The following is a 72,089-nucleotide window of genomic DNA, read 5'->3' on the forward strand; positions in this document are numbered from 1 at the left end:
TGTGTATTACACACTATTGGGGGTTTAGTGCTCTGTATTACACACTGTGGGGGTATAGTGCTGTGTATTACACACTGTGTGAGGTACAGTGCTGTGTATTACACACTGTGTGATGCACAATGCTGTGTATTACACACTGTGTGAGGTACAGTGCTGTGTATTACACACTGTGTGAGGTACAGTGCTGTGTATTACACACTATGGGGATACAGTGCTGTGTATTACACACTATTGGGGTTTAGTGCTCTGTATTACACACTGTGGGGGTATAGTGTTGTGTATTACACACTGTGTGAGGTACAGTGCTGTGTATTACACACTGTGTGATGCACAATGCTGTGTATTACACACTGTGTGAGGTACAGTGCTGTGTATTACACACTGTGTGAGGTACAGTGCTGTGTATTACACACTGTGTGAGGTACAGTGCTGTGTATTACACACTGTGTGAGGTACAGTGCTGTGTATTACACACTATGGGGATACAGTGCTGTGTATTACACACTATTGGGGTTTAGTGCTCTGTATTACACACTGTGGGGGTATAGTGTTGTGTATTACACACTGTGTGAGGTACAGTGCTGTGTATTACACACTGTGTGAGGTACAGTGCTGTGTATTACACACTGTGTGAGGTACAGTGCTGTGAATTACAGACTGTGTGAGGTACAGTGCTGTGTATTAGGCTGTGTATTACACACTGTGTGAGGTACAGTGCTGTGTATTAGGCTGTGTATTACACACTGTGTGCGGTACAGTGCTGTGTATTAGGCTGTGTATTACACACTGTGTGAGGTACAGTGCTGTGTATTAGGCTGTGTATTACACACTGTGTGCGGTACAGTGCTGTGTATTAGGCTGTGTATTACACACTGTGTGAGGTACAGTGCTGTGTATTAGGCTGTGTATTACACACTATGGGGGTACAGTGCTGTGTATTAGGCTGTGTATTACACACTGTGTGAGGTACAGTGCTGTGTATTAGGCTGTGTATTACACACTATGGGGGTACAGTGCTGTGTATTAGGCTGTGTATTACACACTGTGTGAGGTACAGTGCTGTGTATTAGGCTGTGTATTACACACTATGGGGGTACAGTGCTGTGTATTAGGCTGTGTATTACACACTGTGTGAGGTACAGTGCTGTGTATTAGGCTGTGTATTACACACTATGGGGGTACAGTGCTGTGTATTAGGCTGTGTATTACACACTGTGTGAGGTACAGTGCTGTGTATTACACACTGTGTGAGGTACAGTGCTGTGTATTAGGCTGTGTATTACACACTGTGTGAGGTACAGTGCTGTGTATTAGGCTGTGTATTACACACTGTGTGAGGTACAGTGCTGTGTATTAGGCTGTTTATTACACACTGTGTGAGGTACAGTGCTGTGTATTAGGCTGTGTATTACACACTGTGTGAGGTACAGTGCTGTGTATTAGGCTGTGTATTACACACTGTGTGAGGTACAGTGCTGTGTATTAGGCTGTTTATTACACACTGTGTGAGGTACAGTGCTGTGTATTAGGCTGTGTATTACACACTGTGTGAGGTACAGTGCTGTGTATTAGGCTGTGTATTACACACTGTGTGAGGTACAGTGCTGTGTATTAGGCTGTGTATTACACACTGTGTGAGGTACAGTGCTGTGTATTAGGCTGTGTATTACACACTGTGTGAGGTACAGTGCTGTGTATTAGGCTGTGTATTACACACTGTGTGAGGTACAGTGCTGTGTATTAGGCTGTGTATTACACACTGTGTGAGGTACAGTGCTGTGTATTAGGCTGTGTATTACACACTGTGTGAGGTACAGTGCTGTGTATTAGGCTGTGTATTACACACTGTGTGAGGTACAGTGCTGTGTATTAGGCTGTGTATTACACACTGTGTGAGGTACAGTGCTGTGTATTAGGCTGTGTATTACACACTGTGTGAGGTACAGTGCTGTGTATTAGGCTGTGTATTACACACTGTGTGAGGTACAGGGCTGTGTATTACACACTGTGTGAGGTACAGTGCTGTTTATTAGGCTGACACAGGTACTGGGAGTATTACGGTACCCAGGCACCATGTGCTGCTAGCCTAAAGCTGCGCAGTTGTCAGGTAATTACGGTAATAAGTTGAATGAAAATGTACGCCTTGTGTGGGCGGGGCTAGGTGAAGGGGCGGGGAGAAGGAGGAGGCGTCACCAATGACGTCCCTAGTGTTCTATAAAGGCTGGAGCGGAGCCCTTCGGCCTCAGTGTCAGGCGGAGAGAGAGACCTGCAGAGCGAGGCATCATGGGATACGGGGTGAGACTGTCTATATATCATCTATTATATCATCATATTACTGACTGGGGGGAGGGGGGATCATATAGCTTATAATGTTATATATAATATACGGGGGGGGATATTGTATAGACTGGGGGGGGGAGATATTGTATAGACTGGGGGGGGGAGATATTGTATAGACTGGGGGGGGGGGAGATATTGTATAGACTGGGGGGGGGGGGAGATATTGTATAGACTGGGGGGGGGGGGAGATATTGTATAGACTGGGGGGGGGGAGATATTGTATAGACTGGGGGGGGGGGGGAGATATTGTATAGACTGGGGGGGGGGGGAGATATTGTATAGACTGGGGGGGGGGGGAGATATTGTATAGACTGGGGGGGGGAGATATTGTATAGACTGGGGGGGGGAGATATTGTATAGACTGGGGGGGGGAGATATTGTATAGACTGGGGGGGGGGAGATATTGTATAGACTGGGGGGGGGGAGATATTGTATAGACTGGGGGGGGGGGAGATATTGTATAGACTGGGGGGGGGGGAGATATTGTATAGACTGGGGGGGGGGGAGATATTGTATAGACTGGGGGGGGGGAGATATTGTATAGACTGGGGGGGGGGGAGATATTGTATAGACTGGGGGGGGGGGAGATATTGTATAGACTGGGGGGGGATATTGTATAGACTGGGGGGGATATTGTATAGACTGGGGGGGGATATTGTATAGACTGGGGGGGGGGGATATTGTATAGACTGGGGGGGGGAGATATTGTATAGACTGGGGGGGGGGGAGATATTGTATAGACTGGGGGGGGGGGAGATATTGTATAGACTGGGGGGGGGGGGAGATATTGTATAGACTGGGGGGGGGGGGAGATATTGTATAGACTGGGGGGGGGGGGAGATATTGTATAGACTGGGGGGGGGGGGAGATATTGTATAGACTGGGGGGGGGGGAGATATTGTATAGACTGGGGGGGGGGGAGATATTGTATAGACTGGGGGGGGGGAGATATTGTATAGACTGGGGGGGGGGGAGATATTGTATAGACTGGGGGGGGGGGGAGATATTGTATAGACTGGGGGGGGGGGAGATATTGTATAGACTGGGGGGGGGGGGAGATATTGTATAGACTGGGGGGGGGGGGGGGGAGATATTGTATAGACTGGGGGGGGGGGAGATATTGTATAGACTGGGGGGGGGGAGATATTGTATAGACTGGGGGGGGGGAGATATTGTATAGACTGGGGGGGGGGGAGATATTGTATAGACTGGGGGGGGGAGATATTGTATAGACTGGGGGGGGGGAGATATTGTATAGACTGGGGGGGGGGAGATATTGTATAGACTGGGGGGGGGGAGATATTGTATAGACTGGGGGGGGGGGGGGCGAAGCGAAGGTGGGAAAGGGTATAGGGACTACTGCCGTTTAGGTTCTACAGAGTTTATCGTGAAATGTCAGAAGGACAGTGTAGGGGTTCACCAACGGGTGTGTGGTGGCTTTGAATTGGAGGTGGGGGTTTTAGCTGAGTCTGTGGATGCAGTGATGGGGGTGTATAGCCGGGTACGTGGATACAGTATATTGGGGCAGTGATGGGGGTGTATAGCCGGGTACGTGGATACAGTATATTGGGGCAGTGATGGGGGTGTATAGCTGGGTACGTGGATACTGTATATTGGGGCAGTGATGGGGGTGTATAGCCGGGTACGTGGATACGGTATATTGGGGCAGTGATGGGGGTGTATAGCCGGGTACGTGGATACAGTATATTGGGGCAGTGATGGGGGTGTATAGCCGGGTACGTGGATACAGTATATTGGGGCAGTGATGGGGGTGTATAGCCGGGTACGTGGATACAGTATATTGGGGCAGTGATGGGGGTGTATAGCTGGGTACGTGGATACTGTATATTGGGGCAGTGATGGGGGTGTATAGCCGGGTACGTGGATACGGTATATTGGGGCAGTGATGGGTGTGTATAGCCGGGTACGTGGATACCGTATATTGGGGCAGTGATGGGGGTGTATAGCTGGGTACGTGGATACAGTATATTGGGGCAGTGATGGGGGTGTATAGCCGGGTACGTGGATACAGTATATTGGGGCCCACACTCAGTCACTGCCCCATCCTTCAGGCAGAGGTTGTGATGGTATTTAGGGCCTGCTAGGTGGATACAGTATAAAATAATGGGAATGTAATCCAGAGAGCCCTTACAGGTGGAGGAGGGATCCATATTGGGGGGGGCAGAGACTGTATGTAATGTGGGGTACTGTGGGCAGGTTATACAGGGTGATAGAGCTGCCTGTAGGTAATGCAGGTTAATCTGCTGACATTCTCCATGGGAAATTCTGGTTTGGGGGAGTTCCTGCTCATTTCTATCCCAATGAACTGGGCTGTTAATATTGCCCAAGCGAGACCTGGGGTTTCAGCTCGGTTCCCGACTCTATGTGGCGGTAGGTGTTACCTGTAATCCTGGCAGGGAAGAGGTTAAAGAGCGAAGCGATTGACACTGCCGCAGGGGCATTGCACAGAGCCGTCAAACTAGTTCACTGAATCGTACTCGGTATCTCCAGGTGTGAGTGCCAGGCTTGCACAGTCTGTGCCAGGAGCCCTGTGACTCTCTGCCAGTCCCTGGTCGGGGTAGTGTTACTAGTGATGGTTTCACTGGGGGCACCCTGCTGGGCCCCGGCTCTGCTGTCTGTGTTGTGCTAGCTGCTCACACAGACAGATTTCTTTAATCTGCAGATGGCCGGAGTGTCTGGGAGGGGCAGCAGAGATCTGCAGTGTTTATTTTATCTGGTGCCAAGCTTTGCCCTCAGCTGGCAAGGAAAGGGCTAATGGTAGGGTGTCACGGGGGTTCACACTGTGCAGTTGGGAGGTAGGTCTGACTGTCTGGCCATGTAACTGGTCTTTCTCAGTAATGGTAAGACTATGGGGGGTGGGTTGTTGTGTGACTGGGGAGAGGGTATACCCCTGTTTGTACAGCCGGGGGAGGTGGGACTCGGGCGAGTGTATACTCCTGTTTGTAGAGCCGGGGAGAGGGTATACCTGTTTGAATAGGTAGGTTGTGTGACTGGGAATCTTAAACCAGGATGTCCAGTGAGAATGGCATGGGGGACACATGGAGTATCTAGCTAGCTGTGATTGGATTTATCTGGGGAGCATACCCTTTGGGGGCTATACATGGAGCGGTAGCTAGCCTTGGAGAGGGGGGCTACACGCTGTCTAGCTGGCTGTGATGGGATTTATCTGGGGAGCATACCCTTTGGGGGGGTATACATGGAGCGGTAGCTAGCCTTGGAGAGGGGGGCTTCACGCTGTCTGGCTGGCTGTGATGGGATTGATCAGGGATTCTACCCTCGGTGTGTAGGTGGACTGGGGGGCTGGTTAATCTGTCAGTTTCCTCTGTGCTCTATTTTGGACAGCTGATGGCGTTATTTTTAGTGTGGGGGGTGGGCGGCAGCGGATTCCTTGAGAATGCGTTCTATATACTGCCTGACATCCTTCTCTGTATTTGCCTATCACTGCTGAGATATCAGCTGGCTCTTATTAACCCTTGATGCATTGTCTCGGTGAGGACTTTCTGACCTGTTCTAGTCCAGAAGGGGTTAAATAGGCTAGGGCATTTAATTTCCCCTATTCTAATAAACCTGGCTATTAACCGTTGAATTACCAGTGATGGCCTGTGCAGGTAATGATGGAGTTAAACTAATTCGTACAAAGAATGTCTGTCTGCAGTCCCTCCTCCTCGTCCTGTGTGGATCCTTTATTTTGGGGATTTGCTGGGCCCTGGGAGGGCCTGTCCCAGCCACTATCTAACAAGCAGTTACACATTCAGCTCTGTGACCTTGACATGTCCTTGTATGGTGGCCCCAGTGTGTGGGTGCGCTCCAGTCTATGGCGGAGTGCTCTGTCTTGTTTACTGGCTAGTGCCGTCTGTATGATTGGGTGCAGGTAATGATGTGCCCAGTAAACATGGCATCGGCTGGTTCATCCAATCAGGCCACAAGCTAGAGTGTAATCCGTGTAAACTGTTTCCCTTTTCCCTTACAGCTCCTTGTGCAGCCCTGTAGTATGTAGTATTTATACGCTGTGTGCTGGTGCCCCTTTCTCCATTAACTCTTAGCGCTTGCTTGCTTTGGCAGCCTGCAAGGGTTAACCTGGCTGGGAAGGGTTGTGAAATGTTCTGTTCCCAGGGTGTCTAATCCAAGTAGAGCTCCCCCGCGGCGGTGTACAGAGCTGGCACTGGCTTCCCAGGAAGTTAAACAATGAGAGGGAGCTTGTTATGATATGACGCCACCTTCAGTGTGAGCCTTAAACATTGGGCCCCCATCTATGAACTGATAGCCTGGCCTTGGGCAGCTGATGCTTAGGATTCTGGGAGTTGTAGTACATTTACTGGCTGGCTTTGTGGTATAAGATCCCATTATTGGTGTCTCACCTTGTTCTTTAATGGCACTCTTTAACTGACTTTGAGAGAGAGAGACCCCTTGGTCCTGGCACCATAAGATAAAGCTTTAGACTTGTTTATTGGGGGCAGGTGATGGCTTTTGGTGGCGATAGTCCAAATATAGCGGTAAGGCGTTCAGCAAGTTGGTGAATAGGCAGATTGTGGTGGGGCACTGCTGCACAACTGGTTATTAGACTGGTGGTGGGACAACCATGCGCACATTATGAATAGATTGGATTGGGGACATGGGTAGGGGATAGATGGATTGGATTAGGGAGGTGGGTAGGGGATGGATGGATTGGATTAGGGAGGTGGGTAGGGGATGGATGGATTGGATTAGGGAGGTGGGTAGGGGATAGATGGATTGGATTATGGAGGTGGGGAGGACATAGATTGGGGACATGGGCAGGCGATGGATGGATTGGATTAGGGAGGTGGGCAGGGGATGGATGGATTGGATTAGGGAGGTGGGTAGGGGATAGATGGATTGGATTAGGGAGGTGGGTAGGGGATAGATGGATTGGATTAGGGAGGTGGGGAGGACATAGATTGGGGACATGGGCAGGCGATGGATGGATTGGATTAGGGAGGTGGGGAGGACATAGATTGGGGACATGGGCAGGCGATGGATGGATTGGATTAGGGAGGTGGGGAGGACATAGATTGGGGACATGGGCAGGCGATGGATGGATTGGATGGATTGGATTAGGGAGGTGGGGAGGACATAGATTGGGGACATGGGCAGGCGATGGATGGATGGATTGGATTAGGGAGGTGGGGAGGTGATGGATTGGATTAGGGAGGTGGGGAGGCGATGGATTGGATTAGGGAGGTGGGGAGGCGATGGATTGGATTAGGGAGGTGGGGAGGCGATGGATTGGATTAGGGAGGTGGGGAGGCGATGGATTGGATTAGGGAGGTGGGGAGGCGATGGATTGGATTAGGGAGGTGGGGAGGCGATGGATTGGATTAGGGAGGTGGGGAGGCGATGGATTAGATTAGGGAGGTGGGGAGGCGATGGATTGGATTAGGGAGGTGGTTGGCTGATAGAAGATGCTGGGCAGTAACTGCAGACCTTGGTTAGATTGGCCTGTGAGATCGCTGGCATATTGTTCCCTAGTTTCCAGTTGGTGCTTGCCCGTTGGTGACTGTAGCACTTGTTGAGCGGTTCTCAAACCATAGCTTGAAGAAACTTGTTTATTTGCTGTCACTTGGCTGGTGTTTAGTGCACGCTCCTACTTGTATAGCAGCTCCATATATCTTATTGGGGCGTTTTGTACTTGTCTGACAGTTTGTAAAGATCGCTGACCTTGGGGCAAGGTCAGACGCTCCAAGGGCGGCATCGCTGGCATTGCATGGGTATTACAGCTGATCATACTTGGTGTTCATTGTGTGTCTGTACAGCCCTGCCAATGCCCTCCACTCCAGGAGCCTCTCCTCCCCCCCCACCTCAATTACTCCAGGAGCCTCTCCTCCCCCCCCACCTCAATTACTCCAGGAGCCTCTCCTCCCCCCCCACCTCAATTACTCCAGGAGCCTCTCCTCCCCCCCCCTCACTTACTCCAGGAGCCTCTCCTCCCCCCCTCACTTACTCCAGGAGCCTCTCCTCTCCCCCCCCCCCTCACTTACTCCAGGAGCCTCTCCTCCCCCCCCCCCCCCCCTCACTTACTCCAGGAGCCTCTCCTCCCCCCCCCCCCCCCCCCCTCACTTACTCCAGAGCCTCTCCTCCCCCCCCCCCCCCCTCACTTACTCCAGGAGCCTCTCCTCCCCCCCCCCCCCCCCCTCACTTACTCCAGGAGCCTCTTTCCTCCTACCTGACTCTCCCAACTCCAGAAGTCTCTCGCATCCTAACTGTCCATCTCCACCCCGCCCCCCCCCCTGCACCCACTCCGGGAACCTCTCATATCCTACCTTCTTACCATCCCCACTCTGGAAGTCTCCCTCATTCTAAATCCTGTTTCCTAGATGATTTCCCTGATTAATCTCCTTGTCACTTTGTCGGATGGCTTCCAGTGGTGGTGCCATGTTTAATTTGTGACCCAGCAATGTTATACTGTGTGTGTGTGTGTGTGTGTGTGTATATAGACAGCTGTGTGTGTGTGTGTGTGTGTCTGTGTATATAGACAGCTGTGTGTGTGTGTGTGTGTGTGTGTGTCTGTGTATATAGACAGCTGTGTGGCTGATTCATGCTGCTGTTGTAATGGCTTCCAGCATGTGCTGAGTACCTCGTTCACCGCGGCAGAGAGATTGTGTCATGGAAACTGTACTCTCCTTCCTGTGCGTAGTGTCTGATGGCATTAACTCTATCCTTCCTGTATTCATAAAGTCACTGCTCCATGAGTTTAATCTGTTTGGTATTAGTCCTACAAACCCCCACCCCCCACCCCCCACACCTGTCTATTCCCCATCCTGCATTCTGCCCAACAAATTCTGCTACCTCGGCCCCTACATAGCTTCCCTGTCTGGTTATCTGTCCCTCTCCTTCTCTGAGCCTAACTGCTCCCCTCCCAGCCTGGCTGTGCCTCCCTTCTTGGTGGCTAGCTGCCTCCCTTCTTGGTGGCTAGCTGCCTCCCTTCTTGGTGGCTAGTTGATTCCCCTCCCAGCCTGGCTGTGCCTCCCTTCTTGGTGGCTAGCTGCTCCCCTCCCAGCCTGGCTGTGCCTCCCTTCTTGGTGGCTAGCTGCTCCCCGCCCAGCCTGACTGTGCCTCCCTTCTTGGTGGCTAGCTGCCTGGCTGTGCCTCCCTTCTTGGTGGCTAGCTGCCCCCCTCCCAGCCTGGCTGTGCCTCCCTTCTTGGTGGCTAGCTGCCCCCCTCCCAGCCTGGCTGTGCCTCTCCCCTAGTGGCTATCTGCCCCTCCCTCCCAGCCTGGCTGTGCCTCTCCCCCAGTGGCTATCTGCCCCTCCCTCCCAGCCTGGCTGTGCCTCTCCCCCAGTGGCTATCTGCCCCTCCCTCCCAGCCTGGCTGTGCCTCTCCCCCAGTGGCTATCTGCCCCTCCCTCCCAGCCTGGCTGTGCCTCTCCCCCAGTGGCTATCTGCCCCTCCCTCCCAGCCTGGCTGTGCCTCTCCCCCAGTGGCTATCTGCCCCTCCCTCCCAGCCTGGCTGTGCCTCTCCCCCAGTGGCTATCTGCCCCTCCCTCCCAGCCTGGCTGTGCCTCTCCCCCAGTGGCTATCTGCCCCTCCCTCCCAGCCTGGCTGTGCCTCTCCCCCAGTGGCTATCTGCCCCTCCCTCCCAGCCTGGCTGTGCCTCTCCCCCAGTGGCTATCTGCCCCTCCCTCCCAGCCTGGCTGTGCCTCTCCCCCAGTGGCCATCTGCCCCTCCCTCCCAGCCTGGCTGTGCCTCTCCCCCAGTGGCTATCTGCCCCTCCCTCCCAGCCTGGCTGTGCCTCTCCCCCAGTGGCTATCTGCCCCCCCTCCCAGCCTGGCTGTGCTCAGGTTTCTTGCACTCACTATCTGTCTTGTTTTTATCTGTGGGACATTGTTTCTGTAAAGTGAGTCATGCAGGCTCTCTGTGGGAGGGGAAGGAGCTTGCCAGTAACCCTTTAGTGTGCAGTGTTTCTGGCTCGTTGAACTGTAAGCTCCTGAGGCAGGCAGAGTAGTGAGTGTTGTGGACTGACGTTTACGATGGCCCGGAGCCTGTGTCGGGCCGGTGGGATGGCTGCCAGGTGTTTCCTTGGAGATGGTCTGTGTGCTGGAAGCGTGCAGATTTGGCCATGGCCCCAGCCCTCTGAATCCAAGCTGTGGCAGGTCCCCAGAGCTGGACTTGTCACCTTGTTAAGTGACGCGTGTGGCGCGAGGCGACACATATTTTGGTGTCTGCTCTCCCTTGCCAGTGTTGTTCCTGGGCCCTCTGAATCTGACACCCCCACCCTAATGCATAATGAGGCTGAGGAGAGTAAATTAACACTTAAAGAATTTGAGTACATGGCAAACCGTAACTAGTGGAACACAACCTGCACTGGGAATCAGAGGAAGTTAACCTTGTCACTGCAGAACTACTGAAAGCATAGCCAAGTATACCATGTCTGTCCCAGCATGCACTGGGGTGCAGAAAGGGACATGGGGTTAAATGGATGAGAGATCTGCATGATCTGGTGAGTTCTATGGTCTCCCCATTATCAGGCTTACCAGGCATTGCAGAGCTCAGTCAGGGAATTGGCTGTATTGGGTGACCCTTACAGTGTGCTCACCGAGCTGTTATCTCTCCACAGGCTGGACGTGATAAGTATGAGCCCGCGGCTACCTCTGAACATGGAGCCAAAAAGAAGGCCAAAGGGAAAGCGAAGGAAAAAGACATGGACGAGTTGAAAAAGGAAGTAACGATGGTGCGTAAGTCGTGTGACTTAAATCTCCTGTGTGAGCATGGTGTCCGTTTCACAATAATTCTGGCTTTTCAGTGACTGCACATCCCACCCAGAGATGAAGATTTTGCTACCTCCTCCTGATAAGGAATAATGGATTCGTGGGGCCATAAAGAAAGTGTCCTGGTCTGTCCCTCTAATTATGGCCAGGTCCCAAGCACCTGGAATTGGCTTTCTGTCCTGATTGCTTGCCCTTTCTCCTTGCAGGAAGAACACAAGATGAACATGGATGAGCTGCACCGCAAGTTTGGGACAGATCTTCAGAGGGTAAGAAACCTTTCCATAGCGCTGGCAAACAGATTTCCCCTAGCCTTTTTGAGGTGGAGGTGTGTATGAAGCCCTAACCTTGTGTGGTGGTAGGTAGTGATCCATGTCTGGTATCTTTTCCACTAGGGTCTGACCACTGCACGTGCAGCTGAGATCCTGGCTCGAGATGGTCCCAATGCACTAACTCCTCCCCCCACCACTCCAGAGTGGGTGAAGTTCTGCCGCCAGCTGTTCGGTGGGTTCTCCATGCTTCTCTGGATTGGAGCCATACTTTGTTTCCTTGCATACGGTATTCAGGCTGCAACGGAAGAGGAGCCACAGAATGACAATGTAAGTAAGCTCGATGCTCGACTTGATGTTTGTTATCGGCTGTGTTTGTTCTTGGCTGTAATGTTTGTTCTGCTCTCCTGCAGCTCTACCTCGGTGTTGTCTTGTCAGCTGTCGTCATCATCACTGGTTGCTTCTCCTATTACCAAGAAGCAAAGAGCTCAAAGATTATGGAATCCTTTAAGAACATGGTGCCCCAGGTAATGTGTGCTGGTCAGACAGCTGCCATTTTAGTCTGTTTCTAGAATTGAAAAGTTGGAACTTTTGTCCTAATTGTCTCTTCTCCTACAGCAAGCTCTCGTAATCCGAAACGGCGAGAAGATGAGCATTAATGCTGAGGAAGTGGTTTGGGGTGACTTAGTGGAAGTCAAGGGAGGCGATCGGATACCAGCTGACTTGCGAATAATCTCCGCCCATGGCTGTAAGGTGAGGCGAAATGCTTTGGGACCGTGGGATGATGGTGGTTAAATTCACAAGGCTTCCTGTAGTATTGTACTAATTCCCCTTACCTGCTGGCTGGGTCTCGCAGAGGTAGTTTGTTGTACACCCAGCAGGGATACATCGTGGCAGAGCTTTGTATTCTCTGACCGCTAGCTGAGGCTCCTGGTGACTGCCATCCAGCAGCGCTTTACAACGTTCTTCTCTCGGCAGCTGGTTGGGTATTCTCATGGCAATACCTTGTAACTCACAGGCTGGGCCTCCAGTAGCATTGTCCCATATGCCTTCTCCCAGTGACTGGCCTTCCTGCAGCTATGCATTCACCCAAGTCCTTTTATTGTTTTCAGGTGGATAACTCTTCGTTAACAGGAGAATCTGAGCCACAGACTCGCTCACCAGACTTCACTAATGAAAATCCCTTGGAGACCAGGAACATTGCATTTTTCTCAACTAACTGTGTTGAGGGTGGGTTGAGCAATCAATATTTGAGCTATCAGTCTAGAGCTTCTATCTACTCTTGAATCTGAAATGAACATGATTTGTACCCAGAATTGTGTATATTTTGTCCCACCTCCCCCGCATTTAAAGAAATCTCCCATTTTATTAGTTCAGATGTGGATGTGAGATGGTGTAACTTGCTCTCATTACATGTGGTCATATTACTGGTCTCTCTCTTACCCCAGGCACTGCTCGTGGTATTGTTGTTTACACTGGTGACCGTACAGTCATGGGACGTATTGCCACACTGGCTTCTGGTCTGGAAGGTGGGCGCACCCCCATTGCCATTGAGATTGAGCACTTTATTCATATCATCACCGGTGTGGCGGTCTTTCTTGGGGTCTCTTTCTTCATCCTGTCACTCATCCTGCATTACACCTGGCTGGAAGCTGTCATCTTCCTCATCGGGATCATTGTAGCCAACGTGCCAGAGGGTCTTCTAGCCACTGTCACTGTGAGTATCCATGCAATGCAACCTTGCAGTGTGCCAACTTGTCCTGGAACATCCATAACTGGTATCCCCTCTCACAGGTCTGCCTTACACTAACTGCCAAGCGCATGGCACGCAAGAACTGTCTGGTCAAGAACCTGGAGGCTGTTGAAACCTTGGGGTCTACTTCCACAATCTGCTCTGACAAGACCGGAACACTGACTCAGAACCGGATGACGGTGGCACATATGTGGTTTGATAACCAGATTCACGAGGCTGACACCACAGAGAACCAAAGCGGTAAGATTGTGTGTCCTGTAAATACAGAAATTCTTGCAGTGACTAGAACTGCCAAGAATATGGCACAAGTGTCTCCACCCCTGCTGATTTAATTCCGCTTACTGGACTTCCTGGAATAGTGGGAATGTTGGTTACTCCTACTAATCTGTATGTACAATCACGGCTCTGAAGGTGTAAAACCCTCTAGGGCATGTAGAAGCACTTTCTCCATACAGAAGATTTCCTTCGATGTTTACACTGCTGTACAGTGGAATGATTCCCTGCCCTAGGAAAGTGAGGTCACTGCAGTAACCTATTGTCTCTTCTCAGGTGCCTCGTTTGATAAAACCTCCCCCACATGGACAGCGCTCTCTCGCGTGGCTGGTCTGTGTAATCGAGCTGTGTTCCAGGCTGGGCAGGAAAATACCCCCATCCTAAAGGTGAGTCTCCCCACTGTCTCGTGATTCTGCCCCTGGGCAGGCGATACTGCGTACTGTGCACCCCGAGCTGTATAATTGGCCTGTGCAGTGACCTTCATTGTATGGCATCTAGAATATTGACCGCTGCTTCTTGATCCCCCTAATTAATGGTTTACAAATTGTCCGCATCTCCTAGTTCTCCCTTGTTTTTCCCCCCTCCCCCCGCTTAGTGTAGTCATGAGTCTTTGCTCCCCAACAGAGAGATGTTGCTGGAGACGCGTCCGAATCTGCTCTCCTGAAGTGTATTGAGCTGTGCTGTGGATCTGTCAGGGAAATGAGAGAAAAGAACCAAAAATTGGCTGAAGTTCCTTTCAACTCCACCAACAAATACCAGGTGAGTAGTGGTTCCCCTCTGTGGCCAATCTGCAGGTGACCGAATGGAATCGGGTGTTGGTTTACAGTCCTGCATCAGCACCCTATCGGGAGGTGGGAAGTGGTGTCCCTGTTGGCACAGGTGGAGGCAACCATGTAATGAACAAAGAGGGCACTCCGGGTGGGAAAGGGTTATTCTGCAGCATTACCCGGGTTGTGGTAGGGCTGTGCCCTGCTCGGCAGGGGGGTTTAATCTTGTTAGGCGGCTTTCACCGGCACTTTCCATCCTAAGCTACTTGGTATGGAATTAGCTCTGAGCTCTGACATTCCTCTGGGCTAATCCTATTCATGAAGAGCGACCACTGATCTGTCCTGGGGGCTCTTGCTTCAAACCTTGCATAGTCCAACTGCACTCTGTACCCCCACCTCTCACGCCCATGACTAGCTGATTCGGGGGGGTCCATTTAACCCTTAAGCTTTGCCAGCATAGCATTTTCTGTAACCAGAAATCTCTGACTCTATCCCACCTTACAGCTGTCTGTACACAAGAATGCCAATCCTTCAGAGAGCCGCCACCTGCTAGTGATGAAGGGCGCCCCGGAGCGAATCCTTGACCGATGCTCTACAATCTTGGTGCAAGGCAAAGAGCAACCTTTGGATGAGGAGTTGAAAGATGCCTTTCAGAACGCATACCTGGAGCTTGGGGGCCTGGGAGAGAGGGTGTTGGGTGAGTACTGCTTATTGTGTTTTTTTTTTTGTTTTTTTTGGTCTCACTCTTGAGGTGTGAGGAGTTTCTCATCTCTGTTCATTGCCTCAGGTTTCTGCCACCTGGCCCTGCCAGACGATCAGTTTCCTGATGGGTTTCAGTTCGATTCGGAAGAGGTTAACTTTCCCACCGAGGACCTGTGTTTTGTGGGCTTGATCTCTATGATTGATCCTCCCCGTGCAGCTGTGCCAGATGCTGTTGGCAAATGCCGTAGTGCTGGGATAAAGGTAAGCTGTCTTCCGCCTCCCCTGATATATAGTGGTTATGGTGCCTGGAGTCTTCCTATAATACTTTGTGCTGGTGGTCTCGTGCTCTGCACCCTCTAATGGATTTTTCCTATAAACATTAACCCTTACTAATGATGCCGATTTCATGTTTTGGATATGTCCGCTGCAGACATTGGATGTCTTGGTAGAATATTAACCTTACCCTCTGTCTGTAGGTTATAATGGTTACTGGTGACCACCCAATTACTGCAAAAGCCATCGCTAAGGGTGTGGGCATCATCTCCGAAGGTAATGAGACTGTGGAAGATATTGCAGCCAGACTCAACATTCCTGTGAACCAGGTTAATGCAAGGTTTGTAGCAGTCGGGGTTATTTAGCTTGTGGCTGCCATGCCCAGTGTTCGTGTCTACCATATCCTGTGTTTGACCCATATGGTGATAATTAAAGTCACTGCATTTTCTCGTCCTCTCGCAGGGATGCCAAAGCTTGTGTTGTGCATGGCTCGGACCTGAAGGACATGAGCGGTGAGCAGATCGATGATATCCTGACACATCATACAGAAATTGTGTTCGCCAGAACCTCTCCACAGCAGAAACTAATCATCGTAGAGGGCTGTCAGAGACAGGTACCTACCATGGTGATAGGGCCAACATAAAAGGAGACATTATGACTGAGCCCTTTCATCAGTCGAACAAAACATGGCGCTGCGTTTAGCTCATGCTTATTTAGAACCGCTATCCGCCTGCTGTTTACCAAACACAATTCTTGATTATTGATCACTTTGTGGTAACTTGGCATCTTGCAGGGTGCCATTGTGGCAGTGACAGGTGATGGTGTGAATGACTCCCCAGCTCTAAAGAAGGCAGATATCGGTATTGCGATGGGTATTGCTGGCTCTGACGTCTCCAAGCAAGCAGCTGACATGATCCTCCTGGACGATAACTTTGCTTCCATTGTTACTGGAGTAGAAGAAGGTGCGTTCTGTATGGTTTGCCACTCTAGTATAGGGGCCCAAGATGGATACCCATGGGTCTCTGTAGATTGCTGGCTGGACTATTGTTAGCAGATCTGAACAGGTTTTTTTTTCTTTCTCTTATAGGACGTCTGATCTTTGACAACTTGAAAAAGTCTATTGCTTACACCCTGACCAGTAACATTCCAGAAATCACACCTTTCCTTATCTTCATTATTGCCAACATCCCACTGCCCCTGGGCACCGTCACGATCCTCTGTATTGATCTGGGAACTGACATGGTAAGTGACAGAATGTGGCCTCAGCGTTGAGGAATAATTACCCTAGTTCTGAGGCTGCTATAACCAGCTACTTACGGACTAGGTTGCATACTTAACGTGACTGTTTGTTTCAAACTGGTATCTAAAGCATTCTCAATGAGCATCCCAATGGCTCATGGTGGCACTTGGTAATTTCCAGAGTAGACTCAATTCTAAGAAATGCCACTACTTTTAGTAATGTGCCCACCTGCTGGTTGATGTCACTGGGGCTTCCGGCAAATGGCTTCAGTAACATTGTGTCTGCGTGTAAAGCGTGCGCATGCTGTGTAAAACCTTGGATATTACTGTATGAAATCAGGATTAGTGACTATCAGACTGGTGCTGGAATAAATGGATGGTTTATAGTGATTTTTATCTTAAGGAACTTGTAAAAATGAAGTCGCTTGTGTAGCCTAATTTGACCTTCATCAGCTTGCCGGGTGGATTGTTGGATGGATTGCCGTAAATATCACCAGCTGTGAAAGGAGTTAAAACAAATCTCAGGCACTCGCTGTGATAAATTGGACACTGCAACGTTTCAAACTGTACCCAGGTCTTTATGAAGCTGGAAAGTGTTGACATGCTTTTTCGTCTGCAGGTCCCCGCCATCTCACTGGCTTATGAACAGGCAGAAAGTGACATCATGAAACGCCAGCCCAGAAACCCGAAGACTGACAAGCTGGTGAACGAGCGTCTGATCAGTATGGCATATGGGCAGATAGGTAGGTGGATCTGGGTGTCCTCCCACACATTAATTGACAAAAAGGGAACCGATTGGAGATTATCTTCGACCAGGGCTCTGCTTGCTAGATTTGGCAGCTGGTAGGAAGTGCGGTGGTTGTAGTACTGCCAGTGTGTGTACCGTATTCACTCCTTTGGTCGCTGTTTGCTGGAGTTTCTCATTCTTCCCCTTTCTCCAGGTATGATCCAGGCTCTCGGTGGCTTCTTCACATACTTTGTGATTCTGGCAGAGAATGGCTTTTTGCCCTGGACACTGCTCGGGATCAGAGTGAACTGGGATGACCGCTGGATGAATGATGTGGAAGACAGCTATGGGCAGCAATGGGTAAGTGGTATGGCAGCTGGCAGGGAATTGGTGTCTCTGAAGTCTGCCCGTTTCCCTTCTTGTCACATTGGTCGGATGTGTGTATCAGTATAGGGAATGCTGTGTAACTCTGCCTGTAACCACTGCTTATTGTAATTCTTCAGACTTACGAACAGAGGAAGATTGTGGAGTTCACCTGCCACACGTCGTTCTTTGTCAGTATTGTGGTCGTCCAGTGGGCGGATTTAATTATCTGTAAGACCAGGAGGAACTCTGTATTCCAGCAAGGCATGAAGTGAGTAGTTCTGCAGTTTACATTTAACGCAATGATTGTGGTGTACTGTGCTAAACGTGGCTGTCACCATATAAGTCGGTAGAATGTCGCTGTCGATTTTTGTTGGTTACAGTGCGTCACTGGCATTTTCTGATTTCAGAATCAAACACTCGTATCAATAGAAATGCTAAATAAAATGGCTTAACACCATGACTGCATTACTGTGTGCAGTGTATCTGGTTAATGTGTGTCCTTACTAACCAACACTAAACTCCCTCTAGGAACAAGATTCTGATATTTGGGCTCTTTGAAGAAACTGCCTTGGCTGCCTTCTTATCATACTGTCCTGGGATGGACGTAGCTCTTCGTATGTACCCACTCAAGTGAGTATTCTTGGGTTCTTTACTCTGCCAGGAGTGCTTTGGGCCTCCAGATGTCTTTACCAATCACATACAATGTAATGGGCTGTAGGTGCCTGAAATAATACTTTATCACATCAAAGCCCTCCCTTATATCAATTATACAAAGGCACTGCCATGGCCTTCCCTGCAATGTCCTGATTTACTAAATGGGCACTAGAAAGCTCCATATTGGAGGAATGTACAGTATAAATGCCATATCTGGCACATGGTACTAACGATTTCTCTGTTTTCAGGCCTACTTGGTGGTTCTGTGCCTTCCCATACTCGCTGCTTATCTTCATATACGATGAAATCCGTAAATTAATCATTCGTCGCAGCCCAGGCGGTGAGTACCCAGCAGTTTCTGACCTACAGCGGGCTGGTCTAATCTGGCTCGATTCTGTCTCGCTATCCCATATATTGTCTTGCTCAATGTAATTCTGAATAGTAACACTTCCCATCCTACCCTGGGTATTACGCCATGTTCTTGTTCTGCGTGTATTTCTGAATTTGTCTAAAATCTTACCTTTTTTTTTTTCTTCCAGGCTGGGTGGAGAAAGAGACTTATTATTAAAGCCTTTTGGTTTGTCCTAACATTTCACATAATTTCCTGCCCTCTGCTCCCCACCCCTCAGTCTGCCTGCACCCACTCCTTCCCTGCGTGCACCTGTCTGGCTGCCTGTTCCCGTGGAAGACTTGCATTTTGGAGAGGGGCGCATTGTCGCCTGTGTGCGTCCTGTACAGAGTTTTCATTGTGCCTTTTCTGGTTTCGTTTTTGTAAAGGAGCACGTCTGAAGAGATGTTTTATATAGCTGCATTTTTACAAATAATAAAAGCTGGTTTGAAAGGTTCTCGTGTGCTTTTTATTTTTATTGCTCTAATTATCTGTGCTCTGTTCAGGTGGCTGGATTAATTTTGTTAGAAATTCTTTTTACAGAACACACTTTATGGAGATGGTATATTAATGTTCTCTTTGTCACAACTTGTATATCTCCTATCTCATCATTCCCATTAGGCTTTTTCCTGTAAACACTGTCTTTTTAAAGAAAATGCAGTGTTTACATTACAGCCTAGGGATACCTCCACTGGCCACTCCTCAGATGTCTGCTAGAGGGGCTTCCTGGGGCAGTCCTGCACAGTGTGACTGACATTCAGTGTCTCCACCCCCTGCATGCAGACACTGAACCTTCCTCTTAGAGATGCATTGATTCAGTTCATCTCCATAAAGAGATTCTGATTGGCCAGGGCTGTGTTTGACTTGTGCTGGCTCTGCCCAGATCTGCCTCCTTGACAGTCTTGGCCAATCCTACAGGGAAGCATTGTGATTGGCTCAGATCACTTCTGATGTCAGCTGACCGGGGCAGAGCCAGGAGCTGCAGACTAGAAAACAGGTAAGATTTTACTATATTTAGAGATGCAAGGGGGAGCTAGATGGTGCACTCAAAACCGGGGGCGGCATAGCACATCCCTGTCGTCCTATTCACTTACCCGGTCGCCTGTGTGGGGGACTCACCTGGCATCTCGGAGTCCTCCTGCAGCTGTTCCAGCCCCCCTGGGCCATGTGATCACATGAATGGCATAGCCATGCCAGCAGGGGGAGTGCCTGTAATGACCTGCTGCCTGGAAATGTTTAAAAAAAAAAAAAATGTATTTTATACTTGGATCATATATTAAAGGAACACTATAGTCCCCTAAATTACTTTAGCTAAATAAAGCAGTTTTAGTGTATAGATCATTCCCCTGCAATTTCACTGCTCAATTCACTGTCATTTAGGAGTTAAATCACTTTTTCGGTTTCTGCAGCCCTAGCCACACCTCCCCTGGCTATGATTGACAGAAATACATACAAGTGGTGGATCACACTTCTTATAGCTTCCTAAAATAAAACATAAACATATATATAGTGTAATAAAGTAGGTTTGTATAAAAAAGGAAGAAGGTAAAGCTCATGTACTCACAAGCCGGGAGCCAAATCATATGGCTCCCATGAGTGTTGCAGTGGGACACTTATTAGGACGTCCCTGTCCTTTCTTGGGTCGTTCTGAAGATAACCGGAACAACGGATTCTTTCTTGTAAACAAATTTATTGCTAAAAGAATATACACAGGACTGCCTTTAACGAAAAATTGGAAAGAAGCAAAGTCCAATAGCCAGAAGGCTATCTGAGTCCATAAAAAGCACTACAATGTAGAGTGCAAGTAAAGCAGGTAGAAAAATCCTTACTGTTCTTGGGTAAAACGGCACAAATGTCCTCCATGATTGACAGAGCCTGCATGAAAAAAAAAAAACTGGTTTCACTTTCAAACAGATGTAATTTACCTTAAACAATTGTATCTCAATCTCTAAATTGAACTTTAATCACATACAGGAGGCTCTTGCAGGGTCTAGCAAGCTATAAACATAGCAGGGGATAAGAATCTTAATTAAACAGAACTTGCAATAAAAGCCTAAATAGGGCTCTCTTTACAGGAAGTGTTTATGGAAGGCTGTGCAAGTCACATGCAGGGAGGTGTGACTAGGGTTCATAAACAAAGGGATTTAACTCCTAAATGGCAGAGGATTGAGCAGTGAGTCTGCAGGGGCATGTTCTATACACCAAAACTGCTTCATTAAGCTAAAGTTGTTCAGGTGACTATAGTGTCCCTTTAATATCAAATTACAGTTAGAATGAAATTACACATATAATTCAATGTGTATTGATATTAAAATACAGCGTGTATTTTGATATACATAAGTGTATAAATCACTAATCTATACATGTGTATATTAATGCTATCTTTACATAATTAGGTCATTTTATTAATTCCAATTTGCAGGACCTGCCTGACAACCCAGGCCAAAAGTCCCGGGAATTTAATTTGCTCGCACTGTTTAGCCCCGTAACTTTCCAAGACACCATAAAACCTGTACAGGCGGGGGCAGGGGGCGTAGAACTAAAACACTTCCTTTTCTCCCTTTTTAATTTTTTTTTTTTTTTATTAAATTATATATTTTTTTTTTATAGCTAAATATTTGTTAAATGAAAGCCATGTTTCCCCTGAATAAAATAATATATAAGTGTGGATGCACATAATATAAAAGAGGCGAATTACGCCTGAACAGACAGTCAAATTCCAAGTTTTGTTTTGATCACAACGTGTACAAACTGTAATTATATCATGTATAGTAAATTCAGTTTATGGTGGTCTCAAAACAATCACAGCCTGTAGGTTTAAACATTACAGCATAGTTCTTACCAAAGTAAGACAACTTTTAGGAGAGGCTGAGGGCTTGATGTGGCTCGGTTGTGAGTTTAGGTGATCTGACTATCTCAGACTGCGGGAGAATCCTGCTCTATAAATGATTAGAGGGGTGGATGCTGGGTACAAAGGGAATCTTGGGAGAGATCCCACACTTTAGTCCCCAGGACTTGACCCCTGCCGGCAGGGGAGATCTCCGGATCTCCCCTGTCGGCTCATGCAGAGTTGGCGCTGAGTGCCGGCTCTGCTCTTAGCCTCCATGGGCCAGCGGGGAGATCAAAGATCTACCTCACCAGCCCACAGCAGCATGGAGGGAGGCAGGAGAGGACCCGGGGAGCTCTAGACAGAAGCTCCGCCAGGTTCCTCTCGCGAGATCTGAGCGTTGCCACGGCAATGCTCAGATATCGCGAGAGTGAACTCTAGCCCCGCAGGCTAGAGTTCACTCTCCCTTGGACAGCAAGGATCCCCCCTCCCTACATAAGGTAAGAAGGGAGGGGGTTATTTACTAATCTGCCCTTACCTTCACAATCTCTCCAAACATACAGCACCTACACACATACAGCACCCTAACACAAACAGCCCGCACACACGGCACCCTCACATACAGCACCCTCACACAAACAGCACACTCACACACAGCACAATAACAGCACCCTCACAAACACACAACACAAACAGCACCCTCACACACACATATCACACAAACAGCACCCTCACACACACAGCACACTAACAGGACCCTAACACACATACACAAATACCCTTACACACAGCACACTACCAGCACCCTCACACACAAACCGCACCCTCACCCACACCCACATAGCACACTACGAACACCCTGACACACACATCACACTAACAGCACCCTCACACACATACACACATACACACACACAGCGCACCAGCAGCACACACACACAGCTATATATGTATATATATACATGCGGCGTGTGTTTGTGCTTTAGGGTGCACACCCTAATGCAATAGGCTGCGCACGCCTATGTCAACAAACTGATTTCTCTTTAATCTGAAGTTAACGTAATAGGAGCAGGAAGGAATTGGTCTGATCAGAGAATATGTTGAGACCTTGGTTACATCTGGAAATGATTACATAACGGAACCAGAGTTTGTACAGTCTGGGAGAAGCGTGCTGGCTGCTGTGTCCGGATATGTACAGCGGGGATTTAAACATTTTGGTTAGCAGGGCTGCAGGCAGTGGGTGCCGATACAATGCTTCTCACATGAATGAAAAGCTAAGCTCTTAGTTAATGGTTGGGGAGCCACCGGAGTGACCTCTAGACCTTCTGTCAGCAGTTTTCATGTTGAGCAAACATTGGTTTAAATGAGAGGGACTGGTCCCACGCCGGTCTGGATTCCCTCTGAATAGCAAAACGTGTCTGTGTTTATAAAGCTGGCTGCCGCGGAGTGTAGCAGGTCATTTAACGCCCAGTAAGACGTCCTATCCTTTCAGAGGGACTTTGCTGGAGCAAGAGGTTCAGTACAGAGTCTCTCCTGTCCGATGTCAATGGCCACTTTTATTAACACTGGGAAGAAAAATTCCAGATTTTGTGGCATTGAAACACAAGGTTCTGATAAAGAATGATTGATTCAGCTGCCATCGTGACCTATGGAAACAGGAGTGGCTTTTATCTAGAGATAGGGCCTGGTTTATGACTAGATTGAGCTGCTGTGCTGGGTCTCCTCTTGTCTATAAATGTGGAATGTGATTAGTAAGATGTGAACAGTTTCATAGTCCATGCTCACAGGGCTGTGAAAGCTGATTTATTAGTACACACAGTCCAGGGTATGCTCTGACGGGCAGGAGAACAATGGGAGCGACTTCATATGGTCACATAACTCCATGGTTGATGGAAGGGGAACGACCGGCCTGACATTTACCTAGATTAATTAATGATCCCGCATATGTGGAAAGAGCTGAATTCTCAGAAGTTCCTATTTGAGACCCAGGTTTAAGAAAGATAACCATCAAATTTCTCTACTACCTGTATTTCCAGATTTTTAGAGAAATTGCATTGGTGACAGAAGGTGGGACGAGATGGGAGTGGATGGCTTTACCACAAAAATAAGCAGATTGTCATTCTCTGCGGTCCCATTGACTATCATCAGAAACAGTGTATAGATTATTGAAATGCTGTAGTAAATTAAAGTAATTCTCTGCTCAGGAGGTGCAGCGCGTGGCCAGGTGCAGGCCGCACTAATTGCTCATGAATCCTAGCCTGCTTTCTGACTTCCTCAAACCACACCAGACAATAAGCAGCGATTTAATATGGTCTGCACCACAAAGGAATCAATAACCCCACTGAACCACAGGAAATTAATGAATTATTAACCCCACTGAACCACCAGGAGTTTATTATTAACCTTTACTAGACCACCAGGGATTTATCATTAACTCCACCGGACCACCAGTGATATTGTAGTACCAGTGATATTGTAGTATACTCACTGTGATGAAGCACCATGCCCACATGTACCCACTTGCTTGCCCACATTGTTTTCAGGTTCCCATGCTGGGGATCGCCTTATCTACTCCTAGAGGTGCCTAATCACTTTCCGGGCGAGATCCAGGAGCCTCATGCCTGCAGACGGACAGTCAGCGAGGCACATACAGCGACTGCAGGCACTCCCTACCCAGGAGCTACGAGTCCGAGCTAGTGGCTGCCCGAAGAGTACTCTCTCTGGTGCTACCTAAGTGGAGATATCCACCAGAGAGAGACGTGAGCCCTAGCTCCAGAGGGTTGACTAAACAGCTGCAGAGTCCCGCCGGCAGCCTGAAAGTCGTAGCCTGCCAATAGGAGAAGGGCTACCATTCAAACTGGTTTTGCACCCTTTCTCATGATAGGCCGGCACGAGCGAGCGCTGATTGGTCGCTGCGGAGTTGAGGTGACCAGTAGGAGGAGGATGAGTTACTATTCCAACTTGGTTTGCACCTGATTCCCTGATAGGCTGGCACGAGTTAAAGGGCTCCGCTTGGAACGCCTCTGTAACGAACACTGGTATTGCAGATACCCATTCGTCTGTTTCCTCCCGAACTGCTAGAGGCTGAGTGATTATAGCTCACAGTTCGGGTGTTGATTTGAGTTCTCCACACAAAATACAGCATCCAAGTATATTCCCAAAGCAAATCAGACGGATACCCAAACATCAGCCTAGACTAGATGAAGGGTACAACAGGAATGGTTTATTCAGGCTAACCGCCCAGTTTCTATGCAGTTACAAATATACAGGGTTTACATTGGCATATTCCGGGGACATTCCCCACTGGACCTGAGAGGGGACAATGACAAAATACATTCTGCTGTTATATTGGCTCTCAGGTCCAGGACACTCCTACATACAATAATATAATGCTTCCCCTGTACTGGGGAGATAATTGAGTCAAGCACTATACTAAACTCAATTATCTCCAAACACAAAAACACACATTTCCACAAAACCCAGAAACACACATTTCCACAAAACCCAAACGAGGCTCCTGCCTAGAAATAGTTCCATGAAATTAGGCTGTGCAGTCGGTCTGTAACGGATCGACGGCACCCCAACTGGGTACCTCCGTTAAAGGATGCTCCTAAGGCTTCCTGAGGGCTCCAAGCACTCAAGCCGACACCATAACCATCGTAGACTCCTTCAGAGAGCAAGACAGGAACAAGCTCTTACAAGAGCTAGTAGTGATATGACTAGAATAGCAATCCCTTGTAGCAGATTCCCCCAATAAGAGACGGCACTCCAAATTGAGGTAGAAGTAGAACTCAGGTTTAATGGCAGGTACTCTCTTTTTATGCAGTTTGTAATGGACTGTTTTGCTCACCAGAGGTTAAAAACCGTTTAGGCGATATTCCCCTTTCCAGATACACTGACAGCTACTGTAAGCACCAATCTCCTGAACTGCAAACTCTACGAATCCTGGAAACAGCCGAACAGGAAAACCATGCAAAAGGGTTACACTCCTGGCAGTCAGCATACAATCCAATTCCCCCAATAACGAGACGACACTTCATTTTGAGGGTTAAGCAGAATCTGACTGTCCTGGCACATACAGTCTCTTTTATTCCCAATCCACAACCACAGTACAGCCCACAGGGTATTACAGAACAACCAATCAATCAATCAGTACAATACACACAGACACTCCCACAAAAAATCCTCCCCTCTGCCTGTGATATGATTACTGAACACAATGAGTAATCTCATTATCACAGGCAGAGGAATACAGTTTTTACACAATATTTATAACTTCTAAAATATACATGTCACAAACATAAAACATACATTTTCATAAGCAACATACTCCAAATACAAACATATGTCAAAATCATCCAAATTGGTCCATTGGTTCAAAAGATAGATCGAAGTCCTTTGTGACCAAATGAAGCATGGCTTTTCTGCCCAAAACCAGTTCCACAGAGTCTTCTATCCTTGAGACAGAGGCAAAACTCCATTAGCCACATGGCAGACAAAGGACAATAAAAGACATAAAAATGCAATAAAATACACAAGGATACATTTATACATAAAATACAGACATTCTACCTATCCCCAGATAGCTTAGATCTGAGCGCACATTATTACCGGATGGCGCTCAGATCACATACATATACGTTCAATCGCCATGGAGCCAAAGTCTTTCATACAGTCTTTCAGTATACGGCTGGGCTCCATGGCATAGCTATCTGGGGTAGCATGGCTTTAACAGTCTGCAGAAAGGCACAAACCAGCCTTTCTGCAGGGAAAAAGAACAGGGGCCATAGTGTAAAGGCAAGAGGCGGGCAAGCAGCCCCCTCCAAGGACACGTGGCGAGGTCTGTTTCACCACATTTCTCCCCTTTACCATCCAGACTAACAGGGTATCTGATCTCCTGGCGGTCAGTGCCCTGGTTAGTCCAGCAACCCACCCACAGAACACAATCAGCAGTACAGCCCACCCACAATAAAGAGTTACTGCACCTGGGTAAACGTGCAGCCAGTTTTTGTCCAGGGGTTCCATCGCGGCTTTGTGGGGTACGGGTCCTTTGGATCTGTGGGTTGCTGAGTGGGCAGAGACCAGTGGTACTCTGCCCTGATGCCAGCGCTTCAGCTGGAGTAGTCTGGTTGGAGCCCAGCTGTGAAGAGGGGGTAGTAGGCTCCTCTCCCTGAACCCAGTATTGCTGCTGTAGGGCACGACAGGCGGTCTCGCCTTTCAATATATTGTCCTGCTACTGGGGGGCGAGACTGACTGCCTCACCTGCCCCATCTGGGCGACTAAGGTCTCCCCTTTGGGAAATAAGCTGCCGCTGGGGAAAGGTGGTCACCGACTCCTCTCCCTGGAACACTTTCCACCGCTGGGGAGAGGGGGTAGCAGGTTCCTCTCCCTGACACTCTCTCTGCTGGTGGAGGGGGGGACCAACTGTATCCCCTTTCAATATTTTGTCCCGTGGCTGGGGTGCAAGACCGACGGTCTCTGCTCCCTGCAGGACACTGCCGCTGGGGAGGAAGGACGGCACCTTCGGCTCCCTGGGATACACACTGCCGCTGGGGAGGAAGGACGACACCTTCGGCTCCCTGGGACTCACACTGCCGCTGGGGAGGAAGGACAGCACCTTCTGCTCCCTGGGGTACACACTGCCGCTGGGGAGGAATGACGGCACCTTCAGCTCCCTGGGATATACACTGCCGCTGGGGAGGAAGGACGGCACCTTCTGCTCCCTGGGGTACACACTGCCGCTAGGGAGGAAGGACGGCACCTTCAGCTCCCTGGGATACACACTGCCGCTGGGGAGGAAGGACGGCACCTTCTGCTCCCTGGGGTACACACTGCCACTGGGGAGGAAGGATGGTACCTTCAGCTCCCTGGGACTCACCCTGCCGCTGGGGAGGAAGGACGGCACCTTCTGCTCCCTTGGGTACACACTGCCGATGGGGAGGAAGGACGGCACCTTCAGCTCCCTGGGATACACACTGCCGCTGGGGAGGAAGGACGGCACCTTCTGCTCCCTGGGGTACACACTGCCGCTGGGGAGGAATTACGGCACCTTTAGCTCCCTGGGGTACACACTGCCGCTGGGGAGGAAGGACGGCACCTTCAGCTCCCTGGGATACACACTGCCGCTGGGGAGGAAGGACGGCACCTTCAGCTCCCTGGGATACACACTGCCGCTGGGGAGGAAGGACGACACCTTCAGCTCCCTGTAACTCCTTTTTGGCCAAATCTGCTAGGAATTGCAGGTACTCTCCTACTAGTTTCCTGGCGAGCTGCACGGCTCTCTCCGGGGGGTTGGGTCCATAGACAGACAGCACCTCATTAACCTCTCAGTCCAACTCCTCCTGAGTGTAGTCAGACGCCATGCTTGCTCTGCTGAAGTTGGTTCCTTTTGTAGATAGGGTCGCTGTACGGGTACTAATGATGCCCTCAATTTTTAAATCTAGGGAATGGTGTTACCTTGTAGCTGTCCTTCTGGGCTGTGGGAATGATCCCACCGCTGACACCAATTGTAACGGACCGTTTTGCTCACTAGAGGTTAAAAACCGTTTAGGCGATATTCCCCTTTCCAGATGCACAGGTAGTAACTGTAAGCACCAATCTCCTGAACTGCAAACTCTACGAATCCTGAAAACAGCCGAACAGGAAAACCATGCAAAAGGGTTACACTCCTGGCAGTCAGCATACAATCCAATTCCCCCAATAACGAGACAAGTTAAGCAGGAACTGACTGTCTGGCACATACAGTCTCTTTTATTCAAAATCCACAACCACAGTACAGCCCACAGAGTATTACAGAGCAACCAATCAATAAGTACAATACACACAGACACTCCCACAAAAAATCCTCCCCTCTGCCTGTGATATGATTACTGAACACAATGAGTAATCTCATTATCACAGGCAGAGGAATACAGTTTTTACACAATATTTATAACTTCTAAAATATACATGTCACAAACATAAAACATACATTTTCATAAGCAACATACTCCAAATACAAACATATGTCAAAATCATCCAAATTGGTCCATTGGTTCAAAAGATAGATCGAAGTCCTTTGTGACCAAATTAAGCATGGCTTTTCTGCCCAAAACCAGTTCCACAGAGTCTTCTATCCTGGAGATAATTGAGAAGTAATCCAATTATCTCCAAGGACAGAGGCAAAACTCCATTAGCCAGATGGCAGACAAAGGACAATAAAAGACATAAAAATACAATAAAATACACAAGGTTACATTTATACATAAAATACAGACATTCTACCTATCCCCAGATAGCTTAGATCTGAGCGCACATTATTACCGGATGGCGCTCAGATCACATACATACAGTTCAATCGCCATGGAGCCAAAGTCTTTCATACAGTCTTTCAGTATACGGCTGGGCTCCATGGCATAGCTGTCTGGGGTAGCATGGCTTTAACAGTCTGCAGAAAGGCACAAACCAGCCTTTCTGCAGGGAAAAAGAACAGGGGCCATAGTCTAAAGGCAAGAGGCGGGCAAGCAGCCCCCCTCCAAGGACACGTGGCAAGGTCGGTTTCGCCACACAGATCTTCAATGCAAGGGAGACACCCACAGACAATTAGACGTTAGCCAATCTGACAATGGTTACATCCCACATATTCCCTCCCCTCTGCTTGGGAGATAATTGAGTTACTTACTGTATCTACTCAATTATCTCCAAGCTGAAAATTTTCACTTTTTATACATTTTTATAACTTCAGGATTTTACATCGTACACGCATAAATATTTTATATTTTTACAAACAGTATAACTTGGGGAGAAACATATCCAAAATTCGTGTAAATCCGTTCAGGGGTTCCAGGGGTTCCAAATGATAAAATGTCTCTTTGGATCGACCGCACGCCTGTTTGTATGCCCAAAACAGTTCCACAGATTCAGGCTGTGTGGTCGGTCTTTCCATTCGAATAAAGTCCAATTTGCACGAACGGATTGATTCGTGCTTACTCTCTTTGGATGCGGCTTGTTCGTGGGTTTAATCTGGCGAAAGAGCGCTTTGTTCGTATGAATTTAGCCGAACGCATGGAGGATGGAAGTTTCAGCGGTGTTTGTGGAAAATTATAGCCGAAAATGGTTTCAAGCGGTCGACGACAAAACACCGCTGAGTGCGTTCAACTAAACAAAATGGCCGCCACCACGTGTTCGGCAATACGAACGCTGACCACTCAGCGGTTTTGCAAATTAAGCTGCGGTTAACCACAGCTTCTGGGTGGTTAACAAGCCGCACACTCCACATGCAGGGTGGTCGGTCGTTCGACAGTTTGTTCGGTAAAACTAACAACATTAGCATAATCCATTCAACAAGTTCTATGCAATGAAGCAGTGCAGGGAAAACACACAAACAACAGTCTCTCTCCAGTCCTGAACCCGAGTTTAACCCAGGGCCCATAGTCACAAAGCAGGAGGCGGGCAAGCAGGCCCCTCCAAAAACTCATGGCAAACTCCCTTAAATAGGTGAGTTTGCCACATGGTCTATTTCGAACAAATCCACAAATGGTTACTCTGGCTCATAGGTAGCGTTTATTCACCTAGTTTGTGGGAACAAACCTACCGAATAGAGCTCTCCTGGCTGGTCGGTGGCATTTGTGACGTTGACCAGCGTTCGGGAAGTCAAGTATCCGCTTTTAGATCCAGACACTCGCCGACCAAGTCCCGCTGCCTCATTTAGTGCAAACAAGATGGCCACCATTTTCTCATGCACATGGCGTTCGGCTATACGAACGGTGGCCACACAGAGAGAGCACTTAATTTGCGGTCTGCTTTGCAGGTTATGAGCCAGGGAGGTGGTCGTGTTCGGTAGTTTTATCTACCGAACAAGGAAAATCACAGGTAATGAAACAAAAAGGTGTAGTTTCTTCACATTGCTCCCCCTTAGTTCCATGGGTCGGCATACCTGCCTAGACCCTGCCGGATGTCCGGGGAAGTCAGTTCCAGCTCCGTTTGTCGGGATAAACCATCCGCATTGCCATTCTGTTTGCCTGGCCTGTACTGCATGGTGAAGTTGTAGGGCTGCAAGGCCAGGCTCCAGTGTAACAAACGGGGATTGTATCTAGCAACTCTGTTTAACCGAAAAGTGGGTTATGATCAGTCATTAATGTAAAGGGATGACCATAAAGGTATGGCTGCAATTTATTTAATGCCCACACGAACGCTAGGCATTTCTTCTCCACGGTGGCATAGCTGACCTCTCTGGATAATAGTTTCCGGCTGAGATATGCCACCGGGTGCTCCATCTTGTCATCCCCCACTTGCCTCAACATGGTTCCCAGCCCAAACATGGAGGCATCTGTGTGCCTCGCTCAGTGTCGTTTTGAGTTGCTGGAAAACGGCCGCACACTCCGGGGACCAGGCTACCTGTCTGGGAAGGGACTTTTTGGTCAGGTCGCTGAGAGGTTTGCCAGGGCACTGTACTTGGGAACAAACTTGCGGTATTAGCCTGCTGTCCGTAGGAACAGTACCTGGGTCTTGGTACGGGGTTGTGGCCAATAGCTTCTACCTTGGCCGGTTCAGGTCGCTGTTTACCTGAACTTACCCTATGGCCCGTAAAAGAGTTAGAAGGGGGAGATCGCAGTGGACGCCTGGGGCACTTTGTGGTAGACAAACAGAGATGGGGAAGAAATCTCGCCCAGTGCCGACAGGAGGCTGTGAGCATCTTAAACATCTGCTTGAGTGTGCCGTTAAAACATTCACAGAGTCCATTCGTCTGGGGGTGGTAGGGAGAGCTGAACAGGGGTTTCACTCCGCAACTCTGCCATAATTGTTGAGTCACCGTTGCGGTAAATTGAGTCCCCTGATTAGACAAACTCTCCCTAGGAAAACCCACCCTAGTAAAAATGTTTTACCAGAGCCTTGGCCCCAGTCTCTGCCTCTATATCAGAAAGAGCTACAGCCTCAGGGTACGTAGTAGCATAGTCTACCACCGTGAGAATATAGCTCTTCCCAGAGGTGCCGGGCTTACTGAGGGTGCCTATCAAGTCGACTGCTACCCGGTGGAAGGGTTCCTTGATGATGGGTAAAGGGTGTAACTTGGCCTTCTGATGATCACCCCTTTTCGATCACCCCTTTTCCCTGTCTTTTGGCAGGTATCACACGTCCTGCAGTAATTGTTGAGGTGCTGTGTAATCCCCGGCCAAAAGAAGGTCTGAGTTAACTGGGTTAACTGGTTCCCGCTAGAGGAATATCATGGTTGAGCTTGAGTAGCTCTGCCCTAAATTTACAGGGTACTACCAACTGCCTTTTTGTTATCTGCGCAGCCCCACTACCTGTATCCCTTGTGACTCGGTATAACAAACCCTTGTCCCACTCAAATCTCTCCTGCGCTATATTTCCTTGGGGGGGCACTGCCTCCTTCCTATATCCCTCTGGTGTGGGATCGGCCCTTTGTTCTTTTCAAAGCCTTGTGGGTTATCCCAGAATGGGGTGGGGGTGATTCTGCCGGGTCGATGATTCCGCCGGGTCGACGTGTGTGAGCTGGGAGGTTAGGCAGCCCAAGTCATTCCCCAATAACACCTCGGCTGGCAAGCTCCTTTATTATGCCCACCTCCAGATGTTTGTCTACCAAGCCCCAGTTGAGGTGCACCCGGGCAGTGGGAAGTTTATGGATGGCTCCTCCTGCCACCCTTATGGCTACTGTCTTGTCTTTTGCGGCTGTATCAAGGTGAGAGTGGTGCCTGTCTCTCAGGGTCCTTGCATCCATTCTGTCGATGGTGACCCACTGGCGATGATGCTCTCTGTTGTCACCTGCAGCTTGGATTGGATTTGCCTTGGATTCGTCCACTGCTCCTTACTTTGGTCTGTATTACTGGGGGTCTCTGGGTGAAAACAATGGGCGGCTGCCCTGGTGGGTTGGGGTGCTGGTCTTTCCCAACCTCCCCTGTTCTGATTAGGGCAGTTGTTCTTCATATACCCGGGCTGCTGGCAATGGGGACTGTGGCAAACCCAGCCACTTCTGGACTAATATATAGGAAAGGTTGTCTGTAGATTGTACTGTGTGTTACCTGTATTTTTACTGTGTATCTAGGCTTTGGTAATTCGCATGCTGGCAGCCGTAAGCTACCAGCATGCAAGTACTTCGTTCGACGAACAGCGGCTATCCGGGCTGTTCGTGGAACGAATACGGGCTCCCCTGATAGACCACACACTTAGAGGCGTGTGGCGCTTGTTAACCGATTGCAACAATGTTGCAATCGGTAATTAGAGGCTCTCCTAGGTGGCCGTCGTTCGGCTACCGACCATGCGGCGGTCGACCATCTTGGATTCGCTATTCTTCAGCGGTGTTTGGTCGCCGAGCGCCTGGAACCGAAAACGGCTACTCGACGACACGAACACCGCTGGACTTCCAGACCGTTCGGGAGCCCGGTATTCGGTAGGATCGTTCCCCTAGATGCAATCGGCAGATTGAGGGGAACTTCAATGTAAACTGTATTTGTTGCGGCGTTCGGTCATTTCAGCTGGGATCTGGGCGGTATTCCCACAAAAGATGCGCTCAGACCCCAGCTATCTACCGAACGTTCGGTTATGTCAATGTACCGTATGAAGCTTATAAAAAGGATTTTAATGTTAATTGTCGGTTTTGCTACACAAGGGGATAATCCACTTAATCGTCCATTTTAGTGGGAGTATCCCTCTCGTGTAGCAAAGTACCCTGGGAGAACTACACTGCATTATGGGAAAAATCCCCTGAAACTTCTGTCAGGAAACCCCTTGCATGGGGAACGGTATAAATATACAAGCCTGTGAATAAAGCCAGTTAGTTGACTCCCAAACTGTGTTTCGTCCGGTTATTGGGAGGATTGGGATATTGCCTTACTTTTCAGCGCTGACTGTGGATATACCTGTTATACCAGCGGAGATCGTGGATTCTAATATTGCACTCCGCTACAATTGGTGGCAGCGGTGGGATCCGACCTTACAGCCGAAAAGCGCAATTCGTGCAATTGTAACTGCCGAATACGAAAAGGGAATGGCAAGCAGAATACAGCGAAAGAACCGACTACCGAAGTGAATGGAGACGGATTATTTCTACAGGGTCAAGAAGAACTCTGGTTTAATGGCACACACTCTGCCGCTTTTATGCAGTTCTCCCCTGCAAGGGAGACGCCTACATACAATTATACATTATCCAATCACACAACGGTTACATCCCACACATCTCCTCCCCTTAGCCTGAGTGGTAACCCAATTATCCGTACAGTTTAAAACATACTTTTTACCCAACTTTCATAACTCTAAAACCATACATCCAATATTAATAACAGTTACATATTATTAATCAGCACATTCCAAATACAAACATACCCAAAAATCATTCGAATCCGTTCAGCCGGGAGATAGGTATAAGTCGTTTATGACCAATCGCAAGCACATTTTCATGCCCAAAACAGTTCCATGGATTTGGGCTGTGCGGTCGGTATATTTTGCACCGAGAAAATGACTAAGTCCCATTCAAACGAGCGCGGTGTCTCCAGTCTCCAGCCGCGGTGTCGAAGAAGGTACGGTCAGCAGTGTTCGTGCAATTGGGTAGCCGCAAATAGTTCTATAGATTTGGCTGCACACACCGCTGACCGCGTTCGAATAAGTTATGGCCGCCGCCACGTGTTCGTTTGTCGAATGGCGGCCACTTCGACGACTTCGGCACTTCGACTGCATTCGAAGTGCCAGTTTAAAAGTTGTAACCCTGCTCCAAAGCATGTAAAGGGCCAGGAACAGCATTCAAAAATCCATTATGCCCAAATGTAAGTCCTAAAGGGCAATACCTTCCAGGGCCATAGTCGCAGGGTAGGAGGCTAGCGATCAGTCCTCTCCAATGCCCAGTGGCAAATGGCAGTTTGTCACAGTGCGGCCGGTCCCTTTTCATATGTTTAAAATACCGAACATGCATTGTTTGATGGCGAGACCCCAACCAGGCTACGACGGTTCGTGGAGTCTGCAGCGCTTATGGTGTCTGGTGCAGTGCTGATGGTCCTTGAGAAGCACTGGGAGCTCCGTTACAATACATATACACACTGACACTGCACACAACGCACGCATATACATTGACGTTGCACACAACGTACACAGCATTACATTAATCTATACAGTAAAAACCAAAGAAAACACGTTACCTGCACTCTTCCCAAATCCTGATGTGTATTTCAACAAATGGAGATTATTTAGTCCAATGGCCGTTAGATAAAAGCCCACCTGCCACGTCAAGGCAAATCTTGCAGGTGGGTCCTACACTAACCTTTCACCTTGCTTCCTTGAACTTGTGATTGTGTTAACCCCACACTGACTGTATTAACCCCACACTGACTGTATTAACCCCACACTGACTGTATTAACCCCACACTGACTGTATTAACCCCACACTGACTGTGTTAACCTCACACTGACTGTATTAACCTCACACTGACTGTATTAACCCCACACTGACTGTATTAACCCCACACTGACTGTATTAACCCCACACTGACTGTATTAACCCCACACTGACTGTGTTAACCTCACACTGACTGTATTAACCTCACACTGACTGTATTAACCCCACACTGACTGTATTAACCCCACACTGACTGTATTAACCCCACACTGACTGTATTAACCCCACACTGACTGTGTTAACCTCACACTGACTGTATTAACCTCACACTGACTGTATTAACCCCACACTGACTGTATTAACCCCACACTGACTGTATTAACCCCACACTGACTGTATTAACCCCACACTGACTGTGTTAACCTCACACTGACTGTATTAACCTCACACTGACTGTATTAACCCCACACTGACTGTATTAACCCCACACTGACTGTATTAACCCCACACTGACTGTGTTAACCTCACACTGACTGTATTAACCCCACACTGACTGTATTAACCCCACACTGACTGTATTAACCCCACACTGACTGTGTTAACCTCACACTGACTGTATTAACCCCACACTGACTGTATTAACCCCACACTGACTGTGTTAACCCCACACTGACTGTATTAACCTCACACTGACTGTATTAACCCCACACTGACTGTATTAACCCCACACTGACTGTGTTAACCCATACCTTGCTTATTAACCCCACACTGACTGTATTAACCCCACTCTGACTGTGTTAACCCCACTCTGACTGTGTTAACCCCACACTGACTGTGTTAACCTCACGCTGGCTGTGTTAACCTCACGCTGGCTGTGTTAACCTCACGCTGGCTGTGTTAACCTCACACTGACTGTGTTAACCCCACACTGACTGTGTTAACCTCACACTGACTGTATTAACCCCACACTGACTGTATTTACCCCACACTGACTGTGTTAACCCCACACTGACTGTATTAACCTCACACTGACTGTATTAACCCCACACTGACTGTATTAACCCCACACTGACTGTGTTAACCCATACCTTGCTTATTAACCCCACACTGACTGTATTAACCCCACTCTGACTGTGTTAACCCCACACTGACTGTATTAACCTCACACTGACTGTGTTACCCTCACACTGACTGTATTAACCCCACACTGACTGTGTTAACCTCACACTGACTGTGTTAACCTCACACTGACTGTGTTAACCTCACACTGACTGTGTTAACCCCACACTGGCTGTGTTAACCTCACACTGGCTGTGTTAACCTCACACTGGCTGTGTTAACCTCACACTGACTTTGTTAACCTCACACTGACTTTGTTAACCTCACACTGACTGTGTTAACCTCACACTGACTGTATTAACCTCACACTGACTGTGTTACCCTCACACTGACTGTGTTACCCTCACACTGACTGTGTTAACCCCACACTGACTGTGTTAACCCCACACTGACTGTGTTAACCCCACACTGACTGTGTTAACCTCATACTGGCTGTGTTAACCCATATCTTGCTTTTTAACCCCACACTGACTGTGTTAACCCTACACTGGCTGTAGTAACCCATACCTTGCTTATTAACCTCATGTCTGCTGTATTAACCAAACAGTAAATAAACCTTCTGAAAGTGGCTCAATCTGTGACTTTGCTGGCCAGTGCAGACGTGCTTCTACAAAGTGTATGAAAAGTGACAGTACGTTGCCCCTGCCTCACAGGGATCCTATAATGTGTAACGTGACTGATGTTAGTGTATTGTCCGCGTGTGTTTGGCTGTTTCCAGAGTTAGACCTGCATTTCACGTGGTTAATCATAAAACAGACTTGTCACGGACGGTAGATTAATTACAATAAATGCCGCATTATCCGTGTCAGCTCCACGGCCTTTATTCACACAGGTGCGGCATTTCTGCACAATGTATTGATTTTGTATCGATTTTTTGATATTGCACGCCATGCGCCATTCTCCTAGACTGATCTATAGATATATATATTGCTGCATTGTGACAATAACTCAGACGTGGCCCCTTTACCTTATTCTGATATCATCTGACACCTTTCATCACACTGGATATAAAAGACATTACATGCTGTATCCCCCCAATCTGCTTTAAAGGAACGCTCCAAGACAGCTGTAGTGGTTATGATACCGGAGAAACTGACGGAAGCCAAGCACAGAGAGATGGACACAGGTTTCTTCAGGAAGGAAGAGATTCTTTATTGGATCACCGATCGGGACTCAGAGGGACTAACGTCACCAAAATACAGCAAGTTCTGAGCCCCGGACAATAGTGCAGGCTCCTTATATAGGCACATAACTCCTCCCATATTAAGCTCCACCCGCACATTCTCTTAACCAATCAACACAAATAAGAATTAACTTCCTGTTTGACCGCATGGCTTGTCCAGCACAATGGAGGAGGGGGAATACTACATCCTGTATTCTTGCACATGCTCCGTACACTACTGATCGTATCTTGCCTCGTGCAACCAACTGATCGATACGTCAGCATATGCACGTACACATGCCACGTGGTAATCTCGGCCTACTAAATTTATTTTTACCGAGATTCCACCACATTCCCCCCTTTGATGCCTCTTGATATTTCACAATTACTTGAGGCATCACTTAACCTTGGTTTGCATACACCGCAAGTTACCTTGAACCAGACCAGACTTATCTTATGATGTGAATCTTTTAACACTCATCTTCCTGCATTGGTTCTCCCTGATCTAGAGCCTTATACTTATAAATCGCCATTATCTGTGCAGCAGCCTTCCTCTCTGCTATATTTCCTATCAGGCTTTGCACAGACCTAACTACTAAGGGTATAAGACACGGCAGGAGTAGACACAACATTAAAATCAGTAGGACTCCACCTACCACTGCCTTAAGCCCTCCAAACCACTCATACCAGCTACCAAACCAACTACTTGGATTATACCCTTTCCATACCTGAGTAGGCACATGCGCTAGTTTAACCATATGGCTAGTAAGCTCAGCTATTGCTTGCCCTTCGTCATCTATTTGAAGGCAGCAATTGCTCAGGTTAAACTTCCCACATACACCTCCCTCTACTGCCAAAAGGTAATCCAAGGCTAATCTATTTTGGTAGACTGCTGTCCTCATCCTGGTGTTATGCTTCGCTAAAAGATTAAGCGCTTGTGATGTTTCGTTAGTGATAATCTCAACCACCGCCTGTAATCTTATAATACGGTTGAGCATATAAATAGGGGTTCTGTAACCAAAGGTACCATCCTCAGCCCACGTGGCTGGCCCATAATAATCTATAATACGCTGGGGAGGCCATTCATTATCTTCCCAGGTGCCTATCTCTATGGGTCCCCTTTTCTTCCTATGATTCACATCATACACTTTAACACCTAAAGTCTCACCTGTTTCAATCGGTAACAAGAAGAAGGATGGTTTGAGCATACCCAACACACATGCCCCTTCCCAGTCCTGTGGCAACTCCGAATAGGCTTTCTTACCACAGATCCAGTACAAATTTGCTGGGGCTCTCCAGGTAGATGTGATGGATAGATCAAACCACACATCCTTTAAATTGGCGTATCTAGCAAACGGGTTAGATGGTTCTGAGACATTTGAAGCCGACCACCAAGTTGTATTCTTTGTATCATCATCATAAGCTTTTTGCCCTAGACAAGTTAATTCTCCTACAGAAGTGTTATACATTATTCCTTTCCTTGCTATGCAAACATAACCTATGATGGAGGTCTTTAATCTCCACTCAGATTTACCTCTAACACTCATATGATAATCGGCTTGTGTAGATATTAGTTGGTCAACTGCCTCAGAACCGGACATTACCTCCTTTGCTTCCCAAGGCCATTGGTCTCCCATGTTAGTACCTCCACACACATAGCAGTTGGTAACATTAAGACTACCGGCAATACTTTCGGCTAAATCGATGAACAGGTTTTTAGCATTATGGGGGATCTTATTATCTATACTCATCTCTTCATAAAAGGAATGGTATACTTGATGAGTTTGGGAGGATACCGTATCAGTCTCTATCCCTATAAACAATACTGTCCCAGGATCTAAACCCGTCCCGTATATCTGAAACCCAAATAAATTGCCATATTTGTCTAAGAACTTATCGGGGTTATTTATAAGTATATGGATGGGATTACATTCCATAGACTTACAATATGGGCTAGTCGGCAACTTAGTCACTATCAAGTCTTTATCTACTGTCTGTCCCCAAGTCGCCCACCCCACACAAGACCAATATGGGCAGAAGTTATATTCTTTATTTGGGCATCTAGGACTCACATATTTATTTTTACTACTGGGACAAATATATTTATCATTAGACCCATACGTCCTCTCCCATCTAAGATCCCCACATACATTCCACGGCTTTCTACCACTCGATATCGCTTTACACGCATCAAATAGTAGGACACCCGAAGAATGTACGGATTCTAACACCGTCTTATTAATTAGGGTCCCCTGAGGATCTCCATTCCTGAGAGTCAACCAAATTGTACGAGGTTGATACTCCGGACTGAAGCACTTAGGTTCTCCTACTCCTAAATGGCACACACTATAGTCTATATTTAAGTATCTACATCTCGATACATCTCCTTTACACTCGTATTGTGAATGCCAGATTAGGGTTTGGGAAATATGGTTACCTGTTCTCGTAGTCTTAATGCATACCTCACAGCTAGGAGTGTCGGTACCTCTACCTTCCTGAATATAAAAACACATATAAATAAACACTATCAAAAGCACATCTTTCGCCGTCATCCTCAGTCTTCGTCCGTGCGAAGGCGCCTCAGCTTCCAGGATGTGAGGGCTGCAGGGAATGGAGTTCTGCTCGTCTTCACAGGTGTCCCTTCGAGACTTTCCTGGCTTATATACTATGTGTTGGTAAGCGGACAGGCTTTATTATGGCCTTCTCACTCACGCACCAAATCCCTATAACAATAAAATTTGTAATCCACACGATTCCTCGTTACTCCGACTGAGTAGTGCGTTTTAACCGGATCTTGCAGGGATTCTCTGGATCTGCTGTAACTTGCCAAGAATCGACTGCTGCTGGTTTAACCCTGGAGTGATGTATCCACGGAGTCACTTCGGCTACTTTTATCGCTGTAGGGGTAGACAAAAGAACAACATAAGGACCTCTCCACTTGGGCCCTAACGGTACATTATTCCACTCTTTAATCCACACTTGATCTCCTGGATGATAACTATGAACAGGGGGATAAATATTCACAGGTAATCTATCTTGTACCCATTTCTGTACCTCCTCCATAGTCTTACCCAACTCTACAACCTGCTGCCGAGTAATTCCTTCTCCCAACTGACTCAAATCCCCCCTTAAGTTACCAAGTACGGGAGGTGGTCGCCCATACATAATTTCAAAAGGAGAGAGGCCCATCCTTCTGGTAGGGGTACTGCGGATTCGCAATAGAGCTATGGGTAAGAGAACGTTCCACTTAAGTTGGGTTTCCTGACACATTTTAGCCAACTGGTTCTTAATAGTTCTATTCATTCTCTCTACCTTACCAGAACTCTGGGGTCTATATGCAGTATGAAGCCTCCACTTTATACCAAGCATATGAGTCAGTTGTTGTAGGCACTGATGAACAAAAGCTGGACCATTGTCCGATCCTATAGAACAGGGTAGTCCATATCGGGGTATTATTTCTCGTAGCAGGAATCTTACAACTTCTCCTGCTTTCTCTGTACGAGTAGGACATGCTTCTACCCAGCCTGAATAGGTGCACACAATTACCAGCAGGTAACGATGTCCACCCGATTTAGGCATCACTGTAAAGTCTATTTGTAGATCGGACATGGGGAGTCCCCCCATAAACTGGACTCCTGGTGGCTTTACTGGTCCTTGTCTTGCATTATTTTTAGCACACGTTACACATCTTCGTACAATGGCCTGAGTCAAGTTGGACAATCTTGGTATGTAGAAATGTTTTCTAAGAGATTCTTCAGTACTGTCTCTCCCAGAATGTGTCCCATTATGATAATTTTGGACAATTTCTACCGCTAGTGATGCTGGTATGACTATTCTTCCATCTTCTAGCTGATACCACTTGTTCTCCAAATACTTTCCTGGTTCAGTCTTCAACCACTCCTCTTCTTGAGCTGTATAAACTGGAGTCCATTGGGACAGTGGAGTTGGTATAAGAGCAGCTATATGCCCCACATACTCCTGCCTTCCTGATTCAGCAGCACGCTTAGCTGCACTATCTGCCATCCGGTTTCCCTTGGTTACATCACCATCTCCTCTCAGATGCGCTCGACAATGTATGATACCGACTTCTTTCGGCTCCCACACTGCTTCCAATAGTTGTAGGATTTCAGCTGCGTATTTGATTTCTTTGCCTTCTGAATTCAGTAGTCCTCTTTCTTTATACAAAGCTCCGTGGGCATGAGTGGTTAAAAACGCATATTTGGAGTCCGTGTAAATGTTCACTCTTAAACCTTCAGCCAATTGTAACGCTCGTGTTAGTGCTATTAATTCTGCCTTTTGTGCTGATGTTCCTTTCGCCAGTGGCCGAGCTTCTATCACCTTGTCTATTGTTGTTACTGCATATCCTGCATAGCGGATCCCTTCTTTCACATAACTACTGCCGTCGGTATAATATTGAACATCGGGGTTCTGGATGGGAAAATCACGAAGATCTGGTCTACTTGAGAATACTTCATCCATTACTTCCAAACAATCATGTTGACTTTCAGTAGGTTGTGGCAAAAGGGTAGCTGGATTTAAGGTGTTTACAGTCTCTAAATGCACTCTTGGGTTTTCGCACAACATTGCTTGATACTTGGTCATACGGCTGTTACTAAACCAATGATTTCCTTTGTAATCCAACAACGTCTGTACTGCATGTGGGACTCGTACATAAAGTTCTTGACCCAGAGTGAGTTTATCGGCTTCAGCTACTAGCAGGGCGGCTGCAGCTACGGCTCTTAGACAAGGTGGAAGTCCGCTGGCCACTGCATCCAATTGCTTAGACATGTAGTCAACAGGTCTTTGCCATGATCCCAAGTACTGTGTCAATACTCCCACAGCCATTCTTCTTTGCTCGTGTACATATAAGTAGAATGGTCGTGTGTGATCAGGTAGACCTAATGCTGGGGCACTCATCAAAGCCTTCTTCACATCTTCAAATGCCGTTTGCTGTTCTTGGGTCCATAGGAAGGGGTCGTGCTCTGTACCTTTGATAGCTGCGTACAGAGGTTTTGCCAGTATCGCATAGCTGGGAATCCATATCCTACAGAAGCCTGCTGCCCCCAAGAATTCTCGCACTTGTCTTCTATTCTTGGGTATTGGTATTTGGCAGACAGCTTCTTTTCTCTCTGGCCCCATAATTCTTTGACCTTCAGAGATATGGAATCCCAGATATTTGACAGTTGGCAAACACAACTGAGCCTTCTTTCTAGACACCTTGTATCCTGCCTTCCAGAGAATGTGCAGTAGATCGTGCGTTGCTTGCTGACAGATTTCTTTTGTAACTGCTGCTATCAACAAGTCATCTACATATTGTAACAATACACACTCTCCTGGGATGGACTCGAAATCCAGTAGATCTTGACTTAGGGCTGAACCAAATAAGGTAGGTGAATTTTTAAACCCTTGGGACAGTCTTGTCCAAGTCATCTGGCGTTTTGAGCCCGTTACAGCGTTCTCCCATTGGAAAGCGAAAATACATTGACTTTCTGCGGCAATTCGGAGGCAAAAGAAGGCATCTTTGAGGTCTAAGACTGTGAAGTAAGTAGCCCCGCCCGGAATTAAAGCAAGCAGGTTATATGGATTGGGTACAACTGGATGTATACTAACAACCGCATCATTGACTGCTCTCAAGTCCTGCACAGGTCGATACTCATCTGTACCGGGCTTTTGAACAGGCAGCAATGGGGTGTTCCAGGGGGAAGTACAGAATTTTAGGATACCATACCGTATGAACTTATCCAGATAGGATTGGATGTTCTTCTTAGCCTTCTGCGGGATGTGGTATTGTCTTAGGCTCACTGGATAAACCCCAAGTTTTAGTTCAATTTTTATAGGTGGAATATTGCGGGCCAGTCCTGGTGGGTTGTTCTCTGCCCAAACTCCTGGTATGTTAAATAATGTCTCATCACTCCTAGGGTTTTGGCTAGTCAACGCTGTATAAAGTCGCCACTCTTCTTCCTTTGGTACGGATAATGTCATGATACCTGAAGGTCCATTAAACTTTAAAGATGTTGTTCCATTTGGTAGGAACGTAATCTGCGCTTGTAATTTTGATAGCATATCACGTCCCAGCAATTGGACTGGACATTCAGGCATATAAAGGAATTGATGTTTTACTACGTGGCCTCCCAATGTACAGAGTCGACTTTTAAGAACCGGTTTTTCAGCACTTCTTCCAGTTGCTCCTATCACAGTAATAGTCCTTCCAGATGGAGGAGCAACTAGATTAGTCACCACTGAATGTTCAGCACCAGTGTCGATCATGAACGCACTCCTTTTCCCCCCTATTGATACATCGACCATAGGCTCCGCTCGACCAAGGGGGATGGAGCCCGGTCGGTATCAATAGTCCTCCATGACCGTGTCAGCCAATCCCACGAAGTCCCTACCTTCTCTATCGCGGGACCTTTGCGCTGCTGGAATATACCTGTCTTCCCTAACACTTCCTCTGTTCCCATTACTCCCTCTATAACCATTACTCCCTCCGGGGCCTCCTCTACCTCTCGCTCTGCCTCTAAAGTTTCCGTAGCCTGCCCTGGGTAGGTCTCTCTCGTACTGCTCTCTTTGCGGACATTCGTTCCTCCAATGCCCTTCTTCCTTGCAATACGCGCACTGATTCCTACTCAAAGGCTCCCTACTCCATCTACTATCGCCTCTATCTGGGCCCCGTCTATCTACGCCTGCGATCGCTACCGCTAACATATCAGCCTTTTTACGCATCTTGTGCTCTTCCTCTTTCTTGCTTTCTGTTTCCCTATTCATATAAACCTTATTCGCTACCTCCATTAGTTGGGTGATTGACATACCTGCAAACCCTTCTAACTTTTGTAGCTTGCGCTTAATATCTCCGTAAGCTTGGCTGACAAAGGCGGAGTTCACCATTCGGGAATTGTCTGCGTCTTCCGGATTAAAGGGGGTATACAAGCGGTATGCCTCCAATAATCGGTCATAAAAGACACTGGGCGCTTCATCGCTTTTCTGAATCACCTCAACTGTCTTCGACATGTTAATGGCTTTCTTTCCTCCGGCTTTCATGCCAGCAATTATAGCGTCTCTATAGGCTCTGAGTTGAGCCATATCAGCACCATTTACGTTCCAATCGGGATCGGTGTTGGGATAATGTGTTGCGGCCCATGCTGCTGGATTAGCTTGGTTCAAAGTACGGGCTTTATCCTCTAGTGCTTTAATGGCTGCTTGATTTATTCTTGTCCTTTCCTCATTGTTAAACAAAGTCATTAATAACTGCTGGCAATCAGCCCATGTCGGGTTATGTGTCTGTACTATTGAGGTGAACAGATCAGTCATAGCTTGTGGTTTCTCAGTATACGAGGAATTGTGGGTCTTCCAGTTTAAAAGATCGGTTGTCGTGAATGGGACGTATACAAAGACTGGGTCAGCATGTGCCATTTGGCCTGCGGCATCGATATAGGCTGGCCCAGGATTCAGACGAAGAGGCATCTGATAGTGTTTTAATTGTTGGGCACCGGTCAACTGTCGGGTCTGTATGGGGCTACGTGGAGGGGCGTCAGTCATAGGTTCCAGTCGGGGAGAAATAGGGTATGGGGATGTGGGAGCTTGGTTTTGGGAAAAGGTTGTAAATAGAACACTTCGAGTCGAGCTAGATGAAGCTTGACCGGAAGTCTGAAGTGGCGCCAAATCAGGATATTCGTTTTTAATGGGGGTTGGTTCTGATTCCGGAAGGGGAGATTTAGTACGAGGGGGGGTGGATCCTGTACTGGAGGAGGAAGCGGAAGTGGATGGGGGTAATGAGGGGAGGGCTGCAGGACTTCCTGCGTTTGCGTCACTTCCTCTTAACGGAAAGTAAGGGGGCGGCAAAGGGATCTCGGACTCAGGGGGCGTGTCCAAAATGGGCCTAACACCAGTCCTAGTGGACGAACAAGTCCTAGCTACCATGAGGCGACATTGCTCCTCGTGGCATGTCCGGAGCCATTTTGGCGAGTCATTTACGGCCTGTCTCCAACAATCAACATAAGGAAACTGGCCGTAAAGTTCAGGCCTACCCGATACAGCCACGTGTAAGCGCTGTACCAGAGTTGGATCCAAACTGCCACGTGGCGGCCATGCCGCAACCAAAGTAGGCCACTCCCTAGTACACAAAGTAACCAAACGTACAGGAGACATTTTAACCCCAAAATCACAAGTTTTGAATCCCTTTTTAAAATTCTTCACCATACAACCTAAGGGATCCGGAATCGTTGACTGCGACGCACCCATACTTAACAATGGAACGTCGTCGACAACGAATACTATACACGCGTACTATTCAACAGTCACACCCGTTTCCTCTGGCAACAGCACCACGTGGTACGGTTACCAAGTGAAACGTACACAATAACACAATAAACACTCAGGGAATTCCCGTACACACACAGCTGTTACACCAGTCACTATATAATCAATATTATGCCCTTTGGCGTAACTCTACAGTCACCCACGCTATAATTCTCTATATACGAATTACCCGTCTATAACACACCCCAGTAACATCGTCTTTTACAAATAGCGGTTACAGTACGGTTAGCATAGGTCAAAGCACAAGTTAAGGTCACAATACAATTATTAGTGGTTATGGTGTTAAACATGCAATGGACGACAATGATTAGTACTTATATACAGTGTCAGTAAATATACAGGGTTATGGTACCGTGCACTATAATACAGCAACACACTATTAACACTCTCGCTAGACGGCTGAGCTCGCGCTATCTAACAAGATATACACTTTACTAAACAATCGTTAACACATTTACAATTCCCAACTAAACTATTGGCCAGTACCTTGAATGGACTACCTAAAACTATATACACCCGTTTTGGTTAGCCACACTGCCCAATCACCACATATAGCGAGCTAGAGGACGGAATTTACACAGGCGCCTCTTAGTCGCACTATCAAAAGTCTAGTGGGTTCCAAATTTACACGCCTTCCCACTTAGCCCAGATAGGTTGAGAGCTAGCGAACCGAATTTACACAGGCGCCGCTTAGTCTCCCGGTCCCTCCGACCTAGCGAACGTAATATACACCCTAGAACGCTAGTCTAGACAAGACACCGGTGTCCGGCTAGGGCTATTTACACCAGGACCCCGCCTGACTAACAAAATCAAACGGTCTGACTAAAGAGCGTTCGATCGAGCGGTGCGCCTTCGCTCCTTCCCTCCGACAGAGGGGGCAGATACACAGATTCAAAACCCCTTTGGGCCTACCGCACAATCGGTATACCCCTAGTGGGTCCTGCCGTCTAAAACAGCAGTTGTCTTACCTCCTCGTTCCTGAACCTGAGTTCACACTCATCGACGGGGACACCCCAGCACTTCTCACGTAGAGGCCGATGATCTCCTGGACAACAGACCAGTGGCGCCGAGACGAAGGGAGGTCCACGCAGAAGTTCAGGGGTGCAGCCGTAGAGAACGTGGGCAAAGATAGACCGTCTCACGCCTCTGCCTCTCAGCTACCGTTGAACGATGAGCTTCCCGGCCAATGCACCAAATGATACCGGAGAAACTGACGGAAGCCAAGCACAGAGAGATGGACACAGGTTTCTTCAGGAAGGAAGAGATTCTTTATTGGATCACCGATCGGGACTCAGAGGGACTAACGTCACCAAAATACAGCAAGTTCTGAGCCCCGGACAATAGTGCAGGCTCCTTATATAGGCACATAACTCCTCCCATATTAAGCTCCACCCGCACATTCTCTTAACCAATCAACACAAATAAGAATTAACTTCCTGTTTGACCGCATGGCTTGTCCAGCACAATGGAGGAGGGGGAATACTACATCCTGTATTCTTGCACATGCTCCGTACACTACTGATCGTATCTTGCCTCGTGCAACCAACTGATCGATACGTCAGCATATGCACGTACACATGCCACGTGGTAATCTCGGCCTACTAAATTTATTTTTACCGAGATTCCACCACAGTTATGGTGCCCATAGTGTATTCCGGGCCAGTGCAAAGATTTTTGTTTTGGTTACACAGACGATGATGCATTTGCCGCCCGCCCTCGCCCCCTACTAGTGCAGCCTTCATCGAGCCACTATGGGGAGATCTCAAACGTGTGGTTAATGCAAGACGACCAAAGACTTTGCATGACCTGAAGGCATTTTGCTAAGATGAATGGGCAGCTATACCACCTGCAAGAATTAGGGGCGTCATAGACAACTATTACAAAGACTGCACGCTGTCTGTAATGCTAAAGGGGGCAATACACAAAAAGAAATGTGTTTTGCCTTTTTTCTTTAAAAAAGGTTCATATGTTACGGCAATGGATCCCCTATACTCCGGCAGAGTGTATCCGCTGTAAGTCTCCCAAATCCCAAGTGATGCAGTGATTATAGCTCCCAAGTCCCCAAACAGCCTAGACTTGATGAAGGGTAAAACTAATCTGTTTAATCCAGGCTCAATGGCCTGCTTTTATACAATACAGAGACATAGCAAACATGCCCATGACACTTCCATAAACACACCCACAAAATGTCCCCAAAATGCAATGTCACTGTGACTCAGCAATAAATGACAAAATATGAAAAACACACAAAAACACATATTTCCCACATAGGAACATCCACAGTCTATATATCCCCGGATAGCCTGGATCTGAGCGCCCAACATATCTGAAAAGCACTCCGATCCCACCAACACAGCCGAAACGCCACCATGTGGAAGTTCTGACTGGCCTCACACATGGTCCTATGCCCAGAACAGTTCCAGGGTGTTTTGTGCTTTTGCCGGCCAACTTTGGGAGTTCCATGCAAAAGAAATACCGAAGGCACATTCTGGCTTGTTGGTAGCATTTGTTCGTATGAACCATATGAACATACCTACCGAATGGCGCTCTCCTGACATGTATGGGGAAGAAGCAGGCGTTCGTCAAAGTTCAGCAGTGTTCGGGAGTTTCCGTGTCCGATTTTAGCTCCATGAACTCGACGCCCAAACACAGCTGCCTGTATTGTTGTGAACAGCAGCACAATTAGAACACACGATGATTGAAGTGTCAGGAGAGGTTAACAGGGGTTAACAAGCACAGAGGTGATCTGCAGTTCGTGAGTTAGTTCGGTTCCCGAACAGTACAAAAAAATCCCACGACCCAAGTCTTTTTACCAGCCTTTTCTATGACCCATAGTCAGTGGGCAGGAATCTAGCCTCCACACTCCTCCAGGAGCCCGTGGCGAACGTCCAGGCAGGGGGCGTTCATCACAATTACCAATTCTCCAAGGGTATGCAAACTTTTAATCACAACTGTACAGTCATATATAAAATATGAAGACAGTCATGCAGACATACAGACACGGTCAAATAGAGCCATATAGACACAGACAGTTATACATGCAATCACAATTACATACCTTCATCAATCAGGTCCCTGGGAAGCATGCTGTCTCGCTCTGATCTGTGGATCGAATTTAGTAGCCCAGCCCTATCACTATTTATTGTTTGAGCAGCAGTATATGCAGGGGATAAGGGCTGCATTTTTGGGGTGGTTACGACTAATGATGGGAAAGAGGGCATGTGCTGGGGGTTGGGTGCAGAAATGGGGGATAGGAGCTGTAGAGGGGCTTTGCTGGGGGGATAATGACTATGGTGGGGGGATAGGGGCTGCGATGGAGGTAATGAGGGCTGAGATGGGAGAGGTAGGGACTGAGATGGGGGGATTGGGATAGTAATAGGGGAAATATGTGGAGGGGGGAAAAATAATTAAAAGTGTAATTCCCCCTCCCTGAGGCTAGGGAGGGGATAATACTGATCTCTGGTGGTCCGGTGGGAGACATGCTACCCAGTGGGTGCAGACAGCTCATTAAGCCGCCGCCGAACATTGTATAATGTGGTAAAGTGTGGCAAAGCTCTGATGGTAGGAGGGAGAACTCTCAACTCCCTCTCCTCTGGACGGCCATGGACTATTCTCCTCCTCCTTGGCCTTCTGGCCTTCTCTAGCACTTGCCCACTAGAGGCCGGACCACTTGATTTCCTCTGTTGCCCCGTGCACTGGGCCTGGCGTTTGGCCACTACATAAAGTGACCGAGAGGAGAGTCTGGCCACCTGGGTATTTGTGCCCCACGGGGACTGTGTCCATTGCGCCAGCCCTGAGTGTACCGACACCCTCCCATAGTAAAACCATATCAAACCATTTTACAACTGGGGTTGTAGATGTAGGTATATGTAGGCATGTCTCCCCAGAGGGGTATATTCTATGTAGGTTGATCTTCAATCTGTAGACATAGGAGATATACAAAGGAGAGATAACCAATAGCGCTATACTGTATAAAATAGGAAATCAGTGCACTTAGAAGAAATAGATAAAAGCAGGTATATCTCCACCATAGATGGACCTCATAATGGAACCAGTCCCAGCTGGGCCAAGGTTGAGAAAATCGCCAAGAATATAAAGATTAAAAACAATAAAAGTGTCCAAAATCCAATCACCCAACGCTTTCGCCTGGTGGGTACTTCCTTATCCCTAAGGATATATCTCCAATATCTACAGAGTGAAGATCCACCTACATGGAATATAACCCTCTGTGGAGATAGGCCTACACTCCCCCGCCACCATCCCCCCGGTGTATCTGTATATATTACACCATGTGCCATTTTATCGTCTTTGTTTAGATTGCTTACACCAGGTTTTAATTTGGTATTTTTTATTCTGTTTAACAGGTTCTATTATTATTATTATTATTTTATCTGTGTGCCTTTATTTGTCTATTTACTGGAGCTTTCTTTATATATACTTTACGTATATATATTATTTTGTAGTTGGGTGGTCTCGTGAAGTACACCTTTAATGATTTGTATAGTGATTTATTTTTAGAGCTGGCAGCCTTGTATGTGATTGCGGTTACTACGCCACGTAGGACTGCGATCATCGGCTGACTGAGAATGATGAAGGCTCTGGGGAGCTGAAACGTAGCTTGTTCTGAAAATAAATCTACACCATCATTATCAAAGAGCGTAGCCTGTGTCTTTCAGGTTATTTATTTATTTATTTTGCTCTCACACTGTCCATCAGTGTCTCTCTCTCTCTCTCTCATTGTCTATTACTGTCTTTCACACTGTCTGTCACTGTCTCTGCCTGTCACTGTCTGTCACCATCTCTCTCACTGTGTCTCTCTCAATGTCCATCAGTGTCTCTTTCTCACTGTATCTCTGTCTGTCACTGTCTCTACCTCACTCTCTGTCACTGTCTCTACCTCACTCTCTGTCACTGTCTCTACCTCACTCTCTGTCACTGTCTCTACCTCACTCTCTGTCACTGTCTCTACCTCACTCTCTGTCACTGTCTCTACCTCACTCTCTGTCACTGTCTCTACCTCACTCTCTGTCACTGTCTCTACCTCACTCTCTGTCACTGTCTCTATCTCACTCTCTGTCACTGTCTCTATCTCACTCTCTGTCACTGTCTCTATCTCACTCACTGTCACTGTCTCTATCTCACTCACTGTCACTGTCTCTACCTCACTCTCTGTCACTGTCTCTACCTCACTCTCTGTCACTGTCTCTACCTCACTCTCTGTCACTGTCTCTACCTCACTCTCTGTCACTGTCTCTACCTCACTCTCTGTCACTGTCTCTACCTCACTCTCTGTCACTGTCTCTACCTCACTCTCTGTCACTGTCTCTATCTCACTCTCTGTCACTGTCTCTACCTCACTCACTGTCACTGTCTCTACCTCACTCACTGTCACTGTCTCTACCTCACTCTCTGTCACTGTCTCTACCTCACTCTCTGTCACTGTCTCTAACTCACTCTCTGTCACTGACTGTCACCATCTCTCTCACTGTCTGTCTCTCCGTTGCTATCCGTCTCTGGTGTTATACAGAACACACACAGGGCAGGTTTATACAATGTACTGCAATGCTGTCTCTGCACTGGCTTGTCTGAGATCTGAGTGAATTTATAGGCGTCATTAGAGATTCAATTATAATAAGTGGTTGACAATTTTATGGCTTATTCATCATATTTATTCTCAGTAATTAAGTCTGTAAGGCAGGGTTGGTACAGGGTTTACCCATTCCCCCAAACAAGCTAGGTTACCCGCAAATTTTCATAGGAATCCTCAGTATTTGGCAGGATGAGTCTAAGTACACATTGCAAAGTTTTACCTAAAATAGTACCATTAGCCTTTACTGCTCCCACTGGAAGGCTATTCCAGGTATCTACTACCCTTTCTATATCACAGTTACCGCTCCCACTGGAAGGCTATTCCAGGTATCTACTACCTTTTCTATATCACTGTTACTGCTCCCACTGGAAGGCTATTCCAGGTATCTACTACCCTTTCTATATCACTGTTACCGCTCCCACTGGAAGTCTATTCCAGGTATCTACTACCCTTTCTATATCACAGTTACCGCTCCCACTGGAAGGCTATTCCAGGTATCTACTACCCTTTCTATATCACTGTTACCGCTCTCACTGGAAGGCTATTCCAGGTATCTACTACCCTTTCTATATCACTGTTACTGCTCCCACTGGAAGGCTATTCCAGGTATCTACTACCCTCTCTATATCACTGTTACTGCTCCCACTGGAAGGCTATTCCAGGTATCTACTACCCTTTCTATATCACTGTTACTGCTCCCACTGGAAGGCTATTCCAGGTATCTACTACCCTTTCTATATCACTGTTACTGCTCCCACTGGAAGGCTATTCCAGGTATCTACTACACTTTCTATATCACTGCTCCCTCTGGAAGGCTATTCCAGGTATCTACTACCCTTTCTATATCACTGTTACTGCTCCCTCTGGAATGCTTTTCCAGGTATCTACTACCCTTTCTATATCACGGTTACTGCTCCCACTGGAAGGCTATTCCATGTATCTACTACCCTTTCTATATCAGTTACTGCTCCCACTGGAGGGCTATTCCAGGTATCTACTACCCTTTTTATATCACTGTTACTGCCCCCACTGGAAGGCTATTCCATGTATCTACTACCCTTTCTATATCACCGTTACTGCTCCCACTGGAAGGTTATTCCAGGTATCTACTACCCTTTCTGTATCACTGTTACCGCTCCCACTGGAAGGCTATTCCAGGTATCTACTACCCTCTCTATATCACTGTTACTGGTTCTACTACCCTTTCTATATCACTGTTACTGCTCCCACTGGAAGGCTATTCCAGGTATCTACTACCCTTTCTATATCACTGTTACTGCTCCCACTGGAAGGCTATTCCAGGTATCTACTACCCTTTCTATATCACTGTTACTGCTCCCACTGGAAGGCTATTCCAGGTATCTACTACCCTTTCTATATCACTGTTACTGCTCCCACTGGAAGGCTATTCCAGGTGTCTACTACCCTTTCTATATCACTGTTACTGCTCCCACTGGAAGGCTATTCCAGGTATCTACTACCCTTTCTATATCACTGTTACTGCTCCCACTGGAAGGCTATTCCAGGTATCTACTACCCTTTCTATATCGCTGTTACTGCTCCAACTGGAAGGCTATTCCAGGTATATACTACCCTTTCTATATCACTGTTACTGATCCCACTGGAAGGCTATTCCAGGTATCTACTACCCTTTCTATATCACTGTTACTGCTCCCACTGGAAGGCTATTCCCGGTATCTACTACCCTTTCTATATCACTGTTACTGCTCCCACTGGAAGGCTATTTCAGGTATCTACTACCCTTTCTATATCACTGTTTAATAATAAATTCATGCATGAGGATTGAGCGCAACATTTACACTGATCAGCCATAACATTAAACCCACTGACAGATTAAGTGAATAACATTGATGTGACGAAACCAACCTCGCCACATTGTATTGGAGGAGCCTGGTTGCCCGCCTGCTGCCTTTGGATTATGGACCGGCAGCTAAAGGGTTAATTTTACTGTGCAGAAGGATTTATTTCTCCCTTTCTGCACAGCCGTTCGGTAGATTCTATCTACCGAACAAACAGCCTGTTTGCAGCCTCCCCAGAGCCGTGGGAAGCCGGCCGGCGTTGTTAATTGGCCACCCAGAAGCTGGAGTGTGCCTCCTATTTACCTCCCTGAAGCTGCGGTTAACCGCAGCTTAATTGCTTGTTACTGGGTGGCCGCGGTTACACTTAGCGGCCGCTAGGTGGCGGTGTTCTGGAGCTCCCCGGGCAGCCAGCGCTTTTCTGCCCGGCTTTCATGCAACAAAATCGGACACTTTTACGTGCAGGCACCGCTGAACCTCCAGCCCCTGGTTCTAATTCGTATGGATTTGGTGAATGCATGGAAATTCGGTATTTTATGTTGGAAGAATGTTTTAACCCAGATAGCCATGCCATGGAGCCTGTTCGTGTAATTAAAGGCTTTGGCTCTGATGTAGAATTATTGAAAATCTTTATTTTATTGAACCTGTATTGAATTATTGCACTAACTCCATTTTAATCCACATTACCATGACAGACCCTCCATTTTGTCTACATTACATGACAGAATTTCCTAACAGCATTTAGTGTAATGAATAGAGACTGTATTTTCTATAAAGACATGACTAACCCCGGAATTGCTGAATCTCCTGTAATTTGCAACATAGTATAATCTGAAGGCCATGAGAACGCTGGCCTAATGAAATGTTCTATTCATAAAAGAACCTTGCACCTGATCACGAGACTGACATCACTAACTACGCAAAATGACGCCCAAGCCCCCCTTTCCACCGAGTAAGCCTCGTGCTGGGAAAGATGGCGCTTGAGCCATCTGTCCACACCCGTGTCCAGAACAATACCACCTCTCGGTGGGAGGACACCTAGCTAACCACTTAGTTTTTGAGCCAATTAATCATATTGATGGGTGGACATTGACATAGCCACTTAACAATCCAATTAACGATGTTTATTTACTGATATCTTGATAATCAATGATGATGCAAATTCGCTCTTATAAGGGCCTGCGAGCCCGCTTTTCTTCAGATGCTAATAAATTTTCTCGAAGTTATTTTAACCTGAACTCCGTGTGTCAGTGTGAATTTACTTCTGCGCAATTTAATCATCTCAGATTTGGACAGGAACAGATAGACATTTAAACATATTTGTTTATTTCTAAATTAATCTACATCAGCTCCATGGCGATTAAACTGTATTCGTGTGGTCTGAGTGCCATTCACCTAATAATGTGCACTCAGACCTGAGCTATCTGGGGATATGTTACATGTCTGTGTTTTATGTATAAAATGTGTCTTTATGTATTTTAAAGTGATAGTCTGTCTTTGTGTCCCCACGTGTGTAATGGAGTTTTTCCTTTGTCCTGGGAGATAATTGAATTACTTCTCCAGGGCAGAGGGGAGGAAGCCAGGATGCATTGTGGGGATGTTTTACTGCTGTATGTCTGTAATTGGTACTTGTCTGTCCGTTGTTAAAGTCTTCCATCTTGTCCCCTAGGGGAGTGTCCACCAGGTGGGAGACCTGCATAAATACAGGGGCAGGTAGCCCTCAATAAACAGACCACTGCTTGACCCTCAACACGGAGCCTTGTCTCGTTCTTGGGGGGATTCACTGTATTCTGATAGGGACTGACTGCCAGGAGTGTAAGCCGCTTGGGAGCTTTTCCTGATCGTCTGCTAGCAGCTATTCGTGAGGTTCCAGTTCGGGAGTTTGGAGTGCTACCTTATTCCTTTGTATGCAGTTCGGAAGTTTGGTGCATTCACCTATATCCAAGTCATGAGTTTTGGTGATTTTACAGTAGCTGTGCCTGTCTGTGAAAGGGGATTATCGCCTAAACGATTTTAACCCCTTGTCTGCTGAAACGGTCCGTTACAATTGATTATATTGTTACAATGGTGCCTGTCAAGGGGTGGGATATATTGGGCAGTAAGTGAAGAGTCAGTTGTTGAATTTCAAGTTTTGGAAGCAGAATATGTGGGCAAGTGAAAAGACTTGAGAGATTTTGACATGGGCGGAATAGTGATGGCTAGATGACCACTTTTGGGGCAAGGAAGGACAACTGTTGAACCGGCACCAGGATCATGGGATATAAGCGTCACAATTGGACCATGGAGTACACCCCTTCATGGCATTGGTGGGTTCCCTGATGGCAGGATAATGCACCCTGCCACAGTGCAAACATTGTCATGTTCCTCAAACCATTCGTGAACAAACAGTTTAAGGTGTTTGTAAGGAAACCTGGTATATCCAATAGCCATTTGGTAGTTTCCTTCCGAATGGCCAGAGCATCAGTTATTATAACTCTCCGTTCGGCAGATAATATAAACAATTCCCATACGAATAAACAGCTTTACAAGAAGATTCCCTTAGTAAAGCATATGAATACCCAAACATCAGCCAGAGTCTATAAGAAGGGTTCAACAGAACTGAGATTTATTATGCCACACTGGCTTTTATGCAAGTCCCCGTGCAAGGGGACCTCCCACAGGGATGGACATAGTACAGCCAATCATAAATAGAGAAATACTTAAACACTCCCAGTACAAACATACAATTCCCTCCCCTGGACCAGGAGATAATTAAGGCAGATAAAATAATAACTTCATTATCTCTAGGCAAAAAAAAAAAAAATTAAAAATTTCCCAAACTTTCAGAACACCCCTAAAACAGGAGGTAACCCTTAAAAGTCATATCCCCTGATAGCCCTGATCTGGGTGACCAACATATACAAAATCACCCAGATCAGTTCAGGGGTTTTTGAATTCTATGGAAGTCTTAGGTGACCGGCTAACCACGAGGCTGCTGTCCAAAACAGTTCCACGAGTTTGGGTGGTTTTGCTGGTCTATTTTGTGAAGTTGAAATAAACGAATAATCCCACGAACGGTTCCCCCTGGCTCCTAGTAGCGATTGCTCCCCTCATACGAATGAACAAAAGTACCGAACAGCGCTCTCCTAGCTGTTCGGGAAACGAAGATCCAGCATTCGTATGTTGGGACCGGTGTTCGGGAAGTCGAGTGTCCGATTTTAGTTCCAGACACTCGACGACCAAGTCCCGCTGCCTTTGTTCACACAAACAAGATGGCCACCATTTTCTCAGCCACTTGGCATTCGGCAATATGAACGCACAGATAGAGGGTTTAATTGAGGCATGATTTTGAAGTTAACGAGCCAGGGGAGTGGTTACGTATATCGAATGAAAAGGGGGGAAATAACAAATACAAAGAGGGATTTCTTCACAGTGTTGCTTTGGCTTCCAAACTCCCCAGATCTCAATCTGATTGAGCATATGTGGGTTGTGCTGGTACAACAAATCCAATCCATGGAGGCCCCACCTCGCAAGGTGCAAATGTCAGTTACCAATAATTGTCAGTTATCAAACACTGTCCGACCCAATAACTGTCAGTTATCAAACACTGTCCCACCCAATAACTGTCAGTTATCAAACACTGTCCCACCCAATAACTGTCAGTTATCAAACACTGTCCCACCCAATAACTGTCAGTTATCAAACACTGTCCGACGCAATAACTGTCAGCTATCAATCACTGTCTGACCCAATAACTGTCAGTTATCAAACACTGCCCGACCCAATAACTGTCAGTAATCAAACACTGTCCGACCCAATAACTGTCAGCTATCAAACACTGTCCGACCCAATAACTGTCAGTAATCAAACACTGTCCGACCCAATAACTGTCAGCTATCAAACACTGTCCGACCCAATAACTGTCAGTAATCAAACACTGTCCGACCCAATAACTGTCAGTTATCAAACACTGTCCGACCCAATAACTGTCAGCTATCAAACACTGTCCGACCCAATAACTGTCAGTAATAAAACACTGTCCGACCCAATAACTGTCAGTTATCAAACACTGTCCGACCCAATAACTGTCAGTAATCAAACACTGTCCGACCCAATAACTGTCAGTTATCAAACACTGTCCGACCCAATAACTGTCAGCTATCAAACACTGTCCGACCCAATAACTGTCAGTAATCAAACACTGTCCGACCCAATAACTGTCCGTTATCAAACACTGTCCGACCCAATAACTGTCAGTAATCAAACACTGTCCGACCCAATAACTGTCAGTAATCAAACACTGTCCGACCCAATAACTGTCAGTAATCAAACACTGTCCGACCCAATAACTGTCAGTTATCAAACACTGTCCGACCCAATAACTGTCAGCTATCATTCACTGTCCGACCCAATAACTGTCAGCTATCAAACACTGTCCGACCCAATAACTGTCAGTTATCAAACACTGTCCGACCCAATAACTGTCAGTAATCAAACACTGTCCGACCCAATAACTGTCAGTAATCAAACACTGTCCGACCCAATAACTGTCAGTAATCAAACACTGTCCGACCCAATAACTGTCAGTAATCAAACACTGTCCGACCCAATAACTGTCAGTAATCAAACCCTGTCCGACCCAATAACTGTCAGTAATCAAACACTGTCCGACCCAATAACTGTCAGTAATCAAACACTGTCCGACCCAATAACTGTCAGCTATCAAACACTGTCCGACCCAATAACTGTCAGTAATCAAACACTGTCCGACCCAATAACTGTCAGTAATCAAACACTGTCCGACCCAATAACTGTCAGTTATCAAACACTGTCCGACCCAATAACTGTCAGCTATCATTCACTGTCCGACCCAATAACTGTCAGTTATCAAACACTGTACGACCCAATAACTGTCAGTTATCAAACACTGTCCGACCCAATAACTGTCAGTTATCAAACACTGTCCGACCCAATAACTGTCAGTAATCAAACACTGTCCGACCCAATAACTGTCAGTAATCAAACACTGCCCTACCCAATAACTGTCAGTTATCAAACACTGTCCGACCCAATAACTGTCAGTTATCAAACACTGTCCGACCCAATAACTGTCAGTAATCAAACACTGTCCGACCCAATAACTGTCAGTTATCAAACACTGTCCGACCCAATAACTGTCAGTAATCAAACACTGTCCGACCCAATAACTGTCAGTTATCAAACACTGTCCGACCCAATAACTGTCAGCTATCAAACACTGTCCGACCCAATAACTGTCAGTAATCAAACACTGTCCGACCCAATAACTGTCCGTTATCAAACACTGTCCGACCCAATAACTGTCAGTAATCAAACACTGTCCGACCCAATAACTGTCAGTAATCAAACACTGTCCGACCCAATAACTGTCAGTAATCAAACACTGTCCGACCCAATAACTGTCAGTTATCAAACACTGTCCGACCCAATAACTGTCAGCTATCATTCACTGTCCGACCCAATAACTGTCAGCTATCAAACACTGTCCGACCCAATAACTGTCAGTTATCAAACACTGTCCGACCCAATAACTGTCAGTAATCAAACACTGTCCGACCCAATAACTGTCAGTAATCAAACACTGTCCGACCCAATAACTGTCAGTAATCAAACACTGTCCGACCCAATAACTGTCAGTAATCAAACACTGTCCGACCCAATAACTGTCAGTAATCAAACACTGTCCGACCCAATAACTGTCAGTAATCAAACACTGTCCGACCCAATAACTGTCAGTAATCAAACACTGTCCGACCCAATAACTGTCAGCTATCAAACACTGTCCGACCCAATAACTGTCAGTAATCAAACACTGTCCGACCCAATAACTGTCAGTAATCAAACACTGTCCGACCCAATAACTGTCAGTTATCAAACACTGTCCGACCCAATAACTGTCAGCTATCATTCACTGTCCGACCCAATAACTGTCAGTTATCAAACACTGTACGACCCAATAACTGTCAGTTATCAAACACTGTCCGACCCAATAACTGTCAGTTATCAAACACTGTCCGACCCAATAACTGTCAGTAATCAAACACTGTCCGACCCAATAACTGTCAGTAATCAAACACTGCCCTACCCAATAACTGTCAGTTATCAAACACTGTCCGACCCAATAACTGTCAGTTATTGTCAGGATCGGGACAGGGATCCAACACGCAAAGTACAAACAGGTACAGGATACGTATACCGGTCCTTAGAATGGCCGGGCTAACGTACAGAGAGTATAGAGAATGGTCAGAGACAAGCCGAGGTCGAGGGAACGAGAAGACAGGTAAGCGAGGAACAAGCCGGGTCAAGGATAACGGAGGTAAACTGAGTAAGGAAACAAGCCGGGTCGAAACCAAAAGGATAACTGAGAAACACCAGAGCACTGTGAGACTAGACAGGCTAGAACCACGACAGGGCAATGAGCAACAGGGCGAAGTATGTTTAAATACCCTGGCTAGGAAGGATAGACACGCCTCCGACGAAACCTGATTAGTCTGTCTCGGACTGAGTGACAGGTCGTTCCGGATTGGCGTGATGACGTCGGCCTCCGGGCACCATGCTACAAAAGGAAGAGACTCCCTCGCGGCCGGCGTTTGTGTGACCGGGTCGACCGCGAGGAACAGAAGAAACATGGCGTCCGGACGGATGAACGTCTAAGTCTCTACCTCTCTCGGAGGTAGAGACTTCAGGTACCCTGACAGTACCCCCCCCCTCAGATACGCCCACCGGGCGGAAAGAACCGGGACGAGATGGAAAGCGAGAGTGATACGCCCTGCGGAGACGAGGAGCATGAACATCCTCCTGAGGTACCCAACTCCTCTCCTCAGGACCGTATCCCTTCCAATCGACCAGATATTGTACCTTCCCCCGGGAGATACGAGAATCAATAATAGAGTTAACCTCATACTCCTCCTGACCCTCCACCTGAACAGGACAAGGAGGGGCTGTTGTGGAGGAGAACCTGTTACAAATAAGAGGTTTCAGCAACGACACATGAAACGAGTTAGGGATGCGTAAGGTATCAGGAAGAGCTAGACGATACGCAACTGGATTGATACGAGACAACACCCTGTAAGGTCCAATATAACGGGGAGCGAACTTCATGGAGGGCACCTTTAAACGGATGTTCCTCGTGCTCAACCATACCCTATCACCCGGAACAAAGAGCGGAGCCGCCCTTCTACGTTTATCAGCATGTTTCTTAACCAGCATAGAATTGTGCGTAAGGATTTGCCGAGTTTGATCCCACAACTTCCTCAAATTAGCAACATGAACATCAACCGACGGCACCCCCTGGGAAGGAGAAGCCGAAGGAAGAATAGACGGGTGAAAGCCATAATTCATGAAGAAGGGGCTTGAATGAGTAGAATCGCAAACGAGATTGTTGTGTGCAAACTCTGCCCAAGGAATCAAACCGACCCAATCATCCTGGTGTTCGGAAACAAAACATCGCAAATATTGTTCAATTTTCTGGTTGGTACGTTCAGCAGCTCCATTAGACTGAGGGTGATAGGCAGAAGAAAAGTTCAATTTGATACCAAGTTGCGAACAGAAGGACCTCCAAAAACGGGAAATAAATTGGGAACCTCTGTCAGACACAATTTGAGAGGGTATCCCATGTAGGCGAAAAATCTCCCTAGCGAATATCTCGGCCAATTCGGGAGAAGATGGAAGTTTAGGCAGAGGAATGAAGTGTGCCATCTTAGTGAATCTGTCAACCACGGTGAGGATAACAGTCTGTTTTTTAGAGATAGGTAGATCGACAATAAAGTCCATGGCCAAGCAGGACCACGGCTTCTCTGGAACTTCTAAGGGGTGCAGGAATCCACAAGGAAGCGTATGAGGTTGTTTGGTCTTAGTACAAACCTCACATGCAGCGATGAAATCTTTAGTATCCCTACGTAAAGTAGGCCACCAGAAATCCTTAGAGATCAACGCAAAAGTCTTGCGAATACCAGGATGTCCCGCCATCTTGCTGTTATGGAAACACTGCAACAGTTCCAGTTGAAGAGCAGGAGGAACGAAATGTCGACCCACAGGAGTCTGTCTAGGTGCTAAATGTTGTAGCTTAACGATCTCGGCCAGTAACGGAGAATGAATCCTGAGATTCGTATTAGCAACAATATTGCATTTCGGAACTATAGAGGAAAGGACCGGCTCAGGTACAGTAGAAGGTTCATACTGGCGAGATAAGGCATCGGCTTTAGAATTTTTTGAACCAGGTCTATAAGTCAGCACATAGTTGAAGTGAGTCAGGAATAAGGACCAACGAGCCTGCCTAGAGGACAGGCGCTTAGCCTCCCCAATGTAGGACAAGTTCTTGTGGTCCGTCAGGATAGTAATAGGATGTAAGGTTCCCTCTAATAAATGTCTCCATTCCTTTAAGGCTTTAATGACTGCTAAGAGTTCCCTGTCGCCGATGTCATATCTGCTCTCAGGACCCGAAAGTTTCTTAGAAAAAAAACCACATGGGTGCAATGGTTTATCTACCCCCAATCTTTGTGACAGAACCGCCCCTACTCCTGTCTCAGAGGCATCGACCTCGAGCAGGAACGGTAAGGTCGTATCCGGATGGACTAGTATTGGAGCAGAAGCAAAAAGTTCTTTGAGACTCTTGAAAGCAGCTAGAGCATCAGTAGACCATGTCTTAGTATCCGCCCCTTGTTTGGTCATATTGGTGATGGGCGCAATAATAGACGAGTAGCCCTTAATGAAGCGTCTATAATAATTAGAGAAGCCAATAAATCTCTGAATGGCTTTGAGTCCCTGAGGCAATGGCCAATCTAAAATAGACTGGAGTTTGTCAGGATCCATCTTAAAGCCCTCCCCAGAAATCACGTATCCAAGAAAGTCTATCTGGGTCTGGTCAAAACTGCATTTCTCAAGTTTACAGTACAAACCATGTTGTAAAAGTTTGTGTAATACCTGTCTGACTTGTCGGTGGTGGGTCTCAATCTCTTTAGAGTGTATGAGTATGTCATCCAGGTAGACAATAACACAATCATGTTGAAATTCCCTAAGAACTTCGTTAATCAAATCTTGGAAAACTGCAGGTGCGTTACAGAGACCAAAAGGCATGACCGTATACTCATAATGACCATAGCGGGTATTAAACGCTGTCTTCCACTCATGGCCTTGCTGAATTCTCACCAAGTTGTACGCCCCTCTGAGGTCCAACTTGGTGAAAATCTTAGAGCCCTTCAACCGATCAAAGAGCTCTGTAATCAAGGGGATAGGATAGGCATTCCTGATGGTTATTTTATTCAACCCTCGATAATCGATACAAGGTCTGAGTGACCCATCCTTCTTCTTAACAAAAAAGAACCCAGCCCCGGCAGGAGATGAGGATCTCCTGATAAATCCCTTGTCTAAATTCTCCTGAATATACTCCTCTAAAACAGCATTCTCTTTAGTGGATAGAGGGTATACATTGCCCCTAGGAGGCATGGTACCAGGTAATAGGTTAATTTTACAATCAAAGGACCTGTGTGGAGGTAGAGTATCAGCGTTCTTTTTATCGAATACTGCCTTTAAGTCCATGTACAAAGGAGGTATCTGTCTCTCTTTAGGCTGGGTAGTAGTGTCAGGTGTGTAAATTACAGCCAACGGGGATACCTTCTGTAAACACCTCTCCTGACAACCCTGACCCCACGAGAGTATCTCCCCTAACTCCCAATCGATAGTAGGGTTATGTCTCTTTAACCATGGATACCCCAGGACTATGGGAACGGAAGGGGACGAAATAAGCATAAGAGATATACTCTCCTCGTGTAAGATACCAACAGACAGGCTCATGGATATAGTCTCACGAGTAATAACAGGCTCGAGTAGTGGTCTACCATCAATGGCCTCAACGGCCAAGGGGATCTCTCTTAACTGGGAAGGAATAGTGTGCTTAGTGGCAAAGGTTTGATCGATAAAATTCTCAGCAGCGCCGGAATCTATCAATGCCACGGTCTTAAGTACTTCCTTCTTCCATGTTAAAGAAACTGGTAGTAAAAGCCTGTGATTTTTGTAATTATGCGTAGAGGACAAAATAGAAACACCCAAGGCCTGTCCTCTAGAGAAACTTAGGTGCGGGCGTTTCCCGAGCGAACAGGACAATTCAGGCGTAAATGACCTCTGACTCCACAATACATACACAATCCCTCCCTTCTCCTGTACAGTCTCTCCTCTTCTGAGAGATGAGTATTGCCTATCTGCATAGGTTCAGGAATTAGTGAGGTATTGGACTCAGGATTTAGAAATGCGGGTGCTAATTTAAAGGCAGGTCTTAGGTTCCTCTCTCGAGTGTTCTGTCTTTCTCTTATACGTTCATCAATACGAGAAATGAACGAAATTAAGTCCTCTAAATTCTCTGGTAGCTCCCTAGTAGCAATTTCGTCAAGGATAACATCTGATAACCCGTTCAAGAATACATCCATATAAGCCTGTTCATTCCACTTAACTTCTGACGCCAGAGACCTGAACTCTAGTGCATAATCCACTAATGTTCGGTTCTCCTGTCTCAGGCGCAACAGTAATCTGGCTGCATTGACCTTTCTACCAGGGGGGTCAAAAGTTCTTCTAAAAGCAGCTACAAAGGCAGTATAATTGTATACCAACGGGTTATCGTTCTCCCATAATGGGTTAGCCCATCTCAGAGCTTTCTCAATGAGTAAGGTGATAATAAACCCAACCTTTGCCCTATCGGTAGGATAGGAGCGAGGTTGCAATTCAAAGTGAATGCTGATCTGGTTTAAAAAACCACGACACTTCTCAGGTGACCCACCAAAACGTACAGGTGGAGTAACACGGGAAGAGGCACCTACAGTAGCTACCTCTAGGCCTGAACCTACAGGGGAAATAGGAGTAGGACGCGTCTCCTCTGGAGGATTATTAGCACGAGACAACAATGCCTGTAGTGCTAAGGCCATTTGGTCCATTCTGTGTTCCATGGCGTCAAACCTGGAATCAGAGGAACCAACCTGACTGTTTGTACCTGCAGGATCCATTGGCCCTGTCGTAATGTCAGGATCGGGACAGGGATCCAACACGCAAAGTACAAACAGGTACAGGATACGTATACCGGTCCTTAGAATGGCCGGGCTAACGTACAGAGAGTATAGAGAATGGTCAGAGACAAGCCGAGGTCGAGGGAACGAGAAGACAGGTAAGCGAGGAACAAGCCGGGTCAAGGATAACGGAGGTAAACTGAGTAAGGAAACAAGCCGGGTCGAAACCAAAAGGATAACTGAGAAACACCAGAGCACTGTGAGACTAGACAGGCTAGAACCACGACAGGGCAATGAGCAACAGGGCGAAGTATGTTTAAATACCCTGGCTAGGAAGGATAGACACGCCTCCGACGAAACCTGATTAGTCTGTCTCGGACTGAGTGACAGGTCGTTCCGGATTGGCGTGATGACGTCGGCCTCCGGGCACCATGCTACAAAAGGAAGAGACTCCCTCGCGGCCGGCGTTTGTGTGACCGGGTCGACCGCGAGGAACAGAAGAAACATGGCGTCCGGACGGATGAACGTCTAAGTCTCTACCTCTCTCGGAGGTAGAGACTTCAGGTACCCTGACAGTTATCAAACACTGTCCGACCCAATAACTGTCAGTAATCAAACACTGTCCGACCCAATAACTGTCCGTTATCAAACACTGTCCGACCCAATAACTGTCAGTTATCAAACACTGTCCGACCCAATAACTGTCAGTAATCAAACACTGTCCGACCCAATAACTGTCAGTAATCAAACACTGTCCGACCCAATAACTGTCAGTTATCAAACACTGTCCGACCCAATAACTGTCAGTAATCAAACACTGTCCGACCCAATAACTGTCAGTAATCAAACACTGTCCGACCCAATAACTGTCAGTTATCAAACACTGTCCGACCCAATAACTGTCAGTTATCAATCACTGTCCGACCCAATAACTGTCAGTTATCAAACACTGTCCGACCCAATAACTGTCAGTTATCAAACACTGTCCGACCCAATAACTGTCAGTAATCAAACACTGTCCGACCCAATAACTGTCCGTTATCAAACACTGTCCGACCCAATAACTGTCAGTTATCAAACACTGTCCGACCCAATAACTGTCAGTAATCAAACACTGTCCGACCCAATAACTGTCAGTAATCAAACACTGTCCGACCCAATAACTGTCAGTAATCAAACACTGTCCGACCCAATAACTGTCAGTTATCAAACACTGTCCGACCCAATAACTGTCAGTTATCAATCACTGTCCGACCCAATAACTGTCAGTAATCAAACACTGTCCGACCCAATAACTGTCAGTTATCAATCACTGTCCGACCCAATAACTGTCAGTTATCAAACACTGTCCGACCCAATAACTGTCAGTTATCAAACACTGTCCGACCCAATAACTGTCAGTTATCAATCACTGTCCGACCCAATAACTGTCAGTAATCAAACACTGTCCGACCCAATAACTGTCAGTTATCAAACACTGTCCGACCCAATAACTGTCAGTTATCAAACACTGTCCGACCCAATAACTGTCAGTTATCAAACACTGTCCGACCCAATAACTGTCAGTTATCAATCACTGTCCGACCCAATAACTGTCAGTAATCAAACACTGTCCGACCCAATAACTGTCAGTAATCAAACACTGTCCGACCCAATAACTGTCAGTTATCAAACACTGTCCGACCCAATAACTGTCAGTTATCAAACACTGTCCGACCCAATAACTGTCAGTAATCAAACACTGTCCGACCCAATAACTGTCAGTAATCAAACACTGTCCGACCCAATAACTGTCAGTAATCAAACACTGTCCGACCCAATAACTGTCAGTAATCAAACACTGTCCGACCCAATAACTGTCAGTAATCAAACACTGTCCGACCCAATAACTGTCAGTTATCAAACACTGCCCGACCCAATAACTGTCAGTTATCAAACACTGTCCGACCCAATAACTGTCAGTAATCAAACACTGTCCGACCCAATAACTGTCAGTAATCAAACACTGTCCGACCCAATAACTGTCAGTAATCAAACACTGTCCGACCCAATAACTGTCAGTAATCAAACACTGTCCGACCCAATAACTGTCAGTAATCAAACACTGTCCGACCCAATAACTGTCAGTAATCAAACACTGTCCGACCCAATAACTGTCAGTAATCAAACACTGTCCGACCCAATAACTGTCAGTAATCAAACACTGTCCGACCCAATAACTGTCAGTTATCAAACACTGCCCGACCCAATAACTGTCAGTAATCAAACACTGTCCGACCCAATAACTGTCAGTAATCAAACACTGTCCGACCCAATAACTGTCATATATTCAAACACTGCCCGACACAATAACTGTCAGTAATCAAACACTGTCCGACCCAATAACTGTCAGTTATCAAACACTGTCCGACCCAATAACTGTCAGTAATCAAACACTGTCCGACCCAATAACTGTCAGTTATCAAACACTGCCCGACCCAATAACTGTCAGTTATCAAACACTGTCCGACCCAATAACTGTCAGTAATCAAACACTGTCCGACCCAATAACTGTCAGTAATCAAACACTGTCCGACCCAATAACTGTCATATATTCAAACACTGCCCGACCCAATAACTGTCAGTAATCAAACACTGTCCGACCCAATAACTGTCAGTAATCAAACACTGTCCGACCCAATAACTGTCAGTAATCAAACACTGTCCGACCCAATAACTGTCAGTAATCAAACACTGTCCGACCCAATAACTGTCATATATTCAAACACTGCCCGACCCAATAACTGTCAGTAATCAAACACTGTCCGACCCAATAACTGTCAGTAATCAAACACTGTCCGACCCAATAACTGTCATATATTCAAACACTGCCCGACCCAATAACTGTCAGTAATCAAACACTGTCCGACCCAATAACTGTCAGTAATCAAACACTGCCCGACCCAATAACTGTCAGTAATCAAACACTGTCCGACCCAATAACTGTCAGTAATCAAACACTGTCCGACCCAATAACTGTCAGTAATCAAACACTGTCCGACCCAATAACTGTCAGCTATCAAACACTGTCCGACCCAATAACTGTCAGTAATCAAACACTGTCCGACCCAATAACTGTCAGTTATCAAACACTGTCCGACCCAATAACTGTCAGTTATCAATCACTGTCCGACCCAATAACTGTCAGTAATCAAACACTGTCCGACCCAATAACTGTCAGTAATCAAACACTGCCCGACCCAATAACTGTCAGTTATCAAACACTGTCCGACCCAATAACTGTCCGTTATCAAACACTGTCCGACCCAATAACTGTCAGTAATCAAACACTGCCCGACCCAATAACTGTCAGTTATCAAACACTGTCCGACCCAATAACTGTCAGCTATCAAACACTGTCCGACCCAATAACTGTCAGTAATCAAACACTGTCCGACCCAATAACTGTCCGTTATCAAACACTGTCCGACCCAATAACTGTCAGTAATCAAACACTGTCCGACCCAATAACTGTCAGTTATCAAACACTGTCCGACCCAATAACTGTCAGTTATCAATCACTGTCCGACCCAATAACTGTCAGTAATCAAACACTGTCCGACCCAATAACTGTCAGTAATCAAACACTGCCCGACCCAATAACTGTCAGTTATCAAACACTGTCCGACCCAATAACTGTCCGTTATCAAACACTGTCCGACCCAATAACTGTCAGTAATCAAACACTGTCCGACCCAATAACTGTCAGTTATCAAACACTGTCCGACCCAATAACTGTCAGTTATCAAACACTGTCCGACCCAATAACTGTCAGTTATCAAACACTGTCCGACCCAATAACTGTCAGTTATCAAACACTGTCCGACCCAATAACTGTCAGCTATCAAACACTGTCCGACCCAATAACTGTCAGTTATCAAACACTGTCCGACCCAATAACTGTCAGTTATCAAACACTGTCCGACCCAATAACTGTCAGTTATCAAACACTGTCCGACACAATAACTGTCAGCTATCATTCACTGTCCGACTCGAGGTGTATGTTATGGCTGGAGGGGCCTCTTATTTAATAAAGGTAGGGGACTTTTTTTTGCATTTACTTCATTAAATAAAAAAATCTATTTCCTTTCCATACTTGATGAAAGGATTATTATAATTAGAAATAGCTTTGGGGCAATCCTGCACCCCACCAATACTCCCACACTGTGCTGTAAAATGAACTCCAAATCGGCGACATTAAAGTGCCACAGGTTATATAATTGGAGATTTTTTTTGTCTCTCAGTATTACAATAAAATGTACTAGACCCCAGGGGTCACCCCTATTATCAATCAATATATCTCGCTGTATCATGTTTGTCACCCAGACTTTGAAACAAGTTCTAACATGCCCAAACACAGCAAACAATGTCCCTTGCAGTATCGTTAACCGTTTCATTGGGATAGTAACTGCCGATGTCTCACTGCTTTCATCTTATATCCAGCAATGAATGAGATAGGGGACGCAACTTAAAGTGCAATAAGAAAATAAGTTGACAATACCTCTGTACGTCACCGACCTCTGAACATCACCGGCCATTCTAGGAGGCTCAACTCTGCATGTCACTGGCCCTTTTAGGAGGCTCGTCTTTTTAGGAGGCTGAGCTCTGCAGACAATTCTTCACATCCAGCTGGTGAAATTTTTCTTCTTCAGCAGAACAAGGGTTTGAATAAAAAGAAGGAATGACTATTTCCTGTAGTATGTGGAACTGAGACACAACTTTAGGAAGGAAGTTAATCCTAGGTCTTAAAATTATTCTGTCACGAAGGACTTGAATATGATCATCGTCACTAAAAAAGGCCAGAATTTCTGGCATTATTTTAGCTGTTGTGATAGCCACTAGGAACAAGGTCCTATAAATCAGAAGAGTAATACCAAACTCATCCAAGGAGCAAAAGGGGTGTCTGACAGAACATCCAGAACCATAGGCAGATCCCATGAGGGGGAATAATTTCTACATGGAGGTCTTATGCGTATCGCTGCCTTGAAGAACCGTATTATCAGTGGTTCTGATGCCCACGAGCTGCTGCACTTGGACTATTAAGGTGTTCAGGCTTAAACCTTTTTCCAGACCTGCATGACGGAATTTTAGAACATCAACATTATTTGTATGAAGAAAATCAATGGAATTTTGTTCTGGCCATAAACGAAATTTCTACCAAAATCTGTGATAACAGGCTGAAGTAGAATTATTTCTTAATTTTAAAAGTGTATCAGCCACTGATTCGGGTAAGCCTTGTACTAAGAGTCTTACCCTTTCAAGAGCCATGCCCCCAATTGTAACTGGTTGGGATTCTGGTGAACTGCTGGTCCCTTTATCAATACGTCTGGTCTCTGAGGAAGCAGCCAGGAAGGTACAGGCTCATCCTGTTCAGGATTGGAAACCGAGGTCTTCTTGGCCAAATAGGTATTATAACAATCACCTTCTTTCCAAATTTGTGTCAAAAAACAGTGAATCATAGGTAGGGGAGGGAATGCATACCCCAGATCGAAGTCCATAAAGTCGAGGCCATAGAGTCGATCTGGGGTGTGCCCCACTGAAGAAATATCATGTGAAATACTTCCGAATTCAGTTGCCATTCTCCGGGGAGAGTCGTAGTCCTGGTCAAGTAGTCCGCCAAATCATTTTCTGAACCTGGCAGGTAGACCGCTTTTAAGCCCTGTAAATTGTTTTGTGCAAATTTAATCACGGGACTAAAAAAGCCTTGCTTCTGGTTCCGCCTTGGCGATTCACATAAGGCTCCATAAGCAGCTCTGTTGTCTGTAAGTATTCTTACGCATTAAGTTCTTTAGGTAGAGACAAAATCCCAATAGGGCATAGTAAATTGCTCTCAGTTTTCGTAGGTTTGAATGCATGTTTCTCTCTGTCGTAGACCAAGTTCCCTGTGTCCATTTCTTGTCTAGATATGCATCCCATCCATGTAGACTCGCATCTGTATTAACTGTCTTACAAATTGGTTCCTCCAATGGAAACCCCTGAGAAAGCTGTTTTTCTTTTCTCCACCATTCTAGTTTGTCTAGAGTTCCTGGTCGTAGAAGAATCATCATCTGGTCCCAGTCACTCTCCTTTTCTTTGAACTGTCTCAAGAACTCCATTTGTATTGGATGAACTTTCCACTGTGCCCATTTTACTAGTCCTATGGTGGACATGAGTGATCCCAACAAGCTCATAAAATCTTTTGCTGACATTCTCGGTTTGAAATGAAGATTCTGAATTTTCAATTGAATCCTTGCTATACGGTCTGGCGATAGGTTCACTGTCCCAGTGGTTGTATCTATCGCTGCTCCTAAAAAGATAATTTTCTGTGAAGGTTCCATCATACTCTTCTCCAGGTTCAATATTCAGCCATGTTCTACTAGACAATACACTGCTGCCTGAGTATGAATAGACACTACTTGCCAGGATGGACCTATAATCAAAAAATCGTCCAGATAATGATAAATTTCTATCTTCATCTTCTGGATAATTGCTACTAGAGCAATGAGGATTTTTTTTAAAAAGTCCTTGGTGCCAGGCTTAATCCGAACGGGAGCCCCTTGAATTGATAACATCTCCCTGCCATGAAGAACCGAAGGAACTTGCGGTGGTGAATGTTTATAGGATCTGATAATATGCATCCTTCAAGTCAATTGAAGTCATCCAATCTCTGTTTTTTATATTTGGTACAATTGTTGGAATAGATTCCATCTTGAAGGATCTTGTTTTTATTTTGGAGTTCAGATTCTTTAGACCCAAAATAAATCTCCATTTCTTTTGTGGTTTTGGTGCCAGAAAAAATGTGGAATAGTGGCCCTTGAAATTTTCTCTTTGTGGGACTTTTTCTATTACTTTTCACTAATTTTAAATCGCAATCTTTCATAGCCTTCTCTTTTACTCCTCTTGCTACTCAAGACTGAATAAAGTAATCCTTTGTTGGAAATGATTTGAATTCTATCATGTATTCCTCTTTTAAAATCGATAGAACCCATGCATTGTGGCGGGACCTCTGCCTGCTCGTGAATTGCTATGTGTTATTCCCCATACTTTCCCCTGCATATTGTTATATTCCTGTGTTTTACCTGCTCCCCATTCGGGAGAGTCAATACGAATGAGTTCCATTCTCCTCCCGAACGGGGACCACCACGAAACCTCATTTAGAATGTTGTCTTAGAACGTTCACACCCTGTAACGAGATGTCACAACCACAAACCGCAAGGGAAGCCTCGGCGCATGTCGACCCTGCCTGGCAGCCTGTTCGTTAGACGAACTCCATCTAGGGAGAGCATTCGTGGATTGCTTCCCACCTCGTTCGGTTTCCGAACGAGGACCTCCCCAGTGCCCCTTGGAGTGTTCACACCAATTAATTAGAACATTGGCAGCTTGCAACATAGGTGCGAAACTGCAAAAGAGTGCTTCCCTGGGCAGCCGAAAGAAAAGTTTTCTAGCCAAACTTTATGAGCCTTAGAGATAGTGTTTACAGCTACTGCTGGGTGTAAGGCTGATCCCAATGCCAGATATGATTTGATCAGATTAGCATTAGGGCGTTTCTCCATAGGTTCCCTTAGATAGGCCATGAAGTCTATGGGTAGAGTTGTCTTCTTTGCCATGTGGATAACTGCCTCGTCTATTTTCGGGACTGAGTTCCATGATTTGCAATCCTCCTTAGCATTTGAATATATTTTAAATGCTTTATTCTTTAGAGTAACTTTCCTTTCAGGTTTTAGCCATTCTTGAGTAATAATTTCTTTGATGGTAGAGTGAACCGGAAACGTTGGTCTGTTAGCTTCGAGATTCTCAAAGTATCTGTCTGATTCTTTCATATCCGACTTTTCTTCTGGAAACCTAAGAGTATCTCTTATGAGATCGTTCAGTTTATCCACTTCTTTTGAATCTAGAGATCTTGAGGTGTAACTAACTTCATCCTTGTCCTCATCTGATATTTCTTCCATTATATCTGAATTTTCACTCAATTCTGTTTATATATTGTCCTTTCTTGGGCGTTTGGATGATATTTTATTTGTTGTGGATTTAAACCCTTCTGCTATTGCTTCTGAAATCCATTTTTTCAGATCTGCTTGAGGTGATTGTCTTTTATCCAGTTCTTCAGGCAATCTTTACATAGATTTTTACCACTAGGTGCCACTTGATGCAGCGATCTGACTTTTCTTTATGTTTTTTAGGAGAATCCTCTCGTGATTTACGTGAGCTGAAAAGAAAGGCCAATATAATTTTGACAAACTGCCATTTGCCACTGGGCATTGGAGAGGACTGATTGCTAGCCTCCTGCCCTGCGACTATGGCCCTGGGATGTATTGCCCTTTAAGAACTGTAATTGGGCATAATGGATTTTTATAATGCTGTTCCTGGCCCTTTAATTACTTTGGAGCAGGATATTTCGTCAGCAGGAGGAGGTTGAGTA

The 72,089-nt window shown here is 46.7% G+C and overlaps 1 protein-coding gene across 1 annotated transcript; it reads left to right on the plus strand.

The window, feature by feature from the left end:
• The first annotated feature begins 2,231 nt into the window (after positions 1–2,231).
• On the plus strand, positions 2,232–18,948 carry ATP1A1 (ATPase Na+/K+ transporting subunit alpha 1). Its single transcript, XM_063445822.1, has 23 exons — positions 2,232–2,295; positions 10,933–11,046; positions 11,290–11,349; positions 11,476–11,679; positions 11,763–11,876; positions 11,968–12,102; positions 12,462–12,579; positions 12,798–13,066; positions 13,144–13,342; positions 13,652–13,761; positions 14,000–14,134; positions 14,647–14,839; positions 14,930–15,105; positions 15,321–15,457; positions 15,580–15,730; positions 15,911–16,079; positions 16,205–16,359; positions 16,976–17,099; positions 17,298–17,443; positions 17,587–17,717; positions 17,978–18,079; positions 18,352–18,443; positions 18,643–18,948. The coding sequence occupies exons 1-23, from the start codon at positions 2,284–2,286 to the stop codon at positions 18,669–18,671; spliced, it is 3,075 nt and encodes a 1,024-aa protein (XP_063301892.1). The 5' UTR covers positions 2,232–2,283; the 3' UTR covers positions 18,672–18,948.
• Positions 18,949–72,089: the final 53,141 nt, after the last annotated feature.

Source organism: Pelobates fuscus, chromosome 1 (assembly GCF_036172605.1).
Source record: "Pelobates fuscus isolate aPelFus1 chromosome 1, aPelFus1.pri, whole genome shotgun sequence".
NCBI classification, from domain to species: domain Eukaryota; kingdom Metazoa; phylum Chordata; class Amphibia; order Anura; family Pelobatidae; genus Pelobates; species Pelobates fuscus.

Excerpts from the sequence above, each read along its gene's own strand:
- ATP1A1 (XM_063445822.1), top strand. Across the intron at positions 15,106-15,320 it reads GCCGTAGTGCTGGGATAAAG|GTTATAATGGTTACTGGTGA; the intron begins GTAAGCTGTCTT and ends CTCTGTCTGTAG. Across the intron at positions 15,731-15,910 it reads TAGAGGGCTGTCAGAGACAG|GGTGCCATTGTGGCAGTGAC; the intron begins GTACCTACCATG and ends GGCATCTTGCAG.